The sequence below is a fragment of the Lynx canadensis genome, chromosome D4, assembly GCF_007474595.2.
Source record: "Lynx canadensis isolate LIC74 chromosome D4, mLynCan4.pri.v2, whole genome shotgun sequence".
Classification (NCBI taxonomy): Eukaryota; Metazoa; Chordata; class Mammalia; order Carnivora; family Felidae; genus Lynx; species Lynx canadensis.
Genome location: NC_044315.2, coordinates 56,691,234 through 56,758,484, shown reverse-complemented (window position 1 = coordinate 56,758,484; position 67,251 = coordinate 56,691,234). Strand labels below are relative to the sequence as shown.

The 67,251-nt window shown below is 47.5% G+C and overlaps 5 protein-coding genes, 1 long non-coding RNA gene and 1 pseudogene across 14 annotated transcripts; 5 read left to right on the top strand and 2 right to left on the bottom strand.

Moving 5' to 3' along the window:
• Positions 1 to 2,702: 2,702 nt before the first annotated feature.
• On the bottom strand, positions 2,703 to 3,740 carry LOC115500135 (annotated as a pseudogene).
• A 7,540-nt stretch (positions 3,741 to 11,280) lies between these two features.
• On the top strand, positions 11,281 to 22,941 carry FAM214B (family with sequence similarity 214 member B). 4 transcript variants are annotated; one of them, XM_030294484.1, is made up of 9 exons: positions 11,281 to 11,337; positions 18,716 to 18,859; positions 19,104 to 20,073; positions 20,261 to 20,319; positions 20,509 to 20,614; positions 20,740 to 20,898; positions 21,122 to 21,190; positions 21,274 to 21,449; positions 21,567 to 22,941. In XM_030294484.1, the coding sequence occupies exons 3-9, from the start codon at positions 19,180 to 19,182 to the stop codon at positions 21,718 to 21,720; spliced, it is 1,617 nt and encodes a 538-aa protein (XP_030150344.1). In that variant the 5' UTR covers positions 11,281 to 11,337; positions 18,716 to 18,859; positions 19,104 to 19,179; the 3' UTR covers positions 21,721 to 22,941. The 4 variants fall into 4 exon arrangements, with proteins under 4 accessions (XP_030150344.1, XP_030150345.1, XP_030150342.1 ...); XM_030294485.1 differs by lacking the exon at positions 11,281 to 11,337 and adding an exon at positions 11,703 to 11,797 and having other exon boundaries at positions 21,295 to 21,449; XM_030294482.1 differs by lacking the exon at positions 11,281 to 11,337 and adding an exon at positions 11,703 to 11,797.
• A 972-nt stretch (positions 22,942 to 23,913) lies between these two features.
• STOML2 (stomatin like 2) lies at positions 23,914 to 27,198 on the top strand. The gene is made up of 10 exons (XM_030294486.2): positions 23,914 to 24,017; positions 24,258 to 24,395; positions 24,848 to 24,947; positions 25,086 to 25,144; positions 25,236 to 25,337; positions 25,488 to 25,622; positions 25,776 to 25,920; positions 26,039 to 26,118; positions 26,368 to 26,496; positions 26,918 to 27,198. Exons 1-10 carry the CDS (start codon positions 23,973 to 23,975, stop codon positions 27,053 to 27,055), a joined length of 1,071 nt encoding a protein of 356 aa, XP_030150346.1. The 5' UTR covers positions 23,914 to 23,972; the 3' UTR covers positions 27,056 to 27,198.
• Positions 27,199 to 29,124: 1,926 nt separating this feature from the next.
• On the bottom strand, positions 29,125 to 53,130 carry LOC115498982. Its single transcript, XR_003964043.1, has 3 exons — positions 53,042 to 53,130; positions 30,920 to 30,931; positions 29,125 to 29,136 (listed from the first exon to the last, which is right to left on the bottom strand). It is a non-coding gene; the product is annotated as an uncharacterized LOC115498982 (long non-coding RNA).
• Positions 31,038 to 38,569, top strand: PIGO (phosphatidylinositol glycan anchor biosynthesis class O). Of its 4 annotated transcripts, none has more exons than XM_030292644.1 (11): positions 31,039 to 31,273; positions 31,810 to 32,349; positions 32,976 to 33,119; positions 33,306 to 33,429; positions 33,749 to 33,908; positions 34,115 to 34,294; positions 34,556 to 36,083; positions 36,708 to 36,914; positions 37,132 to 37,346; positions 37,960 to 38,030; positions 38,182 to 38,569. In XM_030292644.1, exons 2-11 carry the CDS (start codon positions 31,812 to 31,814, stop codon positions 38,309 to 38,311), a joined length of 3,297 nt encoding a protein of 1,098 aa, XP_030148504.1. In that variant the 5' UTR covers positions 31,039 to 31,273; positions 31,810 to 31,811; the 3' UTR covers positions 38,312 to 38,569. The 4 variants fall into 4 exon arrangements, with proteins under 4 accessions (XP_030148506.1, XP_030148504.1, XP_030148503.1 ...); XM_030292645.1 differs by having other exon boundaries at positions 31,043 to 31,061; XM_030292643.1 differs by having other exon boundaries at positions 31,039 to 32,349.
• On the top strand, positions 43,660 to 50,016 carry FANCG (FA complementation group G). Of its 2 annotated transcripts, none has more exons than XR_003964040.1 (14): positions 43,660 to 44,690; positions 44,896 to 44,986; positions 45,376 to 45,507; positions 45,740 to 45,942; positions 46,400 to 46,535; positions 46,699 to 46,829; positions 46,928 to 47,074; positions 47,199 to 47,350; positions 47,737 to 47,803; positions 48,065 to 48,354; positions 48,506 to 48,552; positions 48,746 to 48,901; positions 49,385 to 49,476; positions 49,630 to 49,721. XR_003964040.1 is itself a non-coding variant. In XM_030292649.1 (14 exons), the coding sequence occupies exons 1-14, from the start codon at positions 44,490 to 44,492 to the stop codon at positions 49,736 to 49,738; spliced, it is 1,986 nt and encodes a 661-aa protein (XP_030148509.1). In that variant the 5' UTR covers positions 43,812 to 44,489; the 3' UTR covers positions 49,739 to 50,016. The 2 variants fall into 2 exon arrangements, 1 of the variants encoding a protein (XP_030148509.1); XM_030292649.1 differs by having other exon boundaries at positions 43,812 to 44,690; positions 49,353 to 49,476; positions 49,630 to 50,016.
• Positions 51,285 to 66,570, top strand: LOC115498980 (valosin containing protein). 2 transcript variants are annotated; one of them, XM_032595674.1, is made up of 18 exons: positions 51,285 to 51,574; positions 54,851 to 54,953; positions 55,128 to 55,239; positions 55,428 to 55,600; positions 57,126 to 57,268; positions 58,077 to 58,207; positions 58,731 to 58,862; positions 59,930 to 60,032; positions 60,692 to 60,825; positions 60,903 to 61,038; positions 61,594 to 61,706; positions 62,114 to 62,278; positions 62,393 to 62,515; positions 62,785 to 62,997; positions 63,187 to 63,495; positions 63,717 to 63,872; positions 65,596 to 65,750; positions 65,904 to 66,570. In XM_032595674.1, exons 4-18 carry the CDS (start codon positions 55,434 to 55,436, stop codon positions 66,007 to 66,009), a joined length of 2,286 nt encoding a protein of 761 aa, XP_032451565.1. In that variant the 5' UTR covers positions 51,285 to 51,574; positions 54,851 to 54,953; positions 55,128 to 55,239; positions 55,428 to 55,433; the 3' UTR covers positions 66,010 to 66,570. The 2 variants fall into 2 exon arrangements, with proteins under 2 accessions (XP_032451565.1, XP_030148507.1); XM_030292647.2 differs by lacking the exon at positions 54,851 to 54,953 and having other exon boundaries at positions 51,305 to 51,574.
• Positions 66,571 to 67,251: the final 681 nt, after the last annotated feature.

Below are 67,251 nucleotides of genomic sequence, written 5' to 3'. Positions count from 1 at the left end.
GTGGGTGAGGGGCAGAGAGAGAAGGAGACACAGAATCAAAAGCAGGCTCCAGGCTCTGAGCTGTCAGCACAGGGTCCAACACGGGCTCGAACTCATGAACCATGAGCCTGACCTGAGCTGAAGTCAGACGCTCAAACCACTGAGCCATCCAGGCTCAGATGTAAAAGATCTATATGCTGAAAACTATGTGTGTGTATATATATATATATATATATATAGAGAGAGAGAGAGAGAGAGAGAGAGAGAGAGAGAGAGAGAGAGACTATATAGAGGGAGAAACTATACAAACTATAGAAAACTTATGAAGGAAATTGAAGAAGACACAAAGAAATGGAAAAACATTCCATGCTCATGGATTGGAAGAATAAATATTGTTAAAATGTCAATACTACCCAAAGCAATCTACATATGCAATGCAATCCCAATCAAAATTGACGGGCATTCTTATCAAAGCTAGAACAAACAATCCTGAAATTTGTATGGAACCACAAAAGACCCCGAATAGCCAAAGTAGTATTGAAGAAGAAAACCAAAGCGGGAGGCATCACAATCCCAGACTTTAGCCTCTACTACAAAGCTGTAATCATCAAGACAGTATGGTATTGGCACAAAAACAGACACATAGACCAATGGAATAAAATACAGAACCCAGAATTGGACCCACAAATGTATGGCCACCTAATCTTTGACAAAGCAGGAAATGGAAAAAAGTCTCTTTAGCAAATGGTACTGGGAGAACTGGACAGCAATATGCAGAAGAATGAACCTGGACCACTTTCTTACACCATACACAAAAATAAACTCAAAATGGATGAAAGACCTAAATGTGAGACAGGAAACCATCAAAATTCTAGAGGAGAAACCAGGCAACAACCTCTTTGACCTCAGCCGCGGCAATTTCTTGCTCGACACATCTCCAAAGGCAAGGGAATTAAAAGCAAAAATGAACTATTGGGACCTCATGAAGATAAAAAGCTTCTGCACTTCAAAGGAAACAATCAACAAAAGTAAAAGGCAACCGATGGAATGGGAAAAGATATTCGCAAATGACATATCAGATAAAGGGTTAGTATCCAAAATCTATAAAAAACTTACCAAACTCAACACCTGAAAAACAATCCAGTGAAGAAATGGGCAGAGGACATGAATAGACACTTTTCCAAAGGAACATCCAGATGGCCAACAGACACATGAAAACATTATTCATCACCAGGGAAATACAAATCAAAACCACACTGAGATACTACCTCACACTGGTCAGAGTGGCTAAAATTAACAACTCAAGAAACAACAGATGCTGGTGAGGATGTGGGGAAATGGGAACCCTCTTGCACTGTTGGTGGGAATGCAAACTGGTATAGCCACTCTGGAAAACAGTGTGGAGGTTCCTCAAAAAATTAAAAATAGAACTACCCTATGACCCAGCAATAGCACTACTGGGAATATATCCAAAGGATATAGGGGTGGTGATTCATAGGGGCACATGTACCCCACTGTTTATAGCAGCGCTTTCAACAATAGCCAAATTATGTAAGGGGCCTAAATGTCCATCAACTGATGAATGGATAAAGAAGACGTGGTTTATATATACAATGGAATACTACTTGGCAATGAGAAAGAATGAAATCATGCCATTTGCAGCAACATGGATGGAACTGGAAGGTATTATGCTAAGTGACATAAGTCAGTCAAAGAAAGACAGATGTCATATGTTTTCACTCATATGTGGAACTTGAGAAACTTAACAGAAGACCATGGGGGAAGAGAACGGGAAAAAAATAGTTACAGAGAGGGAGGGAGGCAAACCATAAGAGACTCTTAAATACAGAAAACAAACTGGGGGTGGAAATGGGTGATGGGCATTGAGGAGGGTGAGGAGGGCACTTGTTGGGATGAGCACTGGGTGTTGTATGTAAGCAATGAATCATGGGAATCTACCCTCAAAACCAAGAGCACACTGTACACACTGTATGTTAACCAATTTGACAATAAATTATATTAAAAAAATAAATGAACACGCACTAGTAAAAAAAATAAAATAAAATAATTGAATGGAAAGTCTAAAAAAATGTTTATGTATTTTTGAGAGAGAGAGAGAGAGAGACAGAGCATGAGTGGGGAAGGGGTATAGAGAGAGGGAGACACAGACCCAAAGCAGGCTCCAGGCTCTGAGCTGTCAGCACAGAGCCCGACACAAGACTTGAACTCGTGAAGCACAAGATCATAACCTGAGCTGAAGTCAGACGCTCAACTCACTGAGCCACCCAGGAACCCCTAAAGTAATTTGTTTTGGAGCAAATAATGCTCCAAAGACCTGTCAATATATTGTCCTTACAAAAAAGGGTACTCCCTTTTAGTTAAAGGTGGCTGCTGTATGCTTGGCTAAAGCTTCAATTTTCAATTTTACATTAATAGAGGCAGCTCTGAACTTCACTTCTAAGCATCACAAACATTTAGAATACAAAAAGTCCAAAGATGGATATTATAAGAAATGCACAAAAGAAATTTCCTTTAAAAATAACAAAAACGGGGTGCCCGAGTGGCTTAGTAGGTTGGGCATCCGACTTCGCTCAAGTCACGATCTCGCAGTTTGTGAGTTTGAGCCCCACATCTGAGTCTGTGCTGACAATGCAGAGCCTGGAGCCTGCTTCAGATTCTGTGTCTCCTCCTCTCTCTGTCCCTCCCATGCTCATGCTCTGTCTCTCAATAATAAATAAACATTAAAAAACATTTTTTTAAATAAGAAAAATTTTTAAATTTATTTTCCCCCAAATGTCCAAATAATTATGGTCTAGGTAACCATCAGAGTAAAAGCTTTATATGCTCCTTCCTTTGATAAGAATAAGTTCATATAGAACTGTATATCCAAGTGTATGTGCAAGAGACACTCACATGCATCACACACACACCAAGCACATACACCCACAGGGACAGACACACCACTGAGTTTTTATTTTTCTAGGCACTTCATATCCACATGAAGTCTGTCACCTTCCCATCACATTTAATGAATTCCTTCTTTGGAGGCAGGAAGCCTAGTTGAAGACATTCCCTGCCAGGAAGTATCAGGCCACCAGGAAGGAAGACCCACCACTTGCAAGTGGCTTCCCCACTCCCATCTTCTTTGTATGCTTCCATACCATGGCTATGAAGGGTCTAGTCCTGGAGGTGAAGTCAGGCTGCTGAAAGTTGTAGTTCTTGATTTCACCATACCATCTATCAGCCATCTCTTTTCCTGTCTGATCACAGGAGGCATATACCTCTGAACTGGCCACAATGGGACTCTGAGCTGCACTTGAGCATCCTTGGGCTGACCAGGGCCTCTGAATAATGCTGAGCCTCCCAATCAAGCTTCTTGCAGAGCTTCAGTTGAGGGGGACACCATGCTGCTGCTGGTACTTGTTGTGGGCCTTTAGGACCTCATTATTAAACAGCTTGGAAGCTGACTTGCCCATGGCCCACTGCTGCTGTACTGAGCTCTCTCACCTGGCCCTGGGTCGCTGGAGATCAATTCCTGTCTTTATGAATCTGAACAGATGGGCAAATCCAGGTACCTAGAGGGAGTCAGCCCAACTGACAAAAAGAGAACAGTTCTGATTCTAAGAGCCAAAACACACAAAGGTCTAGGAAAAGGAGTAGAAGTTTGGGAGGTGATGGGTCAGTGAGGGATGTGGTACAGAGAAGGAACTCAAAACTAACAGAAACCAGGGGCACCTGGGTGGCTCAGTTGTTAAGCATCCAACTCTTGATTTCAGCTTAGGTCATGATCTCACGGTTTGTGGGTTTGAGCCCCACATCAGGCTTTGCGCTGACAGAGTGGTGCCTGCTTGGGATTCTCTCTCTCCCTCTGTTTGCCTCTCCCCCACTCTCATGCACTTTCTCTCTCTCTCTCTCTCAAAATAAACAGACTTAAAAAAAAAAAAAGAAAAGAACAAACATAACCCTGTCCAGTGGTCAAGACACCATGAAAAGCTCTATGGCACAGAGCAAGGCCTGCCCCCACCCCCAACACATACACACACATGATTTAGGGCCCCCTTCCTCCTTAATCTACTGTTGGTTAGGCTCATTTTCCTCCTCATACTAGTTCATATAGATATGAAATAAAGCCCTAAGTCTCTGCGTACAGCCCTTTTTTCCTTCACAAACTCTAACCTTGCCCACAGATACTTGCTATCTATGTATGTCAACAGATTCCAAAGCTGTATCTTTAGTTCAGATTGTTGTCATCAACTTCAGACCCATATGTTCAATAATTTGCTAGGTTTCTCTACCTGAGTATTACACTGGTACCTCAAATTCAGCACGTAAAAAGTTAAAACTATTGAGATGCCTTAAAATATATATTCTAATTGTGGACCCAGAAATTTCTCTGGGCAAAGTAAAATCTTCCTCAATGTTTTGTTTTAAAAGATCATTGTGGGGGCGCCTGGGTGGCGCAGTCGGTTAAGCGTCCGACTTCAGCCAGGTCACGATCTCGCGGTCCGTGAGTTCGAGCCCCGCGTCAGGCTCTGAGCTGATGGCTCAGAGCCTGGAGCCTGTTTCCGATTCTGTGTCTCCCTCTCTCTCTGCCCCTCCCCCGTTCATGCTCTGTCTCTCTCTGTCCCAAAAATAAATAAACGTTGAAAAAAAAAATTTAAAAAAATAAAAAAATAATAAAAAAAATAAAAAAAAAAAAAGATCATTGTGCTTAGAGTCACCAAATTGTTATTTTTCCCTTGGGCCTAACGTGAAAAAATTCCCATAAAGTCCCACAACCTCTTTATTAAATAAAGGAATGTTAACATTAATCTGTAACAGCAAAAATCTAGAAGCAACCTAAATGTCTTATCTCTAGCTTTAACACAATCCTAAAGAAAATCCTAGAAGGTAGGTTTGTGTGTGAGAGAGAGTGTATAAAAATTGATAAACTGATCTTAAAATGTATACAGAGGGGGGTCTGGCTGGCTCCGTCAGTAGAACATATGACTCTTGATCTCAGGGTCATGAGTTTGACCCCACATTTTTTACTTAAAAAAATGTTCAGGGTCGGGGCACCTGGGTGGCGCAGTCGGTTGAGCGTCCGACTTCAGCCAGGTCACGATCTCTCGGTCCGGGAGTTCGAGCCCCGCGTCGGGCTCTGGGCTGATGGCTCAGAGCCTGGAGCGTGTTTCCGATTCTGTGTCTCCCTCTCTCTCTGCCCTTCCCCGTTCATGCTCTGTCTCTCTCTGTCCCAAAAATAAATAAACGTTGAAAAAAAAAAATTTTTTTTAAAAAAATAAAAATAAAAAAAAAAAAATGTTCAGGGTCGACTGGGTGGCTCAGTCAGTTAAGCATCCAACTTTTAGTTTTGGCTCAGGTTATGATCTCACAGTTCATGAGATTGTGCCCCATATCCAGCTCAGCACTGACAGCACAGAACCTACTTGGGATTCTCTCTTCCTCTGCCCCTCCCTCATTCATGCTTGCACATGGTCTCTTTCTTTCAAAAAAATTTTTTTAATCATTAAAAAATAAAATTTTATATGGAAATGTAATGGCCAAAAATAGTTAATATAATCTTATAATCTTAAAGTTGGAAGACATGGACTACCAGATATCAAAACTTATTACAAAATTATAGCAATGAGGAACACTTGTGATGAACATTTATCTTATAAAAAAGGAGACACTGCAGAGCAGCAGAGCAGTAAGATAAAGGATTGTTTTGTTAACAATTTCCATAACTTGGAAATGCTGCAAAGAAAAGGCGGCAAGGCTAGCCAAAGATGAACTATCAAGGCAATATACTTGTGCTTAACTCATTATCTATTATTGATTAAAGGATAAAACTCTGTGAAGTCACATGTTAACTTATAGATTTTGGTCTGGTAATGATGCAAAGGATTTAGTAGAAAAGGTTATGAGGGCGCCTGGCTGGTTCAGTTGGAAGAGCATGTGACTCTTGATCTCAGGGTCATGAGTTCAAGCCCCATGTTGAACGTAGAGATGACTAAAATAAATACATAAATAAATAAACTTAGAAAAAAAAAGAAAAGGTTATGGTGTTATTATCCTGTACACACAATCAACTTAACAATGTTATTCTTTCTTACTTTTTTTTTTAAGTAGGCTCTGTATCCAGTGTGGGGCTTGAACTCACCAACCTAAGATCAAGAGTCACATGCTCCACCAACTGAGCCAGACAGGCACCCCATTTAACAATGTCACTATAACATTCTCTTCCTAATGTGGGTGGACCTCATCCAATCAGCTGAAGGCCTGAATAGAACAATAGGACTGAGTAAGAGAAAATTTCTCGGGATACCTGGCTGGCTCAGTCCATACAGCATGAGACTTTCTTTTTTTGGTGGGGAGGGGAACAAATGCCCTTTATTGCTCTAACCAGCATAACTTGGCAGTAGGCTTGAGCAGAGCTCTCCTATCTGTCCTGGCTCCCATTTTCTTTCTCCTGGGAGTTTGTGATTCACCCCCAGGGTAGAAGAGTGTCCTGGGCAGGGGTCTCAGGCAGAACTAGGATAAAAAATACAGAGTTGGGATCTGAAAGGGGACCAGGGTGAAGCAGAAAACATTGTGTTACCAGATCATCCAAATAAAAAGTCCATCAGGGCAGAAGTGAGGATGTATCCCCACACGGGTCCCTCTGCCCTTGCCAGAAAAGGTAGGGGGAAGGAGGCTTCTGCTAGAGGCTTCCTGCTGTGCCCTTCATGCCATCAGCATCTTCCAGATGTTGTCCTCAGCTTCTTTCACACTCCACTCCATGTAGGATTTTTTCTGTTTCAATTCTTTAATTTGTTTCTTCTGCTATTCTCTGTTTCTCTAACAGTTGATTGTTAATTACCTCCTTGGAATGAAGAATAAACATTCTTCCTACACTTTCAAACATGTTAGTCTCATCTACCAAAGTCATAATCTCTGCACCTGTAAGATGTCAGCATGCAACTCTTGATCTCAGGGTTGTGAGTTTGAGCCCTGTAGCAGTTGTAGAGATTACTTAAAAATAAAAGCTTCAAGAAAGTGAGAGAAAATTTCTCCCTGATCAGTTCTTTGAACTGTGACATTGGTCCTTTTTCCTGATTTTAGACTCAAACTGAAACAATAGCTCTTCCTGTGTGTTGAGCCTGCTGGCTTTCAGACTGGAATTTCATTGTCAGCTTTTTGGTTCTCACGCCTTTGAACTGGGACTGGACCTACACCATCACTTCTTCTGGGTCTCCAGTTTGCTGGCTAAAGATCTTGGGACTTATTAGCCTCCATAATCCTGTGAGCCAGTTCCTTATAGTAAAATCTCTCTATCTCTATCCCTGTGTGTGTGTGTGTGTGTGTGTGTGTGTGTGTGTGGGTATCTCACCCCTCACCAGAGCTCTAATATAATACCTAATTTCCTTAAATGCTCATTAAACATGCTTTACCATACTGCTTATTCCGTCATTAATAAGTTAAATAAATCTTTGGCATGTTTTGCATTCTATATTCTTTTTTTTTTTAATTTTTTTTCAACGTTTATTTATTTTGGGGACAGAGAGAGACAGAGCATGAACAGGGGAGGGGCAGAGAGAGAGGGAGACACAGAATTGGAAACAGGCTCCAGGCTCCGAGCCATCAGCTCAGAGCCTGACGCGGGGCTCGAACTCCCGGACCGCGAGATCGTGACCTGGCTGAAGTCGGACGCTTAACCGACTGCGCCACCCAGGCGCCCCTCATTCTATATTCTTATAAGAATCTTGCTTTTAACTTTTTGGAATTTGTACTCTAACAATGTTTTCAACAAAAAGTGTGGGATAACCATATAGGAAAAAAATGAATATTGACTCTTACCTCACACCATACACAAAATCTATTGCAGATGACTTATAAAAAATAAAATAATAGAGTTTCTAGACAATGACATAAGAGAATATATTCATTACCTTGGGATAGGCAAATACTTCTTAAACAGGCATAAAACACATTATACACAAACAATAAAATAAATTAGACTATATTAAAGTGAAGAACTTTAGTTCATTGAAAAACACCACTAAGAAAACAAAAAAGTAAGCTACAGATAATTCTTTCTAACAAAAGAATCCTATCCAAAATATATAAAGAGCTCATACAAATAGAAAAAATACAGAGAACCATATAAAAAAACAGGCCAAGGACCTGACCAGGCAAGTCAGAAAAGATAACCAATAGACATATGAAAAGGTGTCCTACTTTACTGGATATCAGGGAAATGCTAACTATGGCCACAGTGAGATACCACTACATATATACTAGAATAACTGAAACTAGAAAGACTGACAATGCCAAGAGTTGTCAAGGAAGTGAAGAAACTAGACTTCTCATATATTGTTGGAGGAATGTGAACCATTATAATCTCTTTAGGAAAAATATTGGCAATATCTACTGAAGCTAAACACATACCTGCCCTATTACTCAGCAGTTACACTCCTAGGTATATATCCAATAGAAATACATGTATATTAGTCAATAAATTTATTTTTTTAACGAAGAGGAAAAATTAATACCAATTTGGAATAGTGGCAAACTCTGAGGAGAGAAGATGAAGAGCAAGGGGGAGAATGGAATGAGATTAGGAAGGAGTAGATAAAAGCCCAACCTATCTGAAATATTAATTTCCTTAAGAGAATTTGAAGCAAATGTGGTGGAATATTGGAATTTGATAGAGCTGTGTGAGAAGAATGTGGATGTTTGACATAGTATTCTTTATAACTTTCTGTATGCCTAAAATATTTCATAAAGACAGTTTTATTTTGTATTTTTCTTTGATTTTAATTTTTTAAAGTTTATTTATTTAGCTTGAGAGAAAGAGAACGTGTGAATGGGGGAGGGGTCGAGGGAAGAAAGGGACAGAGAGAATCCCAAGCAGGGCTCAATCCCATGAACCCTGAGATCATGACCTGAGCTGAAGTCAGAAGCTTAACCAACTGCCCCTTAATTTTTTTTTTTTTTTTTAATGTAAGCTCTATAGCCAACATGGGACTCCAACTCATAACCCTGAGATCAAGAGTCACATGCTCTGCCAACTGAGCCAGCCAGGCACTCCTCATAAAGAAATTTTTTTTAATCTTATAGAATTCTCCCAGAATGTTTAGGAGTCATTGATTTAAAATAAAAACTTGTGGGGCACCTGGGTGGTTCAGTGGGTTGAGCCTCTGACTTCAGCTCAAGTCATGATCTCCCAGTTTGACTTTGAGCCCCACACCAGCCGGGTTGATTACTGTCAGCACAGAGCCTGCTTCGGATCTTCTGTCCCCCCTCCCTGCCCCTCCCCCATTTGCCCTCTCCCAAAAAGTAAATAAAATATATTTTTTTTAATAAAATAAAATAGGGGCTCCTGGGTGTTAAGTGTCTGACTTTGGTTCAGGTCATGATCTCGCAGTTCAGGAGTTTGAGCCCCATGTCGGGCTCTGTGCTGACAGATCAGAGCCTGGAGCCTGCTTCAGATTGTGTGTGTCTCTCTCTCTGCCCCTCCCTTACTCGCACTCTATCTTTCTCTCAAAATAAATAAATATCTCTCTCTCAAAATAAATACATAAACATTAAAAAATAATAAAAAATAAAATAAAATAATGAAATAAAATAAAAACTTGTAATATGAATATACAGTATAATGCCAATATTGTGTATGTAAACATACCACATACACACGCATAGATTGATATGATGTAATGAAACTATCTCAGGAGTCTTCCTCCCGAAAACCTAGAATCATAAAAACATCAGACAAATCCCAACTGAAAGACATTCTATAAAATACCTGAGGGTAAAACTATCAAGGTCATCAAAAACAAGGAAGTCTGAGAAAATGTCACAGCCAAGAGAAGCTTGAGGAGACAAGAGAACTAATGCAATGTGCCATGCTGGATGAGATCCTAAAACAGAAAAAAAGCATAAGGTAAAAACTAAGGAAATCTGAATAAGGTATGGACTTTAGTTAATGATAATGTATCAATATCAGTTATTAATTGTAACAGAGGAACCATGCTAATTTAAATGTTAATAAATTTAACATTTATTATACGGAAACTGTATATGGAGAGGGGTATATGGAAATTGTATTATCTTCGTAAGTTTTCTGTAAATCTAAAATTGCTCTAAAATAAAATTTATTTTTTTAAGTCAAGTAATTTAGCCAAATTCATACACCTAGTAAATACCCAATACCCAAAATTCAGAGGCCAACACAAATGACTACAAACCCTATGCTTTTTCCACCACCCAAATCCACTTCCAACTTACTACCAACTTCCACTACCCAAACCCTTCCAACTTACTCTTTCTAGGTATTTGTATAACGACCTTAACAAGTTCCTTGAGAATAGAGAAAAAAGCTTTTTTTCTTCTTCTTCTTTGCGTACCACTGGTGTTCAGTAAGTCAGCTTAAATTCACTACTCATGGGAAAAAAGTCACAAAAACCTAAAGACTCTGTGATTTTCAGAGAATCTTATCAGGTTCAACCCACCATCTATACAGCCAGCTCCTCAGAGAGGCCGGATAGGCCCTGGGCGGAGGGCCCTTCAGTTCTGCAAGGGTCCTGTGCTGCCATCTACAGGTAGCTGGAAAGAGTTGACACACACCCTCTCCCCTCCCCCCCCAACCCCCGCCCCACTGCTGTATCTCAGCAATTAGTAAATCAGAGAGAAGTCTCAAGCGCTAATTAAATTACAGAACATATTTAACTATCAGATAGTTCACTTGACACTTGTATAAAGTAGAGACCCTACTTCTCTCCGGCGACTGAAGGTTCTTCTAACTCCGTATTAACATTTAGTCTCCTAAAATTCACAGAATTCCTTGCTGACTCACCTCCACAGATACAGATCTGGCTGGCTATTACTCCACACCTCCTAGAACTCAGATTCTCCCGCACAGAGTAGGCTGCAGACACTTGCTCAATCCCACAGACTTGAGTTCCCACCAACCAGATTCTCTCATCTTCACCGACCCCTGGGACTCCTTGCACTATCTTGCAAACCCCCAGACCTCCCCCATTAGGGCAAATGTGCGCGCGAACCCAGACGTCACCACAAAAAGGCTCAAGTTCCGCGGGCAGCTCACACCAGCGCGAAAGCTTGGGGAGAGCCCCAGTCTCAGGCTCAGTGCCCTCAGGCTAGCGCTTTGATGCCAGCTCCGACTCCCCAACCCCCCCCCCCCCCGCCCGATCCGGTCAGTCTAGGCCGGCACCCAGGCCAAGGCCCCGCCCCTCTAGACCTGTCATCACAGAAGCCGCACGTGGCCGGGGTGGGACCTCAGGCGACCTGCAGCCATCACTTTGTCTCCTCCGCCATCCATTGGGGCCGTCGCCGCCAATCAGAGCCAGCGGATCCGGCAGGAGCGCCGACGCCCGGGTGAGGCGAGAGGGAGAAGGGGCGGGGGTAGGAGAGTCCCTGAGACCGACTGGGGCTCGCGGTGGAAAAGGGCCTGGCCTGGGTTCTGCCAGGCTGGAATCCGAGAGAGGGCGGATCCTAGCGAAAGGCGGAGAGACCACAAGGGGGTGGGGACCAAGGAAGGGGCTAGGGACAGGCGGATGTTCTGGGAAGACGCAGAAAAGGCTAGAAGGGGCGGAGCTAGAGAGGGGCGGGGCCTGTGTTACAGGGGAGGAGCCAGAAGAATTAAAGAAACTAGGAAAGGGGCTGGGCCCCGAGAAGGTGGGAGGTGGGACAAGGGAGGGGGTGGGCCTGGGCGTTGCGGGGGCGGGGCTCGGGCAGAAGGGGTGAGGTTTGTAGGCCGAGGCTGCAGCTAGGGCCTCTCTCTAACTGCCTCAACCCCACTACCTCCTCAGGTGCAACGGGACTCACGGAACTACAGGTGTGGGGTGGGGTGCGCGTGGAAGAAGGGACAAGAATGGGGGTGCGCTTGGGCAAACATGAGGTGGGGGCCACGTTAAGGAAGGAGAGAATATGAGGACTGCTGCGGGGGAGGAAGACAGAGTTGGGGGAGGACTTGGGGGCTCACCGTGTGGGTAAGCAGGTGCATTCTCCAGGGTCCCTTGTAAGGGAGTGCTTTGTGGAGGTTGGAGGTACAGTGTGAGAGGGCAAGTCTGTCTGATGTGGAGGGTTGGAGCCTGGCTATGCTTGAGGGGGAGGGGATGTGAAGTGCTTTGGGGAAAGCAGGTGCTGTATGATGAAGAGCTGGTGGTCCAGAGTGTGGGAGAGACAGAGGGACTGTGCAGAGAATGGGCACTATGTGAGGGAAAGAGGCTGTAGGCCCCAAATGAGGGGGGAAGAACCCCTAGTGCTTTGAGAAAGTCTCCTGGCTTTGTAGAGACTCCAGGAAGAGGTTTGTGTACTGTGTTCTAGGAATGGCATGATGGGATTAGTGGGATGAAGAAACCAGTCCATAGTGCTCCTGGCTCCTTGGCTCCTAATTACACCTTCAGGCCTGAGCACTCTTAGGGAGGATCCAGGCCCCACTTGCTGCTAGGTCTTCTGTGACTGTCTCCTCAGTCTGCTTTGGATCTGGCTGGCTGAGACTGGAGTTTCTTCCCCTAGCTGGTGTTCCTGTTAACCCCCACTCTAGTTCCTGTTCCTCCCAGAAGGCTGCCTTCGTCCCTGTCTTCCCCCTCCCCCATTTTGCCCTGCCCTCTGCTCTGGGTGTGCTCATTTCCCACTTCCTTCCTCGCCCTGGGGCCTGGCCTGGGACTTGCCCGTCTAGGAGCTTTGTGCTCAATGGCCACAGGACCTAGTAACCAGCTGCAAGGCCCAGACCTCATCCCACTACTGCCAAGATCTCTCCCAACAGCCCCCACAAGTGACTGGCAGCTACATTTTTACCACTGGCCACAAAGTTATTTTCCCCACCCTTTTCCTTCTCCTGGGTGGGGAACCCTAGAACCCTCAAAAATCGGCTTCTGTGGGAAAGGTGGAAATTATTGAGTCTTTGATGTTTGTTTTGAGAGGTGAACTACTATTGCAGGCTGAACTCCAGAAGGGATATGAGGTTCCAGCCTCAGCTGGAAGAGGAAGAGAGAATAGCTCCCCCCACTCCCGGCTGGGAGGCTGATGGTCAGAACTGATACTAGGGCCTAATCCTCTTGGGAGTTCCTCAGGTTCCCTGAGGGGACTTGATATAGTGCCAAAGTTCTATTTGTCCCTGGGCTAGTTGAGAGACTGAAAAAAGGCTTGCCTTCCACACAGTGGCTGGATGAGTATGACAGTGTTACTGAAAGGGGCCCCAAGCCAACCCTCCTCCTAGCTGAGAGACTGGCTGGGGAGGGAGGGGGTGCTGAGGCCAGACAAAGCCGTAGGGTAGGGTGGGGTAAGGGAGGGCAGGCTGAAGCCTTTTGAGGAGGAGCTGATTGCTATGGCAACACAGCTTCCCAGACTGTCTCTCAGAGAGGCGGGCCTAGGGCAAACACTCCAGCTTCCTAAGGACTGAGGCATTTGTATGAGTGGGTGGGGCGTAAAGAGAAAGGGCATCAGTTTGCTGTGCTGAGGCTGGAGTGTATAGCTTCTCTGCTTCAATACAAGCAGGAGAGCATTCAGAAACTTGTGTCCATCTGAAAATGGATTTGAGTGAACAATAGCCATTAGAATCATAGCAGTATAAGGCCAGAGTTGCAGAAGCCCTCAACTATAGTTTATACAAACCTCTAATCTTACAGGGTTGAAAATTTACAGCCAAAGACACTGTGACTTTCTCTGGTCTCACAGTGAAAGAGCAGGTATTAGGACCTATGTCTTCTGTTTGCTGTTCCCTCAGCCCAGGGCTCATCATTTCTTTCAGCCAACGTTTATTGAACAGCTATTATGTGCCAGGCACTGAGGTTGATTCTGGGAATACCAGCATGAACAAAACAACATTGCTGCTCTCCTATAGCTTCCATTCTAACGAGGAGAAAGAAATGCATGTGTGTGTGTGTGGGGGGGGGGCACCTGGTGATAACTGCTATGAAAAAAATAAAGGACAGCAGCTAGATAAGGCCTCTTGATTGTACCATGCTGCTTTCCTAGGGCACACGGAGGCCTAGAACATCTTTGATCCTTCCCACTGAGCTACTGCCCCCCTGCCCTTTGCAGGTAACTGAGGCCTTGGTCTATGTTAGTGGCAGTAAGACAGAACTTACTGCCTGTTCTCTGGGGTCATCAAGGGACTATCACTTTCCTGTAGTGTTCTGTGTCTATTTGTCTTCCTAGTAAGTTTTTACTAAAGGAAGTAAGCTCTTGCTTTTTGCAATTTTGTTCAGAATTTTGAAAATTTCCTGAATCCTATTCCTTAGCATTAGGGAACCAACAAATAAATCAGTCCATGGCAAATGGAAATGGATTCTTTTTCAGGGTTTTTCTCTCTGGTCTGAGGTGAGAAGAAGGGAGCCTAGAGGAAGGGTTCCTTACTTGTCCTTCCTTTTTTTTTTTAATTTTTCTTTATGTTTATTTATTTTTGAGAGAGAGAGAGAGCATGAATGGCAGAAGGGCAGAGAAAGAGGGAGACACAGAATCCAAAGCAGGTTCCAGGCTCTGAGCTGTTAGCACAGAGCCCACTCAACAGATTGAGCCACCCAAGCGCCCCTCTTACTTGTCCTTCCTGAATCTAGTGCACAAGGAGGAAGTAGGGAAAGGGGAGCCTTTTTTTTTTTTTTACTATCCAGTGACAACCTCAGGGCCCTTGGGGCCTACAGCACAGGCAAGGTAGAAACAAGGACCTTGGGCCTTCTGTAGCCTCTGAACTATGGAAGAATGGACTCCCCTTCTAGAGGCATAATTGGCAACCTGCCCTAGCCTATGCCAATTCTCCAGGCTTTGGTTTGAGTCTTCCCTCTTTTGACTCTGGTATTTCCTTGCTTCTGTGGAAGACTGACAGAAAAAGCTTCCTAAGTTTGGAAACTAACTTGTCAACAAGTTCAGAGGAAAAGGTACCTATTTTCTTAGCTTACCCCTAAAGCAGCCCCTGTAAAGAGCATCTTTTAATGCTTACTCCTTATAGAGGTTTCCATCCTGGTCATTTAAAGAATAGGTCATTTAAAGAATTAGGAATGCTGGTTCTGCTGCCACTTAGTTTGGCTGTTTCTGGGCCCAGCCTAGAGGCCAGTGACTCAGGGGGAGGGTGGGGAGTTTCGAGGGAGCTGTGAGTCATGGAAGGGAGCTCCATCACAAGAGTTGGGCACATCCCCCCACTCATGGCAGAAGCCTTTCTATCCCACTTCCCCTGGGTGCTCCGTCTCCTATGAATAGAAAGAATACTGTAGAAGGAATGAAGCAGCCTGATCTCAGAATGGTAGTTCAGAGACACAAAAAAGGATGTTTAGGTCCCTGAATTAAAATGTATCCCTATCTCAGGAATTCTTGAGGCCCCTCTAACGAAGGCAAAAGAAAATTAATAAAAAGTAAGAGAAGGAAGAATACCATTTCTCAATGGAAGGAGATAAGATCCCACTTCAGAACTTTTTCATCTGCTCTGGCATAAAGGAAGCTTTCTAGACTTCAGCAGTACTCTGGTGTTTGAAGCTCAGGTTTGCAAGAAAGGGAGAGATGAATGAGAGTGGGGATATTTGGGGTCTGGTGAGGGAAGAGCAGGCTGATTTTGGAGATTGTGGAACTTTGTCTTTGAAAGCCCTAGGGCGTCCTATTAAACACCTTCGGAAAAGGAAGGGCGGAGGTGAGCAGTGGGAGGCCTACACCTTTGAAAGGGTTAAATTGGCAGGGCTGGGAGATCCTTTGGATTCCTGCAATTGAAGGGTTAAAGAGATGGGCGGGGCGACACGGGTAGGCCTGCCCCCTTGTGGACCAATGGGCGTGTGTCTCTTGGAGGGGGCGTGCCTCACACTTGAGGTCGTGGAGAGGCTGGACTCCTATGGGCCAATGAATACGGTCGCTGCCCGCGGAGGGCGTGGTCTTAGGGGGGCGTGGCGGCCACGGCCGCCGCGGCGGGGGTGTTGGGGCGCTGGGCGGGGCGGGCGGCCCCATCAGCTGGTAGGAAATGGCCTGTGAGTCAGAGGGGCAGCGGAGTCGACAGCACTGAGCCGGGGCGGCCACGGGGAGGGACAGTCGCGGGGAGGGGTGCGGCAGCGGCTGGGGGGCTGCGGGCGCCAGGTCCCGCTAGTGTTGCACACGAAGCTGAACAGAGAACAGCCTAGCAAAGCAGGGCTCTGCGTGAGCCACCCTTTGTCTGGGTTGGGGGCCCGTGGCGGGGAGGACCCGGGATTCGAGGGGAGGGACCGGGACGGGACGGAAGGGCCCGGAGCAGCGGCCGCCGCGGCGGAGCCAATTTAAGAGCGGGGTGAGTGTGTGCTAGGGGGAAAGAGCAAATCTCCGAAGCTCCAGTATGGAATGGGGCCTGTCCCAGGCTCTGGGGAGGAGAGGGGTGAGAATGGACCTGGGAGACTAAGTAGGGGTTGGGGGCATCATCCAGAACAAGGAGTCCAGCGGAAGGGGTGAGTCTGCTGGACTCAGTTTGGAGGAGGTGCTGACATCTGGTCTCTCCATTAAGGGTAGAGGGCTTTAGGTCAGCAGTCAAGGGGTGGGTTAGAGACCAGAGGTTGACCTTCCTACCCATAGTGGTGGTCCATGGGAGTAGCTCCGCTAGTTTGTGTGGACATGTATAGGAACAAAATGTGGAGTAGCTGGCAGTTCTCTCTGAACAGGATGAGGGTAGAAAGCACATGGAGAGGAATTCTCCTTCCTGCCACCCTGCTAGATCAATGTAGAAATAGATACCTTTAATACTGAAGGAAAGGGGAGAATGAGTCTGGGAGTTGTACCTGTACCAATACCCACCTACCCCACCTCCCAGGCCTAGCAGGTGTCTGAGGTACAGAACCCATGGTATTCTGGGATTTGGTGTTTTTGCTGGCCTTGCTCCTTGAGAATGTTGGGAACTGTAGTCCTTGCCAGCCATAGCCTGGCACAGCTGTTTGATGCCAGCTGCTGCCCACCCCCTGCACAGAGAGTGAGGTTTGGCCTACCCTGCCCCCCTCTTCCACAGTCCTGCCCCATGAGTCAGCTCGAAGCCATGGTCTAGAGCCAGACAGGCTGGGTGGCAGGGAAGTGCGTCTTAGAGCTTCTCATTGACAAGTCAGGAACTTAGAGGGCTCTGGGGTAATGAGCAGATGCCAGGCATGCTGGGGTCAAGTAGGGCATCATGTCATCACCTGCCTTCCCCAGGGCAATGGCTCCAGAGGCCAACTTGGATGACCAGGGGTGGGGTGCTAAGGAAAAGGACCTTCCTCAACCTTGAGTAGAGGAAAGGAAGGTAGAGATGAATACAGGTTGTACCTACCCTCTGACAGTGCTGTCATTGGAGTTCTGCCCTTTCCAGACACCCCACCCACCACAGGGAACCAGAATTTTCTAGGGATCCCATTTCTCACGAGAACTTGGTGAAATAAGGTAATGTGGGGTGCAATGATAAGAACTTGGTGTAGGAGAGCTTTCCAGTCCCCAGTGTGTAAATCTCTCCCTTTCTCCCTGTCCCCCATTTCCACCTCTGTTATTGCTGATTCTCCCTATACAAGTAATCTCTCTACTTCTCTAATTCTGGGAGTTTTTCTCTTCACTGCTAGGACTGATGCCAAGGTCTCTGGGGCTTGCATTCTACTTTTTTGAGTCCTGCCATGTGCTTACTCCCTGTACTTAGAGTTTGGCAGAGGAGCGAACAGAACTATCCTTAAGAACCCCCTGGTCTGTCTAGGAGATTTCTTACCTATAAGAACAAGCAAAATTGTCACTGGGTTGTAGTAGATAGTGACACTGCCTTAGGTGAAGTCTCAGGAGAGAGATGTGGTCTAGGGTGGACAGAGTAGGCTTTCTGGAGGGAATGGCATTTGGCCTAGCCAAGGAGGAAGGATAGGGCTTAGGTAGGTATACAGGGGACATTCTTTGAAGGGGAAAAGATACTGTGGATGGCAGGCAGCATAGGCTACTGCCCAAAGGAGAAGCTTGATCCTGGGACAGTATTTCCTCCCATAAAGGAATATGGCCTTCAATTTGACATTCCTCTCACCCAGTATGGGCTCCTGAGGGTGGACTAGTCAATAAAGAAAGTCTTTAGTCCTGGCAGGAAAACAGTGGTTTGGGTTTTTGGGTGCTGAACATGTGGCTAAGTGGAGAGGTAGTCCTACTTGCTTCCAGCTATCTGACTGCCACTGCCTTATCTCTAGCTTGCAGGGCCTAGGGGGAGGGGAGGTCCTGGAAAGTGCCTTCTGGCATTGCCTTCTCCACTCCCCCTCCACTTGATTAGATTTGTTGCCTCCTGTTAAAGGGACAGACTGCTGGGGGTAATGTGTTTAAGGCCAAAGGGCTGCCTTTGAGCTGACCTGAGGTTTGTATCTGTGAGGAATGCTCCTGGGGTAGGACTTTCTGCAAGACCTCTCCCCTTAGGGCTCCGGAGTAGCATTTGTCCTTTGGAGAGAGACTTTAAGGAAGGAGTTATACAACCTTGACTAGGAGGGCTGAATTCTTACTCTGACCATCTCTCGGTTGGCATTGGAGTTCTCTTGAATCTTGGGGTATTGCATTCCCCCTCACACTCAGGGAAGAAGCCCCTCAGCTGATGGCCCTGATAAATGGTGATCCTGCCACAACTTCTCACCTCCTATTACACTGAACCTAGATCTGCCTCTCTCTGACTCCGTAGGTAACCTAGCTCTCCCCTCTGGGCTCTGGATCCCAAGACTACACCTTCTGTTTCTGAAGAGCTTTTCATATGGGAGCTCTGATAGCCCACAACTGGACAGGAGTCTTACCACTGGCACCAGAGATCCTGGCTTAATGTCTGTTCTCCTTTCCTTAGGGTCCAGCTGAGCCCAAGAGCTGCACGGAATGGTGGCAGTCACCTTGCCAGTGCAGCGGGAATGGACCAGACTGCAAGCTAGGAGAGCAAGGCATCAGTCAGGAAGAGGGAACACACAGCTAGGCTTAAGGCCTCTTCATCGGGGTGAGTGCTGGGGAAAGGGAGGGGAAGCAGGTCCAGTGAGAACCCTGAGCTAAACATGCCATCCTCTCAGAAGTTCTGGGATTGTCCTCTATACTCCATTAATCCATCTGGGGATTTGGACACCTTCACCCCAAGGAAACCCACAAGGTCACCTCTTCAGGCCAGAGGAGGATCTGCAACTCAGGTGGAAGGGAGAAGACCCAATGATTCTTCTGATCACCTTTTCTTCTCTTCTCTTGTACAGATGTCCCCAGGCCCCCCAGCCCAGGCCCAGCATAAAGGCTGTGTGGGGGGGCCCCCCTGACCCAAGGGGGGGCTTCATGCGCCACGTGCAGGCGGAGCCGTCTTCATCCTCAGAACCAGAGGCTGGCCCTTCGCAGCCTGCAGTCAGGCAGGGGGCCCTCCAGGGTGGCCTGCTCATGGGCTACAGCCCAGCAGGGGGGGCAACATCCCCCGGGGTCTACCAGGTATCCATCTTTTCCCCTCCAGCTGGTGCCTCTGAGCCTCACAGGGCCCTGAAACGGCCGGCCCCACCCACTGAGGTTACCAGGGAGCTGAAGAGAGGCCCTGGGCTGGGGGCCAGAGAGGGACTACCCCCTGAAGAACCATCTACTGTGGGGCTACTAGGCCCAGAGGGACTGGGGCTGGGACTGGGTCTGGCCAGCCAGCATTTCTGTCACCATGGCCTCTGTGTTGTGGAACAGGGAGGTAGCTCCACCTCACCTTGGACTTCAGGGGCCCAGAGTCCCCCTTGTCCCCCATCAAATGCTTCCTGCAATAGTTTGCACACCAGAGACTGGGCTTCCCCAGATCCAGGGGCACAGGGGTCCCTGGGGGAGTCCCCAGGGCCAGCCCCTCTGGGCCAGCTGCACACATTTGACACTGATTTGCACAGTCTTGCACAAATAGGGGGTAAGAGCCCAGTGGCTGGGGTGGGCAACGGGGGTAGCCCTTGGCCTAGGGAGTCCCCTAGCACTGCCAATGGGCACAGTCCCGAGCACACACCCCCTGGCCCTGGACCTCCAGGCCCCTGCCCCACCAAGCGAAGGTTGCTTCCTGCTGGAGAAGCCCTGGATGTCAGCTCTGAGGATGAGGGGCCAGCCCCTCGGAGGCGCCGGGGAACCCTGGGCCACCCTCCTGCTGCCAACAGTTCTGATGCCAAAGCCACACCCTTCTGGAGCCATCTGCTGCCTGGGCCCAAGGAGCCTGTGCTGGTAATCCAGGAGAAGGGGATGGTCTATTCTTAAGTAGATATGTGTGTGGGAAAAGGTGAAGGCCTGAGGAGTTGGGGGGGGGGGGAGAGGGGGTCCAGATGTTCCTTTGAGAGCTTGTAATGAGGTCCTGCTTCCAAACATGCCTGACCTCCACCCAATCTTTTTCTGTAATCTTTCCTTTCCATAGGACCCAACAGACTGCAGTCCCATGGGGCGGAGGCTGAAAGGTGCCCGTCGCCTGAAGCTGTAAGTGATCAGCTTCTTCCTCTGCTCTATCCCTGCAAGTGGGGCAAAAGTCTATAATCCTTTTTCTGACTGCAGGGTAGGGGAACCCAGGGCAGGAGCCCTTGATGGTGGCAAAGGGTGAGCCCAAGGACATGAGTAAGCATACCAGAATACTTCAAGCCAATGTACTGTGTGTCCCTCCCCTACCAGGAGCTCCCTTCGAAGCCTCCGGAAGGGGCCAGGCCTGCTGAGCCCCCCCAGTGCCTCCCCTGTTCCTACCCCTGCTGTCAGCCGTACCCTGCTTGGCAACTTTGAGGTAGTTCCCCTTGGATTCTGTGATTGGGGGCCTTGGGGAAAGTGAGATGGTAGAGTGTGGCCTGGATGGGTAAGGAAAATAGCTGGCATCTGTCTCATAATATGCTTTCCCCATCTCAACCCCAGGAATCATTGCTGCGAGGACGCTTTGCACCATCTGGCCACATTGAGGGCTTCACGGCAGAGATTGGAGCTAGTGGATCCTACTGCCCCCAGCATGTCACCCTGCCTGTCACTGTCACCTTCTTTGATGTTTCTGAGCAAAATGCCCCGGCTCCCTTCCTGGTATGACCTGACCTCAACCCAAAGTTAGCTTGTGAGGAGGGTGAGGGATGGATAGCAGGAAGGATTCTTTAGGTGTTCTCACCTAGGAGAGAGTTCAGAGCCTGGTGGGGAGAACTCTAGTGTGGGGCAAGGGCTAGGCCCAGAGTAAGAGATTATGGAGATGGATGAGTATTCAAAGCTCTCCTAGACCCCATCTTAGCTGATGGCTCCATGACCTTCCTAGGGTGTCGTGGACCTGAATCCCCTGGGGAGGAAGGGTTACAGCGTGCCCAAGATGGGCACCATCCAAGTGGTAAGTTTTCCCTGAGGGGCAGTGGGAGTGGGGAGAGGAAAACAGCCCCTAGGCCCTACCAACTTTGCCTGTCCTGCCCCCAGACCTTATTTAACCCCAACCAGACTGTGGTGAAGATGTTCCTTGTGACCTTTGACTTCTCGGACATGCCTGCTGCCCACATGACCTTCCTGCGCCATCGCCTCTTTTTGGTGCCTGTGGGTGAGGAGGGAAATGCTAGCCCCACCTGCCGCCTCCTCTGCTACTTGCTGCACCTCAGGTGAGGACAGGGCCCTGGGGCAGCTGGGGAGGCCCAGGGAAAGGATTTTCCCCACCCCAGGTTATCTGGCTTATCTACTATCTGGATTCTTTCTTTGATCACCCTGTTGTCCCCCAGGTTCCGGAGCTCCCGCTCAGGCCGCTTAAGCCTGCATGGAGACATCCGCCTGCTTTTTTCCCGCCGGAGCCTGGAACTGGACACAGGGCTCCCCTACGAACTGCAGGCAGTGACTGAGTCCCCTCACAATCCACGTTATTCACCTTTGCCCTGATTGCCAGTGCCCTGAACCCATGTGGGCCAAGTACCTACCCATCCTGCTCCATCCTGGACAGAGCAAATACGTGGAAAGGTGGCAAAAGACCCTTTAGGCTTGAATTAAAGCCCTCACCATGCTCATGCCCAAATCGATTATTTGGGTGTTTAAAGCCTCTGATCCTTACCACACTCTGCTCTACTCTGGGTACTCCATGTGCCTCCCACTCCCTTGGATTTCCCAGGCCAACTTAGGTAGTGGGGAGACAAGGAGCTACCCTGAGGTTGTCTGAAGTTCCCAGGCAAGTCATGCCAGCGTTGCCTCCCTGTCCTGGGCAGGGGCCACTTATTATTTTATTTATTTTTAATTTATAATTTATTCAAATTGGATTGCCTTGGTAACCTCCCAAACCTGATAATTGGCATTGCCCCTCATCCTTTCCCACTCTCAGATATTGCTCCAAGCTCAGGAGTTGAAGAAGCTGATGTGGGAGTTGGGGGAGAACTGTTCTTTCTCAGCTGAGGGCAGAGAGGTTATCCCAGAAGGACTGAGTCCCTAGCCAAAGACTCAGCTTCCCCTGTCCTTCCCTATACCTTCCCTATACCTTTCACTTCCCCTACCCTCTGACCCCTCTCTGAAAGCCAACTTGTGTGTGTGTGTGTGTGTGTGTGTGTGTGTCCACGTGTCCGCGCACACACACACACACACACACACAAGCTTTTATTTATGTGGTGTGTGTGAGAAAGAGAGCTTGCATGCATGCACACACACAGAGGTTAACCATGCCTGATCTAAGACTCCAGACTCCAGTTGACCCTCTCCTCCTGCCTGTGTCTCCTTGCTTTGGGGTCCTGACTGAGGAAGGTGTACTGGGGGCAGAGTCAGGGCCAAGGACTGGGGTGCCTCCTCTCACCTGGCCAGACTCTGACCCACCTACCTCAGCTGGGATGAGGGGCACACCTCAAACTCAGTCATGTGATTTCCCAACTACCCCATTCCCCACACCAGACTCTGACCCAGCCTTAGTCCTGACTCCTGGGGCTGGCTGAGGGGAACAAGCAATTGCTTGAAACTTGAACAAAAAAAAAAAAAAAAAAGAAAGAAAGAAAGAAAAGAAAAGAAAAAGAAAGAAAAAAAGAAAGAAGAAAGAAAAATGAAAAAATTGTACCTGGTACTTTTTTTCAGGAAACAACAACAATAAAGAAAGAATAAATTCTTGTTTGGAAACTTGAGCTAAAACCTACTTTTTCTGTTGGGGAGAATATGGGAATGGGGATGGAGGGTCTAACTGGAGCTCAGACTCTGCCCTTTCTCCCAGAGGGGCCTGAGGTCTGAGGCCATGAGGTCTTAGGCAAGGCCCTAATGATTCTTAGGATCTGGTCTTGCTCTTTTCAGATAATGGGGTGGGGTGGGGTGGTGAGAAAGGTTCAGCCATAAAAGCTGAGCTCTCTGAATGTGGATCTACATTCCCAAACTAGTTCTATTGTTACCGATTTTAGCACCTCTGAACTTAAGTGCCCTGAAATGTAAAATGGGGGTGATTCTGCAAGTCTCTTAAAAGATGTGCCAGACATCAGGGATGTGTGCAGAGTGACATGATCCAGAGAAGCCTGAATGTAGGGGCTATGTGCTGGACTCTGTAAGGGGATCAGGCCTGATAGACTGACTAGGAAGAGGTAGAAAAAGCTACGGTGCCTGGGGAGAAGAGGGGAGGGGGAAATCTCAGTCCAATCACCAGGCAATGTTAGGCCCAATCACTATGGCAACGGGAATGGGGTCAGTCCCCAGTGGGAGGGCTGGGTACAACACAGCAGGACTACCTGACAATGTCACTATGGCAACCATGGCAAAGAGCGCCAATCCCTTGGTCGCTATGGTGACGAAGCCGTTTATACGCTCAGAAGGGTAAACTGAGTCTCGGGTGGAGGTAAGGAACTCGGTGGGAGGTGTTTCTGGGACACTTGCACGCGGAAAATAGACTCCATGGTCACCATGTCCGGGATCTTGAGCTTGATCAAAGAGAACCAGAACAAGTTTCAGCCTTGTGCCTTCTCTAGCTGGTCTACAAATCCCAGGGAACAACTTGATACACGCTTCTGTTCAAGTAAAGCTGATTGGCTGAAGTTGGGGTGGGGGGGCGGGAGAACGGAGACGGCCGGAAGTACGTCTGGGGGAGTGGAAATACGGGAGGAAAGGCTCAGGTCCGGTTTTCTAGAGTGACCTCTCTGCTCACCGTCTCGTTGGTTCCGGAGGTCCTGTGGTCGTGGGAAATGCTGGCGCGCGCTGCGCGGGGCACTGGGGCCCTTTTGCTGAGGGTGAGTGCGAGGGAACCTTCTCCAAGGGTCCTGCCAGAGATCACCTGGATCCTTACCTGGGAAGGAGCAGGATTCTAAGTTTGGGGAGAGAACTAGGGTCAGAGGTCACAGTACCCACGTGAGTTCCTCTCCGAGGACCCTTTAGGGTCACGGTTTAAGGAGATGCTCTCTGGACAGGCGCCGAGAAGGGCGATGTGGCCCGCCGGCTGGGGTCTCTGCTAATCCTCGTCTTCTCGATAGGGCTCCGTGCAGGCTTCTGGCCGTGCTCCGCGTCGCGCCTCCTCTGGATTGCCCCGAAACACCGTGGTACTGTTTGTGCCGCAGCAAGAGGCCTGGGTGGTAGAGCGAATGGGCCGATTCCACCGGATCCTGGAGCCTGTGAGAACCTCTTCTGCCCACTCAGGGCCACCCTGATGCCGAATTCCCTCACCATATGGGCGGATGGGGTGGGATCTCATTGGAGCCTGCGCCCACTTTTGGCTTTCAGCTCCCCTGGCCAGACCTGGCAGGGCCCAGGCTGCTGAACCCATGTTACCACCTTTGGGTGTTGCTCTAGCATTACACAAGCCCCATTCTTGGGTATCTCCCCTATCTATCCCCTCAGCTCCTGTTGTCTGCTACTCTGCTGGCTCCCATTCTCTTGACTGTCCCCTTTGTTCAGATGTCCCGCCTTGTATTCCCATCTTTTTGACTTCCCTACCATTGACACGCCCAGCTTTCTGCTTTACTTGGAATGTTCCATATGTTCATTCCATACCCACTCCAGGCCTAGCTTGGATCTCAACCCTACAACCCCCATCCTTCTGAGGACCCATGACTCCTCTTCCCAGGGCTTGAACATCCTCATCCCTGTGTTAGACCGGATCCGATACGTGCAGAGTCTCAAGGAAATTGTCATCAACGTGCCTGAGCAGTCGGCTGTGACTCTCGGTGAGGGGTGCAGGGTGACACGGGTGCCCTGAGACCATTAGGATGTAGTTGCAGAAGATGCAGAGCTCATGAGAAAGAGCTGATCGGAAATTGGAGGCCTGATTTTCCTCCTTTTCTCTCCTGCTCCTCTACCTATAGACAATGTAACTCTGCAAATCGATGGAGTCCTTTATCTACGTATCATGGACCCATACAAGGTATCTTCTCCTTGGTTTATTCAGCTCCTAAGTTGCTTTTCCCGCTAAAATCCTGCATTCGAGCTTCTTACACTTTCCATGCCCTTTTCAGGCAAGCTATGGTGTGGAGGACCCTGAGTATGCTGTCACACAACTAGCTCAGACGACCATGAGATCAGAGCTTGGCAAACTCTCTCTGGACAAAGTCTTCCGGGTAAGGGGTCTGAGCCAGAGTTACTGTTTGAAGATGCTTCCCTCACACTCTCAGTCCTTTGTGGGAGTCAAGATCAGTCAGTGGCACTTCTCAGCTTAGATCCCTGATGAGTGTGTTGAAGCCATGGAATTTATACCTCTCTTTCTCCAGGAGCGGGAGTCCCTGAATGCTAGCATTGTGGATGCCATCAATCAGGCTGCTGATTGCTGGGGCATTCGCTGCCTCCGTTATGAGATCAAGGATATCCACGTGCCACCCCGGGTGAAAGAGTCCATGCAGATGCAGGTGGGGGCCAGGGAGGGGCGGGGAAGAGGACTTCAGGATGCTCCAGTCTCATGGGGACTTGGACTCCCTTCCCTGTCATGATGGGTACAGTTGCAGGTCTGTGTAAGAATTTACTCTGGGTTTTTGTTGATGGGGGTCATTGGGGGTTTCTAGGTGGAGGCAGAGAGGCGGAAACGGGCCACAGTTCTAGAGTCTGAGGGGACCCGAGAGTCAGCCATCAACGTGGCAGAGGGGAAGAAGCAGGCACAGATCCTGGCCTCCGAGGCAGAAAAGGCTGAACAAATAAATCAGGCAGCAGGTCTGCAGAGGGTAGAGGCTGAGGGAGGAGAGGGCTTGGGTTTTTGAGGGTTGGTACTGGGACAGGAGCTTTGAGGTACCCTGACTTCATGAGTAAAGCTCCATCTCTTTTCTTCCAGGAGAGGCCAGTGCAGTTCTGGCCAAGGCCAAGGCTAAGGCTGAAGCTATTCGGATCCTGGCTGCAGCTCTGACACAACATGTGAGAGGCCCCTGGGTGGGGTGGGAGACAAGAATTGACACTGGAAGAGGTTTTCTCATCTACTCTTGGGAGAAGTTCCTGCCTTTGTGGGTTCCGCTGAGCCAGATTACATGATCTCTTGTATTGTGATCTGTATTGTGATCTGATTCTCTTTCCAGGAACCTGACTACTCTTTACTCCCCTCCCCTCCACCTACCCACCCATCTCCTTCTCCAAGACTGTGATCTTTGATTTTTTCTGTGGCCACAGAATGGAGATGCAGCAGCCTCACTGACTGTGGCTGAGCAGTATGTCAGTGCGTTCTCCAAACTGGCCAAGGACTCCAACACTATCCTGCTGCCGTCCAACCCTGGCGATGTCACCAGTATGGTGGCTCAGGTTAGAGTACCCTGAGGACCTAGCACAGGACACCAATGCCAGAAACTGAGACCCCTGTCACCACCGTCACAACTTAGACACCATAGAGGCCTTCAGAGTAGCCTGAGCCCTAGACCTTCTGTTAGTCTCTGTAGAGAATAAGTTTCTAAGAATGAGACACCTCCCTCACCCCTGGAGATAGGGGAGCTCTTGAGACATCTTTTTTTGGGGGCAGATATATCTGTACCAATATTCTGAGGGTAACCCTGCTCTGATAGTTTTTACGATTCCTAGAATCGACTCTACAGCTTGAGTCTTGCAAGAGAGATAGAAAGGAAAAATAAGTTTATTAGCCCCAGCCTCACTTTCTTTTTAGCTATTGGTGGGTTGGGCTATGCCTTCTGCCATGTGTCCTCATGGCTCTCTCTGTCCCTTTTTTTAGGCCATGGGTGTGTATGGGGCCCTCACCAAAGCCCCAGTGCCCGGGGCCCAGGATTCAGTCTCCAGTGGGAGCAGCAGAGATGTCCAGGGCACAGATGCAAGTCTTGATGAGGAATTTGATCGAGTCAAGCTGAGTTAATGGAGCTGGGCTTGGCCAGGGAGGCTGGGGACAGGGAAACAGCATTCCCATACTCTGGCTCTAGCTTCCCTGCCAAGATTTTGTTATTATTTTTTTATTTGAACTTTAATCATGTAATAAACTTGCCACTGGCAAACCAGAAACTGTCCTCTTTGATTGGGGAATGAAGTTGGGAAAGTCACCAGTGTTTTCCTTGGATGTCCACTTCCATCCTCCAGTTCTCTCAGGTCTGGGGAGCTGATTCCTCCATGACTAAGAGTAAACTTTATGTAAGTCATCCTTTCTGTCTTCAGGAGAAGCTTTGGGATAGGGTGGAGGATTAAGCCATGTGTCTATTGAACTATCAGGGAGTGTAGTCCCCCTTCTTGCTAACCATGGGGATATAAATTTGAGCGGGTATTTGTGGGGATTATTTATTTATTTATTTAAATTTATTATTATTATTATTATTATTATTATTAAATGTTTTATTTATTTTTGAGAGAAATACACACCAAGTGTGAGCGGAGGAGAGGCAGAGAGAGACGGAGACACAGAATCCGAAGCAGGTTCCAGGCTCTTAGCTGTCAGCATAGAGCCTGACATGGGGCTCGAACTCATGAACCATGAGATTATGACCTGAGCTGAAGTCGGACTCTTAACCGACTGAGCCACCTGGGTGCCCCTGTGGGGAATTTTTTTTTTTTTAAAGTAAGCTCTACACCTAATGTGGGACTTGAACTCAGAACCGCAAGATCAGAAGTAGCCTGCTTTACCGACTGACCCAGTCGGGCACCCCTGGGGGGATTTTTTATGGGAAAGAAAGCTATTCTGGCGGATAGTACTGCTCAGTGTTTAAAGGTTTCTCAGGGACTGTGAACACTCATTCATTCAAAAACATGATGTCTACCATGTGTCAAGCTCAGTGCTAGACAAGCAGTTTAGACCTAGTGGTTCCTGCTTTCACAGAATATCAGGTTGGCAGGGAAGACACAGAGATACAAAGTGCTGAGTGCTAAGATGGAAGAAAATTCTGGTTGAGGGATCCTGCAGGGAGGAGCATGCCAGCTTGTGGGCAGCAAGGTTGCCAACCCTGCCACTGAGCTCAGGCTAGAAAAATTAACACATTTACCAGTCTAGGGTTTGGTACTAGAATCTGCAAAGGCTCATGGTTCCAGAGAAGTTGGAACATTCAGAGATGTTTGCTGAGACTGAAGGGTGGGTGGGATGTTAGGGGTGTGACTGTATGGCAAGAGCCAGTCATAGGGAGATAGAGTACTGAAGAGTTTGGACTTTAGCTTTAGGATAGGGAGGGGTCCATGAAGGGTTTTTTCTGCCCTCCCATGAAGACTTAGGAAGATTTAGGTAGTCATATTAGTGTTTTAGATAAAGCTGTCCTGTTGCAATGTGGACAGGGTATTTGAAGGAGAGGTGAGAGGCTGAAGGACAGTAAGAAGGCAGCCTCAATCCTGGAGGGTGATGAGGCCTGAACTGAAGTAAGGAGCCATTGGGATGGAGGTGGAGCGATGACATTTTTCAACATATGTCTGAATTAGAATTTGTGTATCATTTGATGACTGTTGAACCTCAAATACATGCCAGGCACTAAGGATATAGTAATGAATTTGTGTATCATTTGATGACTGTTGAACCTCAAATACATGCCAGGCACTAAGGATATAGTAATGAGAAACAATTCCCTGTTCTCAATGAGCTTAAATTTTTTCCTTTAAGATTTTAAAATTTATTTTTAAAGATTTTATTTTTAAGTAATTTCTACACCTAACATGGGGCTTGAACTTGCAATTGTGAGATCAAGAATCACATGCTGTACCGACTGAGCCAGCCAGGTGCCCCTCAATGAGTTTAAGTCCTATTTGGAAGAGACAAACCATTAATAAGATGTTTAGTATTTCACATGCTGGTGAGTTGTGCTATGAAAGAAATTAAAGAAAGGAAGGAATGTGAGGAATTTGGTGAAGTGGCTGTAATCTGTAACATTAGAGGGTTCCAGGAAGCCTCTGGATGTTATATTTGAGCTTAGATACGGAGGGGAGGGGAAGGCCCATTTGGCCACCTGGGAATAGAGCTGACTGGAGATCCTAAATGTAGTGGCTTTGAGGCAGAGCTTGCCTGCCTTATAACTGGAAGAGCAAAGGAGGTACAATGGATGGAACAGAGTTAAGGAAGCAAAGAGGTGGCAGCATGATGCATCAGAGAGGGAGCTGGTGTATAGATTTCTATTGCCGCTATGTAGGACTACTACAAGAACTTGGGCTTTACTATGAAATGTGAAACCAGTGCAGAGGGTTTTTGTTTTGTTTACAGTAGTACATCTACTGAGATGTAATTCACATACACTACAATTAACCCATTTAAAGTGTAAATTCAATCATTTGTAGTATATTTAGAGTTGTGCAACCATCACAATTTTAGAACATTTTCATCATGTCTCCTCCATTTCTTTCCGACCACCAAAACCCTATACCCATTAGCAGTCATTCCTCTCTCCTCCCTAGCCCTAGGAACCCACGAACTTCCTGTCCCTTTAGCTTTACATATTCATGTAAATGGAGTAATATAAAATGCTATTTTGTGATTGTCTTCTTTCACTCAACATAATATTTTTAAGGTTCATCCATGTAATAGCATGTAGCAGTACTTCATTCCTTTTTATGGCTGAACAATATTCAATTGTGCACATATACCATATTTTGTTTATCTTTTCATCAGTGAAGGCCATTTGGGTTGTTTTGTCGCTATGAGCTGTCATATGCAAGTTTTTGTGTGAACACATGTGTTTCTTTTCTCTTTGGTATACATCTACAAGTGGAATTGCTGGGGCATATGGTAACTCTATGTTTAACCTTTTGAAGAATTGCCAGACTGTTTTCCAAAGCACCATTTTACAATCCCAAGGGCAGTGTTCAAATTTCTCCACACCCAATTCTTGTTATTTGTCTTTTCTATTATAGCCATCCTAGTGGGGTTTGAAGTGGTATCTCTAGTATTTCCCTGATGGCTAGTGATGTTGGGCATCTTTTTCTGTGCTAAGTGGTCATTGTGTATTTTCTTTGGAGAAATGTCTATTCAGATCCTTTGCCCATTTTTTTTAAGTAGGATACATGTGGAGCCCAACACAGAGTTTGAACTCAGAACCCTGAGATTGAGAACTAAGCTGAGATCAAGAGTTGGACACTTAACCAACTGAGCCACCCAGGCACCCCTATCCTTTTCCCATTTTAAAATTTTATTTTTATTTACTTATTTACTTTACTTTTTAAAATGTTTATTCATTTATTTGTGGGGGGGGGGGAGAGAATAGGGGAGGGGCAGAGAGAGAATCCCAAGCAGGCTCTGTGCTGCCAGCACAGAGCCCAATGCAGGACTAGATCCCATGAACCAGTAGACCAGGACCCCAGCCAAAACCAAGAGTCAGATGCTCAACTGACTGAGCCACCCAGGCACCCCTTATTTTTTATTTTTATTTTTTTAAAGTAGGCTCTATGCCCAACGTGGGGCTTGAACTCATGACCCCAAGATGAAGAGTTGCATGTTCTGCCAACTGAGCCAGCCAGATGCCCCTACCTTTGCTCATTTTTAAATTGGATTATCTTTTGAATTATTGAGTTGGAAGGTCCAGTGAAAGACATGAAGAGGAGGAATAATAAAACCTATCAGTTGGTGTCAGCTAAGAAAGTAGAAAATAAATATTATTTATCCCTATTTTACAGATGAGGTAATGCCCAATAATGCCAGTGAGTGGCAGAGCTAGGATTCAAGCTAAATTTGATTCCAAAAGGCCAGCTCTTAACCTTAACCAAGAATGACCAGTGGTTCACTGAGTTGTAGCTTTGTTCCTTGCCCCTAATTCCCCTAAACTACAGACCTGCGCTCCTTGAGGAACCTCCTTGGAGGCGCCAGCAGATGGCGATGGGGCCCCTGTGGGCCACTCTGTCGGCCCGCGTCTGTCTATGGTACCACCAGTGCGCAGGCGTTGCCTCTGCGCTTCCGGGCGCCTTTCAAGGTGAGCCAGGGTCTCCGAGAACCTACTCTCTACTCCTCAATCCCTTTTCCCGAATCAAACCACCCCCCGCAGCTCGCAGCCGGCTAAGTACCGGAGCCAGGGTGCCCAGGAGATGGCCAGGTAGCCACCAGAGGAGGCAGAGCTGTCCGGACGTGTGGGTCCCGGCGAGGCCCACCGGCCGTAGACCCCGCGACTCTGCTTTGCTGCGCGGGGTAGGTCGTGACTCTGGTTGGTCTCCTGGCGATCCTGGCCTTCCAGAAGCGGAGCGTGACTCCTCCCCTTGGTCCTCTTGGTCTCCACCAGGCGGCGCCGTCATTCCGGCCCAGGTTCCCTTACGCTGCGAGCCCTGGGCACCCCAGGGGTGTTGAGATTGGCAAGGAGAGAGGCGGAGAAATGAGCTGTCAGAGAGCGGTGTACCACTTGAAATAAGTTTCCCTCGTGGACTGTGCTTTTCATCATTAGAATCTCCTGGAGTACATGTGCAAATCCCTATGCTCCACCCCGAAAGATCCCGATTCAGTAGATCTGGGGTGGGGCCTGGAAATCAGCATTTTAAACGGCTGCTCCAGTTTGATGCCCATAATCTGCGGACCTCACCTTCAGAAACACCGGTGTAACTGGTGGAGAGGAACATTGCATTGGGTTGGCTATGGGGCTGTTTATCTTCTGGAAGGCTTCCAAGAGGAAGTGATTCTAGCTTGGCTTTGTATTGAGGGACCAGAAAATCCATTGGTTCTTTACCCCACAGTGATGAACTCCCTGCCCGCTACCAGCAGGATGCAGAAGATCTCAGTGCTGCTCTTCCTGGCCTGGGTCGGCTTCCTCTTCTACGCTGGCATTGCCCTCTTCACCAGTGGTTTCCTGCTCACCCGTTTGGAGCTCACCAACCATAGCAGCTGCCAAGAGCCCCCAGGCCCTGGGTCCCTGCCATGGGGAAGCCAAGGGAAACCCGGGGCCTGCTGGATGGCTTCTCGATTCTCTCGGGTTGTGTTGGTGCTAATAGATGCTCTGCGATTTGACTTTGCCCAGCCCCAGCGCTCACATGGGCCTGGGGAACCTCCTGTCTCTCTGCCCTTCCTGGGTAAACTGGACTATTTGCAGAGGATCCTGGAGATTCAGCCCCACCATGCCAGGCTCTACCAGTCTAAGGCTGATCCCCCCACCACCACCATGCAGCGCCTCAAGGCCCTCACCACTGGCTCACTGCCTACCTTTATTGATGCTGGCAGTAACTTTGCCAGCTATGCCATAGTGGAAGACAATCTCATTAAGCAGCTTGCCAGTGCAGGTTAGTTTGGGCCTCTTTGGAGTCCAAGAGTACCTTAGCAGATTTCGTCTTTAGAAGTCAGAGAGCCAGAACTTTGGGTGTCCAGCTGCTTGCTAGACTATGCTGTGGGAGGACAGGGGAAGAGAAAGAGACCAGAGCCCTGCATGCAGCAAGTAGGGTCTGGGCTTTGTCCTTCTGGAGTTTCTAGTCTGCATGGAATGTTGCTTTTATTTAGGGGGAGCTCTCAGTAAGGGGCAGTGGAGAGATGAGGAGAAGATGTGAATCTGGTTATTCTCACAAGTGAGAAAGCAGAGAGTCAGTCCATGCCCTGTCCACTCACTGACTTGGAAAATGTAACATATACCCAGGAAAGACAGATCAGCAAAGATAGCCAAGAATTGGGAATTAGCAGAGCCTTTTGTAGAAACAAGAAGTGAAAAGTCTTGTTATTGGGGAAAGTATGGTTAACAGGGAAAGCTTCTTGGCAGAAAATCTTAGGCCTTGAAAGATAAAGAGTTGTTGGATGAAATTGCTGTCCCTTCGAGTGCATGGTTGAGATTTCTGACGAGTCTTTAAAGGTCCCCCTCTTCTTTTTACCCCTGCCTTGACTCCTGCTCAGGCTGTGACCCACTCTCATGTCCCTGCAGGAAGGCGTGTGGTCTTCATGGGAGATGATACCTGGAAAGATCTTTTTCCTGGAGTTTTCTCTCAAGCTTTCTTCTTCCCATCTTTCAATGTGAGAGACCTGCACACAGTGGACAATGGCATCCTGGAACACCTCTACCCAACCAGTGAGCATTGGGCCAGAGGCAGGTCTGACTAAGATTAGGAGCTGGGGAGGGTTGCTTCAGGTCACAAATTCTGACCCTCCCATGGGTGCAGTGGCCTGGGCTCACGTCCCTTGATAGATTGTCAAAAGCTGGCTGGGGTTGAGGAGTGGCCTTAGTCCCCTGTGCTCAGTGTTTTTCCTTTCACAGTGGACAGTAGTGAATGGGATATGCTGATTGCTCACTTCCTGGGTGTGGATCACTGTGGCCACAAGCATGGCCCTCACCACCCTGAAATGGCCAAGAAACTTAGCCAAATGGACCAGGTGATCCAGTGAGTGTGGGTTATTGGCTGGGGGAGTGGGTTTGTGTCTGAGAATCTCAGGATATATTGGCCCAAGAGAAAAAGTCTTTATCTTGGAGCCTCTTTCCTTGCTGAATTCTGTCTTTTCTAGGCCTTTCTTTTGAAGCTAGGAGCCTCATTCATCTTGAGTGACTCAGCATGTGGCTTTGGGCAGTAGGGTTGTGAATGAAGAGGTATCTCTTTGCCAAATGTCTAAGCCCTCCTGTTGGAAGTTATGGCTGGGGGTAAATGGGTCTCCAAGGAAAATCTTCATCCATTCCTACCCCCTGACATATTTCTTGGCCTTCAGGGGACTTGTGGAGCGTCTGGAGAATGACACACTGCTGGTGGTAATTGGGGACCATGGAATGACCATGACTGGGGACCACGGAGGGGATAGTGAGCTGGAGATCTCAGCTGCACTTTTTCTGTACAGTCCCACAGCCCTCTTTCCCAGTGCCCTACCACAGGTGAGGTCTGGGGTGTGCTTTGTCGGGTCTCCTGGTATTCAACCTCATCAAGATCACAGCATTCTTGTGGATCCCTCCACTTTAGATCCCCAAATTCTTTACCCTGGGCATTCCCCATTCATTTCCTACCTAGGTCCCTGTCTTCCATTCCAAATCCCGATCTCAGCTTTGTGGTGAACCCATTGGCCCCTCTCCTTTTCCTTTAGGAGCCGGAGATAGTTCCTCAAATCAACCTTGTACCTACGCTGGCCCTGCTGCTGGGCCTGCCCATTCCATTTGGGAACATCGGGGAGGTAATGGTTGAGCTGTTCTCAGTGGTTGAAGACCCCCAGCCTCACTCCTCTGCTCTGGCCCAAGCCTCAGCTCTTCATCTCAATGCCCAGCAGGTAGGTGATGGGTTGGGTTTCCAGGTGATAGAGCTAAGGTGGGCATGGGAGAAGCATAATGATCACTTCATTGTCCTTTGTTCATTTTTAATCCCACTGTCCATAGCCATGTCCTCCTTCCATTATCCCTCACTTCCCCCCTGTCTTGGACAGAGTTTGGGTCCCTGTTTTCCAGATACTTGCTTTGATAACACTAACCCTTGCCTCTGTCCCGGTTTATGTCTTTGATGTGTTCCCTTGGCCTCTGACCATTTTTGCCAGGTATCCCGATTTCTTCACACCTACTCAGCTGCTGCTCAGGACCTTCAAATTAAGGAGCTTCATCGACTGCAGAACCTCTTCTCCAAGGCCTCTGCTGACTACCAGCGGCTTCTGCAAAGCCCCCAGGGGGCTGAGGCAGCACTACAGACTGTGATTACTGAGCTGCAGCAGTTCCTGCGGGGAGTTCGGGCCATGTGCATTGAGTCTTGGGCTCGTTTCTCTTTGGTTCGCATGGCAGGGGGTGCTGCTCTCATGGCTGCTGCCTGTTTTCTTTGCTTGCTGGTATCCCAGTGGGTAACATACCCAGGCTTCTACTTCTGCCCCCTCCTCCTAACACCCATGGTCTATGGTCTGGCTGGTGCCATAGTGTGTGCTGGACTCCTGACAGCTACCGGACTGAAGCCGGATCCAGTGGTCCTAGGGGCCATGGCTGCAGTGGGCTCACTCCTGCCTTTTTTGTGGAAAGCGTGGGCTGGCTGGGGGTCCAAGAGGCCCCCAGCAGCCCTACTGCCCATCCCTGGGCCTGTTCTGTTATTCCTGCTCATTCGTTTTGCTGCTTTCTTCTCTGACAGTTTTGTTGTAGCTGAGGCCAGGGCCACCCCCTTCCTTTTGGGCTCATTCATCTTGCTCCTGGTTGCCCAACTTCACTGGGAGGGCAAGCTGCTGCCACCTAAGCTTCTCACAATACCCCGCTTTTGCCTTTCGGCCTCAACAGGCCCACCACGGCACAATGGCACACATGCCCTGGGACTTGGAGTTGGGTTGCTTTTATGTATAAGGCTAGCTGGACTTTTTCATCGGTGCCCTGAAGAGACACCTGCTTGCCATTCCTCTCCCTGGCTGAGTCCCTTGGCATCCATGGTGGGTGGTCGAGCCAAGAATTTGTGGTATGGAGCTTGTGTGGGGGCTTTGGTAGCCCTGTTAGTTGCTGTGCGCCTGTGGCTTCGCCGCTATAGTAATCTCAAGAGCCCTGAGCCCTCTGTGCTCTTTGTGCGCTGGGGGCTGCCCTTAATGGTACTAGGCACTGCCGCTTACTGGGCATTGGCATCAGGAGCAGATGAAGCACCCCCACGTCTCCGGGCCCTGGTTGCTGGAGCATCAGTTGTGCTGCCCAGGGCTGTGGCAGGATTGGCCGCTTCAGGGCTCATGCTGCTGCTCTGGAGGCCTGTGACAGTGCTAGTGAAGGCTACAACAGGTGCTCCAAGGACCAGGACTGTCCTCACTCCCTTCTCAGGCCCCCCAACTTCTCGCGCTGACCTGGATTATGTGGTTCCTCAAATCTACCGACATATGCAGGAGGAGTTCCGGGGCCGTCTAGAGAGGACCAAATCCCAGGGCCCCTTGACTGTGGCAGCTTATCAGTTGGGGAGTGTCTACTCAGCTGCTATGGTCACAGCTCTCACCCTTTTGGCCTTCCCACTTCTGCTTTTGCATGCAGAACGCATTAGCCTTGTGTTCCTGCTTCTGTTTCTGCAGAGCTTCCTTCTCCTGCATCTGCTTGCTGCTGGGATATCCATCACCACCCCTGGTAAATACATTTCTCAGCCCTGGTTCATCCAAGGACAGTAGTGATGTGACTTCGGCCCCTCTTGTTTTCAGGGAGGTGTTGCTCCTCAGATTCTTCACACGGTTGGGAGGGTTCTCCAGATGTCCTGTTATCTGCTGTAGCCAAGCTAATTGATCCCTCCCACTGGCTCTCAAGGCCAGCAAGGTTCATGGAGGAGAGAGACAGGAGTACTCCAAGACTCATTTCTTTTTTTTTTTTTTTTTCCAAGACTCATTTCTTATTGAAATGCTGCACCTTCATGAGTGCATTTCCTGATTTTCCAGTGATGGGAGTGGTGAATTATGAGCATGTGATGTCAACAGTGAGCTGTGCATATATGAGAGAGAGACAGATCATAGTTGAGATGTTCAGATTTAGAGTAACGGGGACTTAGTGCCACAGAGGGAATTAGAATAACAGAGTGTTGAATGTAAAGAGGTTGGATGATTGGCATGTGAAAGTGTGTGTGTGTGTGTGTGTGTGTGTGTGTGTGTGTGTGTGTGTGTGTGTATAGCACTGAAGTAGTAGGAGTATATGATCCTGAGGCAGTAGGCTATGGATTAGAGAATGGGATGTGACTGTGAAAAGGTATATCTCTTCCCCCAGGTCCTTTTACTGTGCCATGGCAGGCAGTTTCTGCCTGGGCCCTCATGGCCACACAGACATTCTACTCCACGGGCCACCAGCCTGTCTTTCCAGCCATTCATTGGCATGCAGCCTTCGTGGGATTCCCAGAGGGTCATGGTTCCTCCACCTGGCTGCCTGCTCTGCTGGTGGGAGCCAACACCTTTGCCTCCCATCTCCTCTTTGCAGGTAACTCCTCATTCCTCTCTTGCTTCCCTTGTTTACTCTGAATTTGTGGAAAGAAAAGAAAGTCCTGGATTTGAGTGGGGAGATGTGATTTTGTTGGATCTTTGGCACCCCTTGGCCAATGGTAATTGGAGCCTCAGTCAACTAGGGTGGTTGGGGGCCAGGGTGGCCTGGTCCCTGGGTCCTCCATTGATTCTAGTCCTGCCTTCCTCTGAGGCAGTAGGTTGCCCATTGCTTCTGCTCTGGCCCTTCCTATGTGAGAGTCAAGGACCTCGGAAGAGGTGGCAGCCCCTAGGGAGTGAAGCTGAATCCAGAGTCAGGCCTGAGGAGGAGGAGGAGCCACTGATGGAGATGCGGCTCCGGAATGCGCCTCATCACTTCAATGCAGCACTGCTGCAGCTGGGCCTCAAGTACCTCTTTGTCCTTGGTATTCAGGTAGGTACAGGGAGAGATCACAGGGTTAGTGACCTTTTCTCATGTGTGTACATCACATTCTTTTTTTCATACTTTACCAAAACCCTAGGAGACAGCCTTGACTGAAGTACAGTTAAGAAAAATGGTTGCCCAAGGCCAGTGGCCTCAAGTGGTTATATTGAGACTTAGACCTGAGTCTCCTTAATCCTAGTCATGGATTGTTTCCTCTCTACAAGCTAGATCTGGATCCTGCTGGTTGCATTTGGGGATTCCTCCATTAGTGGACAGACTGGAAAAACTGAGGTGATGGCCAGGATTCTTTCTCAGGCTATGGTCACGGATCTTCTTTCCCTTCAGAGGCAGAAGGTGTGACTCTGACATTTTCCTCCACCCTGGAAGGCAGAGCCTGAGTATAAGCACAGATGGATAGTGCTTGCTCAAGGTCACACAGTGAGTCATGGTGAGGCCAGGAAAAGAATTATGTCTCCCAACTCCTCATCTAGGGTTTTTTTTTTCACTGACATGCACTAGTTTCCTACTCCTCCCATTCTTCACAGGGGCCTATAGCACTTCTCCCTTTGACCTGCTTCTTCTCCCCTTCTCAAATAACTTGACCTTTCGTATCCTTTCTTAGATTCTGGCCTGTGCCTTGGCAGCCTCCATCCTCCGCAGGCATCTCATGGTCTGGAAGGTGTTTGCTCCCAAGTGAGTGGATTTGCTTGAGAAGTATTGGCATTGGGGTGGGTAAGCTTGGATGAAAGAATGAACATCAGGGCGGCAGGTTTTGTCTCATCAGGGAAAAGGCCTCCAGATCTACTTTCAGTGTCCCCTGAGAATTCTCCACATTTCTTTGCAGGTTCATTTTTGAGGCTGTGGGCTTCATTGTGAGCAGCGTGGGACTTTTCCTGGGCATAGCTTTGGTGATGCGAGTGGATGGTGCTGTGAGCTCCTGGTTCAGGCAGCTAGTTCTGGCCCAACAGAGGTAGCCTAGGCTGCAAGTGCTGGCTTTGTGGCCACAGGGAGAGCTGAAGAACAATCTCGCCTGGCCTATACAGGTGCTGGATCATCTGCAAGAGAGGCTTAGCCACACTTCTTACCACCATGCAGCCAGGAGCTACTGACATCTGGGACTTCGTTATTTTATAATTCAAAATCATAGTGGGGCATGGTCCCTAACTGCTGCTTTGAATGCATCTAAGGGACTGGAGGGTGGTCTCCAAAGTAGAATAAAATAATAATGTAAATATGTGTGTCTGAGAGGTGGGGGAGTCCCCACTGTCCTACAGGGACTAGGAAGAGGGTCACTCTCCCCTCCTATGAGGCACAGATGGCATCAGCCATCTTGTGCAGACCTGGCTACACCTGAAAACTTTTGGGAAGTGGTTGGAGTTGTCTGAATTCACTTCTACTTCTTCCCAAATCACTCCTGTTATCCCACCGGCTTTTTTTTTTTCCATGTAACATGTTTTATTAAATTCTTCTGCTAATAGCAGAGATGGCTGAAAAGACAAGCACAGGCAACATGGAGTACACAAACCCACTGTCTAAAGCCCCAAACAGTGTTGCATTCCCTCCTCTGTTGTGTTCTTTCGCGCTAGAACACCCTTTGCCCTTTGCTTCTGTGGAGGCCAGGAGGCCACCCTAGTTTTCCAACCTTTGCTGCCATTTATCAGACCTAATTGCCCATCTTACATAGCATTCCATCTTGTCCCATTGATTATTCCTGACTTGGAGCCAAAACTATATAAATTTAATGCATCTCTTATGTTCTTCGTCCACCTCACTACTATGTAAGATTGAAGTACTGGTGGCAAATTCTCATGGAAATGTCCATCAAAGGAGGGGGAGGGGAAGACCCTGAGGAGAAGGGTCAGGACTGGGATTTGATGTTTGATAATGCCCAGGACAAGTGATGGTGAAGTAAAGGCATTCACCACTGTGGCAGCTAAAGGAAGAGTTAGAGTTATTGTGGCTAATAGTCTCTAATGCTACAGAGATCAAACAAAGATAAGTTCATACTGTTTCAGGCAGTTAGAGGATAGGACATTGGTAACCCTGGCAGGAATAGATTTAATAATATAAGAGAAGTTAGGCCCCAGCTAAAACTGTAAGATGAATTAGAAAAAGATCCCTTCCCTTTCCTTAATCTGGGGGACACTATTCCCAAGCATCATTTAATAAGCAGACAATGCCTCTGTGAGAAGAAAAGACCCTTTCCCATCCCTAGCACCCATGGGAAGGATTTCAGAGCCTAGTCCCTCATCTTGTCTTAGGTTCCCCCCAATCCCGTTCCTTTTTTGCAGAGAGCCTCCTTCCCTGGAGCCTAAGGAAAATCTGTTCTTAGTACCATTGGCTATTTCCTCTTCTGATCTAACTACAAGATCCTTTTAGAGAAAGATCTGTTAAAAATTCTTGGGGCACCTGAGTGGCTTAGTTGAGCATCTGACTCTTGATTTCTGCTCAGGTCATGATCCCAGGGTTGTGGTATTGAGCCCCATGAGCACCCCTGCTTAATATTCTCTTCCCCCTCTGCCCTTCTCCCCTGCTTGTGCTCTCTCTCTCTCTCTCTCAAAAAAAAAAAAAAAAAAATCTCATTTCTGCTTCTTACTTGACATCAAAGACCCCATTACACACTAACTTATTGTTTGTTGTGTTGTTTTGTTTTGTTCTGAGAGAGAGTGTGTGTGAACTGGGGAGGGGCAGAGGGAGAGGGAGAGAGAATATTAAGCAGGATCCATGTTCAGCTCTGAGCTCTTTGCAGGGCTCTATCCCATCACCCTGGGATCATGACCTGAGCCAAAATTGAGAGTTGGATGCTCAACTAACTGAACCACCCAGGTGCCCAACTTTTTTGTTTTGTTTTGTTTTGTTTTAGAGAGCTTTATTGAGGTACAATTTACCATAAAATCCAGCCATTTAAAGTGCACAATTTTGGGTGCCTGGATGGCTCGGTCAGTTAAGCATCTGACTCAATTTCGGCTCAGGTCATGATCTCACAGTTGTGAGATCGAGCCCAGTGTTGGGCTCAGCGCCGGGCATGGAGTTTGCCTAAGATTCATTCTCTCTCTCTCTCCCTCTGCCTTTCCACCACGCACCCTCTCTCTCTCTCTCAAAAAAAAAAAAAAAATAGTGCACAATTCAATAATTGTATATTCACAGAATTCTGCAACCATCATCATAGTTAATTTTAGAATGTTTTCATCACCCCAAAAAGAAAATCCATACTCTTTCCTATTACCCTCCAAACCTCCCTACATCCATCCCTAACCTGAGGCAACCACTAATCTGCCTTCTGACTATATTCGCCTATTTTGGACATTTCATATAAATGGAATGTTATAATATGTGGCCTTTTCTGGCTTTTACTCAGTCTAATGTTTTCAAGGTTCATCCACGTCGCAGTACATATGAGTATTTCATTTCTTTCTTACGGCCAAATAATGTTCCATTGTATGGATATATCAATTTTGTTTATTCATTCATCCATTGATGGACATTTGGGTTCTTTGCACCTTTTGGTTATTATGAATAATGCTGCTATGACCATCCATATACAAGTTTTGTTTGGACATATGTTTTCATTTCTTTTTCACTTATACCTAGTGGTATATTGTGGAATTGCTAGGTCCTATTGTAAATCCGTGTTTAACGTTTTGAAGAACTGCCAGTTTGTTTTCCAAGGCCACTGCACCATTTAATATTCCCATTACTAGTGTGTATGAGGGTATCAATTTCTTCACATTCATGCCTTTACTTACTATTAACTATTTTTTATTTAACCATCCTATCAGGTGTGAAACGGAAAAATTGTGTTTTTGGTTTGCATGTCCTTGATCACTAGTGATATTGAGTATTTTTCTTTTTTTTTTTTAATTTTTTTTTCAATGTTTATTTATTTTTGGGACAGAGACAGAGCATGAACGGGGGAAGGGCAGAGAGAGAGGGAGACACAGAATCGGAAACAGGCTCCAGCCCAGAGCCTGACGCGGGGCTCGAACCCACGGACCGCGAGATCGTGACCTGGCTGAAGTCGGACGCTTAACCGACTGCGCCACCCAGGCGCCCCGAGCATTTTTCTTATGCTTATTGGAGAACTGTCCATTCAGGACCTTTCTCTGTTTATTAATTGGGTCTTATTTTTACTTTTGAGTTATAACGTTGTTTATATATTCTAGATAGAAATCCCTTGTAAGATATATGATCTGCAAATATTTATCCTTCTGTGGATTGTCTTTTTTTTTTAATTTTTTTTAACGTTTTATTTATTTTTGAGACAGAGAGAGACAGAGCATGAACAGGGGAGGGTCAGCGAGAGGGAGACACAGAATCTGAAACAGGCTCCAGGCTCTGAGCTATCAGCACAGAGCCCGACGCGGGGCTCGAACTCACGGACCGCGAGATCATGACCTGAGCCGAAGTCGGCCACCCAACCGACTGAGCCACCCAGGCGCCCCATGTCTTTTTTTTTTTTTTAAAGCAGGCACCACACCCAAGGTGGGGATTGAACTCATGACCCTGAGATCAAGAGTTATATGCTCTACCAAGTGAGGCAGCCACCCCAGGCATTTCATTTTCTTGATAGCGTTCTTTGAGGCACAAACTTTTTAAATTTCGATGAAGTCCAATTCATCCTATTTTTCTTTTGTTGCTTGTGCTTTTTGGCTTCAAATGTAGAAAATCTTATCTAGTGCCACGATTCAGTTATAGAAATTTTTACCACTCTCACAAAGTCCCTATACTTTGTTTACAATGAATTCCCAAATTCACCCTAGGCCACTGATATGTTTTAGTTTTTCTAAATTTGCCTTTTATGGACATTTCATACAAATGGAATCATCAAATATGTGGTCTTTTGGTCTGGTTTCTTTGACTTAGAATATTTTTGAGGTTCATCCATGTTGATGCATGTATCAGTTTTTGCCCCTTTTTATTGCTCAGTCATATTCCATTGTATGGCTATGATCAGCCAATGGACATTTCGATTGTTTTTAGTTTTATTTAGCTATTATGAATATTTTTGTAGCTGCTTTGAGTATTTGCTTACCAGTCTTGGTGTAGACATAAGTTGTTGTTGTTGTTTTTTTTTTGAGAGATAGAGGGCGCAAGTGAGCAAGGGGCAGAGAGAGAGAGAGAGAGAGAGAGAGAGAGGGAGGAAGGGAGGGAGGGAGGGAGGGAGGGAGAGAGAGAGAAAGAAATTGGGCTAACCCGAAGTGGGGCTCAAGCTTACCAGATGCAGGACTCGAACTCACAAACAGTGAGATCATGACCTGAGCCAAAGTCAGATGCTTAACTGACTGAGCCAGCCAGGAGCCCTTGTTTTTCTTTCTTGAGAGGATTCCTTGGAGTGGAATTGCTGTATGATTTACTTTTTTAGAAATTGCCAAACTGTTTTCTAAGGTATCTATAATGTTTTATATTCCCACTAAGTATGAAGGTTTTAGTTTCTCCACATCCTCACCAACATTTGGTATTATCTGTTTTGTTTTGTTTTGGTGGTGGTGTTTTGTTTTGTTTTGTTTTGTTTTGTTTTTTAAGTAGGTTCCACACCCAATGTGGGGCTGGAACTAAGACCTTGAGATCAAGAGTTGCATGCTGTACTGACTCTGCCAGCCAGGCACTTTTGGTATTCTCTGTTTTTGTTTTTTTTGTTTTGTTTTATTTTTTTTTTTGGTAATAGTTTATTTTATTTTTGAGAGAGATAGAGTGTGAGCAGGAGAAGGGCAGAGAGAGACACACAGAATCCGAAGCCAGCTCCAGGCTCTGAGCTGTCAGCACAGAGCCAGATGCAGGACTCGAACCCACGAACCGTGAGATCATGACCTGAGTGCCCCTGTGTTTTATTATTGTAACTATGAGTGTACGTGTATAATGGTGTCTCAGGATTTTAATTTGCATTTCCTTGATAGCTAATGATGTTGATCATCTTTTTACGTGCTGCTTAGCTATTCATGTATTTTTTTTTTGTAAAATGTCTATTCATATTTTTCTGTCTTAAAATGGTTTAAATTATTTTTATTTTTGAGCTTTGAGAGTTATGTATTGTGGATAGAGATCTGTTACGTGTATGCTCTGCAAATAATTTCTCCACTTTATGATTTTTCTTTGAATTTTCTCGATGGTGCCTTTTTGTAGCACAAGTTTTGTTTTTGTTTTTAAGTTTATTTCTTTTGAGAAAGAGGTGCGTGGGCTGGGAGGGGCAGAGAGAGAGGGAATCCAAAGCAGGCTCTGCACCAGTAGCTCAGAGCCCTACCCAGGGCTCCACTTCACCAACCTGAGATCATGACCTGAGCTGAAACTAAGGGTCTGATGTTTAACCACTGAGACACCCAGGCGCCCCAGAGCTGTTTGTTTTTGTTTTGCCCTCAGAGTTTTTAATGTTAATAAAGTTCAACTTATCCATATTGAGTTGATTTTATCTCTGGTAAGGGTCACAGTTTTGTTTTTATATATGGATATCCAAGTCTCCTGGGTCCATTTGTTGAAAGATTCAGAGGTACCTTTGAGCAGTGTGTCCTGCTCAAGCCTAGAGCTTCCATGGCCAGCAGTCAGACTGCACGAGGTTGAGCAGAATGTGGTAGCGTGTTAGTGCTCTGTGGTGAGCAAAGAAAGGAAGGGTTGTTAACCAAAAGCCTTGGTCTCCTTTCAGTTGCTTTTGGAAATAACTTTGCGCCATGGGTGGGATTTTTGTGGCTGCTTTCGGCCGTACTACGCTTCCCAGCATGCACTGCTCGGGCCTCCCTTGTGCGGGGCGGCGCCAAGCCAGACCGACCTAGGAGTTTGGCTGCGAGGGAAAGGCTGAGCCACGGGTTTTGGTACCGAGATCGATTTCTCAGGGTTTTGGCCTTCCTGAGAGACTAGCAAGCTGAACCTTAAGAAATACTACCTCTCCACTCAGACACACTCCCATCCTCTGACCCGCCTTAGCCTCCCTCTTGGTTTGGGCCCTGACTCGTTTCTTCTTCGAGTTTCCCGCGGGGACTAACCCTTGAAGACGACCAACCGCAGCCGAGATTTTGACGGCCTGGCCAACCAGAGACAAGGTGGAAGAGGCGGGGGTGGGAGCCGGCACAGCGTCCGGGAGAGAGTTTTTCCGTTTCCATTTTTCGCGTAGGGGGTGAGCCGCCCCTCCTGGGGCCCTAAGGGGAGCAAGGGAGTCACGGGGGGATGCAGAAGCGCACGGACCCTTCCCCGCTCGGGTGGGGACCTCGGCGAGGCCGGGCTTACCTTTCAGCAGCACCCTCCAGGGGTCTGGGCCCAGCCTCTGCAACCTTGTCGCACCAGACCCCTCTGGGCTCCTCAGGACTACACGCCAGCTGCCTAGACCTGTGGAGGGAAAAGAATGACCAGCTAGTTCGACAGGCCAAGGTAACGTGGTTGCTGGGACCCTTGCTTTGCAGCCCCAAATTATCAGAAGGAGGGTTTCCCGTGGATTTACCCCAGCTGACGGGAGGTATTGAGTTTGACCTTCCCCCAGGAGCCAGAAATGACTGGAGAAAGACATCCTTTGCCATTGTTGCAACGGGAGAAATAAGGATTGATCCTCAGTGATACCCCATTCCACATTTCGTAGGTGGCTCAGGACTCGCGTCAGTTTCTGAGAGGACAGCAGCTGGCCCAAGATGTGCTGGAAGGATTCAGGGGACTCCTGCATAGCCTGCAGGGTAAGCAGGATCCTCCTCAGGACGGTCAGTTATCCTTCTCCACAGCCAGAGACCAGTTCTGCATTTCTGGGATTGAGAAAATTACTCAGGGGGCAGGGAATCCTGTTTAAGGCACAGACAAGACTGAAATGGAATTCTCTTTGGTACAGGTGAATCTCTGAGCCCTGCCATGCCCCCTCCCTCACTTCCCCTCACTCCCCAGCATTTGAAGAAATGGTCTCCAGGATGGTCCAATCTGAAGAACTTTCTGCCCTTTCCAAACTCTGTACAAAGGGTGATTCTTTATTGAGGCCATTTTGGTTGGGGTGATGTGATCTTTGGGTTTGGATCTTATCTGGAAAATCTTTCCTGGGAAAGTAGTCAGTGAGATCAGCCTGTGTTTGCTTCAGGTCTCCCTGCAGCTGTTCCTGTTCTCCCCTTGGAATTGACTGTTACCTGCAATTTCATTACCATGAAGGCAAGCCTGGCCCAGGGTTTCACTGAAGACCAAGCACAGGATATCCAACAGAGCCTGGAGAGAGGTGAGGGCTAGAGATTGCTTTCCATATCCCTGCCAGCCTGTTTGGGTTTAAGTCCTTGCAAAGGGGATGAGAGGAGCAATAAAATCTGTTACCGCCAGGGAGAGAGATGCCCTTTTCTTATCCACCAGGTGCTCCTTAGCCCAGGAGCACCTTTGTGACCTTTGGGCTCCTGCAGAAAAAGGAAACCAGAGATGAAGTCCCAACCTCAGCTGTATGTGTGTATCTTCTACAGTGCTGGAGACCCAGGAGCAGCTTGGGCCCAGACTGGAATGTGGGCTCAGGGGGCTGTGGGACTCTGTTCTCCATTATTCCTCTGTTCTGCTGGAGCTACTCCCTGCCCTTCACCACCTGGCTGGCCTGCAGGCTGCCCTGTGGCTAAGTACTGACTGTCTTGGGGACCTGAACTTGCTGCTGCAGACCTTGAATGGTAACCAGGTAATGTGAGAAGTAACCTGTATCTAAGGGCCTCTTCCCTTCTTTCACCCCTCTCAGCTGCAGTAGCATCATTTTGTGCTGGGAAGTTCTGCTGGGTTGGTGGTCAGAAGACCCGGGTTCTCTCCGGGACTCTTGGTGACCTTGTTTTGCTTGGTCTCTCATTGGGGGGATTCTCTTGAGTGGTTTTTAAAATAGCTTAATGATCTTGGATAGGGTTAGGGCTTTTATGATCTTGCTGAAGTGTCCTCATGGGCTTATACTGAATGAGAAGGTGCACTAGACCAGATCATCTGTGCCCCAAGTTTTTCTTCCTCCCTTTATCCTTGCTGTCTCTCTCTTAGAGTTGAGGGAATAGGAATCAGGAGGACCCTTGATTTCAAGGTCCAGCCAGGATAGACTGAGATAGGAGAAGAGGTGGTTATAGGCTTGGAGCTTCTGATCATCCTCCTTTCCTCAGAGTGAGGCCTCTGAGGATCTGCTGCACCTTCTGAAAACTTGGAGCCCCCCAGCTGAGGAGTCAGATGCTCCATTGACCTTGCAGGATGCCCGGGGCTTAAGGGATGTCCTTCTTACAGCTTCTGCCTATCGCCAAGGTCAGCTAGCAATCTGACTCATCCCTTCCTCCCCACTCCCTGTCTTGAGGAGTCCTTTGGCTCATACCTTCCTTGTCATGTCCCATTTAGCTCTGTGCTCTTGTTCCCTGTCATGCCCCTTGCCCCGTAGGCTTCTTTAAGTTTACACCCTGATTGCCCTCAGGCCTCCAGGAATTGATCACAGGAAGCCTGCCCAAGGCATTGAGCAGCCTGCAAGAAGCAGCCTCAGGTCTGTGTCCACGGCCTGTGTTGGTCCAGGTGTACACAGTCCTGGGGACCTGTCTTCGTAAAATGGTACAGACAGTCTTAGGGTGGGTTGGGAAACCATGGGTGTTATGAATAGCTTTCTGCTTTGTGAGGTAGCTAAGGCTTGTGTTCTCTCACCCCTCTAGGGCAATCCACAAAGAGCTCTGCTGTACTTGGTTGCAGCCCTGAAAGGGGGATCACCCTGGGGTCCTCCGCTTCTGGAGGCTTCCAGGCTATATCAGCAACTGGGGAACACAGCAGCAGAGCTGGAGAGTCTGGAGCTGTTGGTTGACGTAAGGAACTGAAGATATGGGGATGGCTGAGGTGCTTGTATTAGGGAGAATAATCAAGTTGTAAATAGAAGGAAATATGGCTCCCAAAGATTATAGATATACTTTTTCTTTGTGTTCCTTTTAGGCCTTGAGTGTCACTCACAGTCCTGAAGCCCCCCAGCTTCTTATTGAAGTAGAGTTACTACTTCCCCAACCTAACCCAGCCTCACCCCTTCACTGTGGCACACAGAGCCAGGCCAAGTACCTGCTAGCAAGCCGATGCCTACAGATAGGAAGGTGAGGTTCCACTGCCTTGATCATCTGAGTTCTTCCCATTTCTGATACCTTCCCTGGGATGTGACTCTGCTTCTGTTCTTTCGTATGGACAGTACGGACAAGTCAGTGGTAGGACATAGGTTCCCACTCTTCAGTCTCCTGCCTTGCTGATGGACCTGAACTTAGGACCCTTCACCCAGACACTAACTCCTATATCTTGAAAACTCTGAAATCTCCTCCCAGATCCATTCTGTAAGGAGGGTAGATCCATAGTGAGCTAGGATTGGGGTTCCAAGACCCCACTTTTCCTACTCCCCAGGGCCCTTGAGCATCCCTTTGTTAGCTATGAGCCTTTGGAGGGCCCTGCTAATGGCCTAATATGAATTTCATGGGCTATGACTTCTTAGGGCAGAGGACGCTGCAGAGCATTACTTGGACCTGCTGGCTCTGTTGCTGGATGACTCTGAGCCAAAGGTGGGTATGTCTTCAAGGTTCTCTACAATAGGGTGGGAGGGTTGGAGTCTAACTTTGGAGTAGAGCAGGACTACTGTTTTCTCTTTTTTCTTCCGCTGTTCTGTCTGTCCAAGCTGCAAGGCCAAACTAGGAAGGTTCTTAGAATAAGTGGTCCAGGGTAGCAAGCAATGGGTGGTCTCCATGTGGTACCAGAGCCTGGTGAAGAGGTTGGGGATGGTGGCCAATGTCTCTTCAAGACACTGCATCCTCCTTCCACCCCAGTTCTCCCCACCCCCATCCCGTCCAGGGCCCTGCATGCCTGAGGTGTTCTTGGAGGCAGCAGCAGCACTGATCCAGGCAGGCCGAGCACAGGATGCCTTGACCGTATGTGAGGAGCTGCTCAGCCGCATGTCGTCTCTGCTTCCCAAGATGCCCCAGCTGTGGGAAGATGCCAGAAAAGGAACCAAGGAATCACCACACTGTCTATCCTGGGTCTCTGCCACCTACCTGCTTCAGGGTCGAGCCTGGGTGCAGCTGGGGGCCCAAAAAGAAGCAATTAGTGAATTTAGCCGGTGAGCCCAGGAAGCCAACCAGGATCCTAGGGGAAGTGTGGAGGGATAATTTGCTGATTGGGACCTGAGTTGGTAAGCTCCATACTTACCTACTCATCCCAGAGTTATTGAGGTCGACTCCTCTTCATCCCTGTTCTTTGTCCCACTTCAGGTGCCTTGAGCTGCTCTTCCAAGCCACACCTAAGGACAAAGAACAAGGTGATCTAGACTCTCGGTTTTCCTCTTCCCTCTTGGAAGTGGGGGTGGTGAATGTGTTGCCTCTCCATGCGTCCTAGCCTACTATGAGGCTTAAAAGAAAGGAACTGCAGATACAAGAAGAGAAAGAGGAGTTCTTGGGGTTTTGGTGACTGTGTAGCAGGGACACTCTTTTGACTTTGGGGATGGTCCCCAGGTCCTGCTTCCAGCTGTGAGCAGGGGTGTATGTCAGATGTGGCACTGCAACAGCTTCGGGTAGCCGCCCTGATTAGTCGTGGACTGCAATGGGTGGCCAGTGACCAAAATACTAAAGCCCTACAGGACTTCCTCCTCAGTGTGCAGATGTGCCCAGGTATGTATATTTGCATGACATCAGTTATGCCCAGATGCACAAGGACAGAGAGGCCCATGGGGGAGGTACTTCGGGATTAGTGGAAGAGTGATATTCCCAGATAGAAGGGGATGAATGAGGTTGTACTGTATATACCTAGGGATATACCAGGTTTGAGAACACATGCAAGTGTATATGGAGGCCTCTCAGGAGTTTCTCAGTCTTCCCAGTGTTCTCAGACACAAAGACCAGAACCGTGCTGGGCATATGTTAGGGGGAAGCAGGGTCAGCTGAGCCCTTTGTCCTGGGCAGCTGTACCCAGGGATAGGAATGGTTGGGAATGAACTACTCTTGGTTCCATGTGTGAATGTAGACAAGATACTTTCTTGCTCTAGACTTCAGTTTCTTTTATAAAATGATGCTTAAGGCTGTGTCAAATTCTAAGACTCCCTACTCTGGGGTGGGGCTGTAGGTAATCGAGATGCTTCCTTTCACCTGCTTCAGACTCTGAGGAGGATGGATCGGAGGGATGAGGCCATTGCTCTCTGGTGGAGCCTGGAGGCCCAAGCTAAGTTGCCACAGGAGAATGCTGCATGGTGAGGCTGAGGCCTGTGGACTTGGGGCCAAGGGCATTTGGCATTCTGGAGTACTTGAGTCTATGGAGGGTGGTGGTCAATGAAAGGGAGGGAATGGCTGTCCAATTTTCTGCCTATCCTTTACCCTTAGACATCACTCTTTTTGCTCTCCAGGTCTCTCCCCCTGTACCTAGAAACCTATTTGAGTTGGATTCGTTCCCCTGACCGTGAAACCCTTCTTGAGGAGTTTCAGACATCTCTGCTGGAACCTTGTGACCTGTAGCTGCCATGTTTTTAAAAGCCTGAACTGCGGCCCATTTCTCCATGGGGAGGGCTTTCTGCTTTACCAATTTTGGGGAATATGGGTGAAACTAATCATTCCTATATAAATCTGGCACTGAAGAGGTTGGTAGTAGTCTCGCCAAATTTGGCCTAGTTACTGCCATTCTGGTTCCAGAAGAAACCCTCCTTGCCACCAAAAAGGCAATGACTTTGCTTATGATGCCTTTTTTCCTGTTTCTCCTTTTCTTGTGTTGAGTAAAATCTCATATTTGTCTCTTGTTTGCCTGCTACATCTACTTGAGTGGGAAGGCTCAGAGCTATCTGATTCAATTGAGTGCTGGTTGTCTAAGATACCCTCTCCCAACATCGTCTACCTTATGAGGTTGAGTTCTTGGTGGAAGAAAGCGCTACAGGAATCCTTGCAGTGGCTTTGGTTCTTTCTGTTGCCTAAAAGCCACAGAGTCCCAAAGCCCAGGATCTGTGCAAGGTGACAGAATGAGTGGAGCTGGGTCTGGAAGGTGGTCTGGGTAGGCCTCTCGGGACAAGGGCAGGTATTTGAGTCTTAGAGGGGAGGGACAAGCATACCTCTGAGTCTGAGTGACTCCTCACTCCAATCCCAAATTCTAGAAATTTGGGATTTGACTAAGTCAACCATGTCTGTGTGGCTATGGGGTGGAGGATTAATTAAATCATCATGCTACCAAAGCTGATTATTTTATTATTTTTTTAAAGTAGGCTCCACACCCAAAGTGGGGCTCAAACTCACCACTTGGAGATCAAGAGTCCCGTGTTCTACCAATTGATCCAGCCAGGTGCACACACCCCTCCTTTTTTCCCCAAAGCTGCTTATCGAATTTAGTCAGGTCTAGCCTGCATTTGGAACCCAAGAACTTCAAGTCTCAAAATGCAATTTTCTTGCTGCTTTGGGTTCTATTGAATCTACTGTGTGTTCTGCGGTTGAGGAACTGTAAAGCCTATAGGACTAGGGTTACCAGAGGGTGCCAAGACAATACAGTGGAGTGGATTAAGAGCTGAGGTGCTATTCAGACGGTTCAGAGTAGGGGTGGCTGGAACCAGCATTTTGAAGGAGTAAGGCGGGGGGTTAGGGTGGATCCTTAGATTTAGGAAGAAGATGGGATTCTTCTTCCTGTGTAGATTATCACTGCAACAGGACTAGACTAATGCAAGGGTTCAATCCATTGTGCCAGGTTCTTCAGCAGGATAAAATCAGGAGCCAATGAACTGGAGCCAAGTAGGAGAGTCCGCCTCCCAGGGATTAAAGGCTCTTCTTTCTCCAGTCGATCTGGCTCCGTCCTTTTCGTTGATTGGTCGCGAGTTCCAATCCGTCGAGGAAGCGTACCGCAGCGGCCAATTGACGTGGCGTTACTAGGCGTGTTGCATCCCTGAGGCGGGAGCCAGGCCGCAGGCAAATTTCCTGATTGGCTCTGGTCCGTGGGTTGCTGGGGAGAGGCGCGTAGGGGCGGGCGGGAGTCCCCGGGGCAGGCGCTGATTGGCTGAGGTGAGAGCACCTCTCCTTCCGATGATTCGGCTCTTCTCGGCTCAGTCTCAGCGCAGCGTCTGCAGCCGTCGTTTGAGTCGTCGCTACCGCTGCCCCCTCGCGGAATCAGAGCCAGTGTATACCGTCCGCCCACCGCCCCGGTGCCACTAGGAGGAAGCGAAAAGGAGGCCGCCTGCGGGTTTGTCGCCGCTGCTCGATCCCCGCCCGGGAGAGCCGAGCCCCGGCCCAGTCGGTCGCCTGCCACCCTTCGTAGCCGTTACCCTCGGGCCGCCACAGCCGCCGACCGGGAGAGGCGCGCGCCATGGCCTCTGGAGCTGAGTGAGTGTGTGCGCGCGCCCGCCCGCCCGCTGCGGGTGCGCGCACCTGGGGACTCGCCGCGCTGGGTAGGCCCAGCCAGGCCTGGCCGTGGGCGCGTCTAAGAGGTGGAGACTGGGAAGGAAGGAGAGAGGGAAGGAGAGGAAGGAGGCGAATGAGGGGCAGCGGTCCGGGCTGGGCCTGGCAGCGCAGCCGCGCGCCCCCTAGGCCGGGCTTGTGTTGGGCCTGGGTCGGGGCCTGGGCCAGATCGTGCTGTGTCATGCAGGCCCGGCCGGCCTGATTGGCTCCCTGGGAACCGCTGTCCGGTTCTTGTGAGGTCTGCGGACCCACATTGCCGGCGCGGAGCCCCGGGGCCTTGGGGAGCCCACCTGCGATCAGGTCTACCGTATGCTGAAGGCCTTTGGTCCCCGGAGAGACCAGGCAGGCCCCATGGGCCTGACGCCCTAACTGGGCCCGGTGGGCGTGGACTTTGGGCCACGTGAAGGCCTTAGAAGGCTGGAGACCGAGGCGGAGGCCGGAGCTGGGAAGGCTTGGAGAGCTCAGGGAAGCTCACCGCCGCCCTTTTGGAGCAGGGTCGGCCTGGCCCTTGGTTTCACATCCTCTCGACCTGAGTAGTGAAGGGATGTTCGGGAGAGGGCAGGCCCTGCGTTTTTTTTTTTTCTGGCTTTCATACTAGGCTTGTTACTATTCACATGAGAAAGCTTTAGTCAGTTTTTCTTGATGTTATGAAACGGGTGCCGGGGAAAGAACTTTTCTTTTCTCTACTGTTTTGGGCTTTTGCAAAAGTTAGAATCTCAGTTGGTAATTTGTGGGCCTTCCTCGATTTCAGCCTTTGTGGTGTGAAGGCTAGAGTTAAACTAGCTCTTTGAACACACACGGCTCCTTTCACCAAACGGCTGTGTTTAGAAACCTTGGGCTCTCCACCCCTCAGGAAAGCATCAGATAAAACCCGACCATCTCTGCCCGTTAAATTTAGAATCAAGAGCTTTAGATACTGAAGAAAAAAAAGAGCCATCCTGTGGAAACTCTTCTATGCAAATCACTTTCCTGACTTGAAGAAAATTTAGTTTTTTGAGGTGTGCTCCTTTTTTCCCAAGTTTCTAAATGGAGATGAAGTATTATTTTTTAAAAGGACTGCTACTTACTGGTACTGATTTTCTTAGGGTATTCAGTCATTTGTTTTCAAGACTAAAAATAAAAATTCAAAATTCTTGGAACCTGGCATCATAGATGGTTTCTAACCTCTAGGTCATCTTAATGACTCTTACCTGAACTCCCTCCAAGTCCCCTGTGGCCCACTGGAGTTCTGGAAAGGGCCTGACTCATGCAGGAGACAATGGGGGATGTCCTCAAAGAACCTCCAGGACTGCTGTTGGCTCAAGATCAGGCTGAAGATCTCTTTTAAAAGTTACATCCTTTGATCTCAGTAGATAGATGTGGAAGTAAATTTACCTTAAAGGAAGAGCATACTACCCATCTCCATCGCTAGAGTTAGAAATGGTAGGCAGATAGGCAGTTTTCCTAGAATGCAGCTTTGGGGTAACTGCTGATTAGAGGCATTTGGCACTTTATTTTTCTCTAGCCCCAGTCTTATAGATCAAACAGGAGGGTGGCCAGTCCTTGGAAGACATTTTGATGGGTAGGAGAGAGGGAAAATTGATGGGTTTTAATTGCCTTCAGCTGCCACATTGATCATGCTTGTTCTCTAGGGTGTTGATAAGCACTGGAAGAGTCTGCCTGCTCTGCAGCATTATGCCCAGAGTGCTACACTTTTATGTTGGGGAGGCAAGTTTAAGCTGAGGAAACTCCACTCTTGGGAACTAGTTTTGTTTTTAACGTTTATTTTTGAGACAGAGAGATACAGAATGTGAGCAGAAAAGGGGCAGAGAGAGAAGGAGACACAGAATCTGAAGCAGGCTCTGAGCTGTCAGCACAGAGCCCGACACGGGGCTGGAATTCACGAACAGTGAGATCATGACTTGGGCCAAAGTCTGCCACTTAATCAACTGAGCCACCCAGGCTCCCCTCTTGGAAACTAGTTTTAAGGCAATGATTAAATATGCAGCCTATGTGAGAGGATCAGCAGAAAGCCTACAGCTTTGTTTCATGAATGGGATTTGTATTTCTTTTGGGTGTGTCAGGACCCAAAGATGTAAAAGCCCCATAAGCCCTTAGCTGTTATTCTGGAGCATAGGCATCTTTTTTTTTTTTTTTCTTGCATTGTGAATGTATATCCAGTATAAACAGGAATACTGTTTTGTTGATTGATATATCTTTAGATCATAGGACAGTGCCGGGCCTCAAATGTATACTTGCTAATTTGTTGAGTGAAGGAATGATTCATGGAAGAGATTCCATTTTATTTCTTCACTTTCTCCATTGTCTGGCCTCCCTATATTGGTTAATGTTCAGATTTTCCTGAGCCTCAGTAAAAGGAGGTAGCTCTTCAAATGGAGAGCCCACTGAGTCTAGTTAGTGATGGCTGGAGGTGAGCTAGGTAAGAAGTTGGTGTCAGATGAATGATCTTCAAGGAAATGATAGAAACTATTTAGATGGTTTAAACTGAGTTTAGACTTGGGCAACCTTAGTTTGGGTGAGGGATTTGGATTTGCTCCTTGTCTCGGCATTTCTTGGTTTTGATTTTTTGAACCAACATTGTGGAATTGTGTGTCTTTGAAGAGCTTTGTAAAGCTCCTTTTGAGAGTGAGCCTCTTTTTGAAGGTTCCAGATCCATTAGTTTAGTTTCGTTTTGTTTTTCCCAAATATCATGGTCTTTATGCTTGACATTTCTGTGGTACACAGAACGCACTAGTGTTCAGCAGGTTTGGCCAGTAAAGATGGTAGTGCTAATGATTGTGCTTCATTGTCCCCAGGCTTGCTTGGTGGGACTTGGGGCCTTCCTGAGCCCTACAGGAAGTTGTCTTGCTCACTTCATTCTCCAAGAAGGTTAGCAAAGAAAGAGCTTATGCTTTGTTCTGCAGCGCTAATCATTGTGACCATTAAAACCATGTACCAGGCATTGTATTGAACATTTTGCATTCATTATCTCACTTAAGACAGTAATTCTCTAAGATAGGTACTACAGTATTTGCTCTTTACATGTGAGGACATCAACATCCAGAGAGGTTGAGTAACTTGCCCAAATTCACAATTAAGCAGTGGCAGGGTTGGGATTCAGACCCAGTGGGTCTGATAACAGAGCCCCTTATCTTAATTGCTATTCCATATTAAGATTATTGTCATTTCTCTAATTGTTATTCAACCTCTACTTCTGTTTAGTCTTCTCAAGCCATAGTTTCCTGAGTCTGAGGGAAGATCACTTGGGGCCTTGACATCTAGGATACCAGTGCTCAGAATACCAGGAGCTGCTGGAATGGGAATTGTATGTGCTAAATGTTATTCTTCATGACCTTGGCTCAGTATCCTTTATCTGACCTCTCTGGTGTAGGGACAGCTTCATTTATCCACTATTTCTTTCCTAAGTGTGAGTTTGAGAGACTGGTGCGGCCCTTGGGGCTGTTATTATGTATTGGGACTAACTTCATTTTCTTTCTAGTTCAAAAGGTGATGACTTATCAACAGCCATTCTTAAACAGAAGAACCGTCCCAATCGGTTAATTGTCGATGAAGCCATCAATGAGGACAACAGTGTGGTGTCGTTGTCCCAGGTAAGTTGGGTCCAAGGTCCAGTCTTTCTTTAATGCACTTCACTGGAGGGCTTTTCCCAGGTTTCTTTCCTCATTTTTTTTTTTGCAGTGACCACAGATAGAATGGGGCTTACTGGGAATTCCAGCCTCCAGGGCTGCTGCTTACCCCGTGGCCCAGTGACCCAAAGGCCTTAACCTTCTTTCCTCAGCCCAAGATGGATGAGCTGCAGTTGTTCCGAGGTGACACAGTGTTGCTGAAAGGAAAGAAGAGGCGGGAAGCTGTGTGCATTGTGCTTTCTGATGACACATGTTCCGATGAGAAGATTCGAATGAATAGAGTTGTTCGGAATAACCTTCGTGTACATCTAGGGGATGTCATCAGGTGTGTGTGGGGTTCTTGGCCCCTCAGGGATGGGAGGCCAGAGACAGCCTGAATTATAGGCAGGACCCTAACAAAGGCCTTGGCAGCTGCCATTAGCAGAAGCCTCCTAGCCACGGGAAGACAACATAATAGGGTTGTGTTTCGGTTTTGATTATGCCTCCTTGGGACTTCAGAATTTACCTCTGCATTACCTTGGCATTTCTATGACTTTCATGATGTATTTATTTATTTATTTATTTATTTATTTATTTTGCCAGAGGTATAATTTATCACATGTTGGATCTTGGTTTAGGATGCCATTTGAGGGTGTTTGTCTACCAAATGATCTCACTGTTGTGTTGGAATAATGGCTTGTGTTGGGGCTGGAGTGAGGTGGGAGTGTGGGCACAGAAGGTGGACTCCAAGTAGGTTTTTTGTTTTGTTTTGTTTTTAATGTTTATTTTTAGAGAAAGGATGAGAGAGCGCACGCACGTGGACACACAAGCAAGGGCATGTGTTTACACAAATAGGGGAGGGGCAGAAAGAGAGGGAGAGAGAATCCCAAGCAGGCAGTACAGAGCCCAACATGGGGCTTGATGTCACTAAGCATGAGATCATGGCCTAAGCCGAAATCAAGAGTTGGACCCTTAACTGACTTAGCCACCCAGGCACCCCTCCAAGTAGGTTTTTTTTTTTTATTATTATTATTTTTTAAAGGATCCAAGTTAATCTAGGAGAGAGGCATAGTTTGAGCCAGATCCTGAATAACTTCAATCTGAGTGATTCTGGACTTAACTTTAGGCAAGAGAATTCCCTATCTTGGAGTCATTACTGGCCACTGCTATCCAACCACCTGTCGCCTGGCCAGGAGCATCTCAGATTTCCATTTTTCATGGATTCTAGGTTTCATGTAGCCACCTTCATGGAGGTGCTTAGTCACTTTCTCAAGATGCTCTGACCACCTGGTTGAGATGATTGTTTTCAATTCTGTTTCTCTGATCCTGACACTTGTCTGACTGAGGCCTCCCTTTATAATATTGGGTTACTGATATTAGCCAGAATGGGTCATCTTTGGATATCTTTCTGAAGATATCTCACTGATATCTCCTTACTGCTTCCTCATTTTGGGAGCTTTAGATGTATGGATCTTTCTTTTGGCTCACTGATTGGGAGTGAGCAACCCCAGTAGCTTATGTTTTTTTGTTTTTTGTTTTTATTTAAGTAATCTCTATACCCAACATAGGGCTCAAACTCATGACCCCACGATGAAGAGTCACATGCTCTACCGACTGAGCCAGCCAGGCACCCCTCCCAGTAGCTTCTAATGGCTATAGCTGCTACTCCACCTGAATATGATTTGTCTTAGTTCTGCTTGGCTGCTCCTTTGTCCTCACTCCCACTCTATGTTCCTGCCTCTCTTCAGCTAAAGCCATACCTGCCTTTTCTCTTTCGCTCGCCATCAGCTCTCTGTGCCAGGCCCTTTCAGACGCCCAGTGCTTGGGGCTGCAGTGTGGTTGGTAACATGGAGTCTGCTTGTCATCCTCAGCATCCAGCCGTGCCCTGATGTGAAGTACGGCAAACGTATCCATGTGCTACCCATTGATGACACAGTGGAAGGCATCACTGGCAATCTCTTTGAGGTCTACCTTAAGCCATACTTCCTGGAAGCTTATCGACCCATCCGGAAAGGTGAGAGAGAATTCTAGGGACTGAGCTTAAGCATGGTTATTTGTAGGGATACCTGGGGGTAAACCTTGGAATGTCTTTATCTCATTCTCATATATGTGCTGACACACACATTCTGTACACATGTTCATGTGTACTCTCTCCTTCCCTCTTCCTCCCTCCCATTTTCCTGTTTCCCTACTCCCAGTTCCTGCTTCAGTGGAGTACGCTATCTTTTTTTTTTTAATGTTTGTTTATTTTTGAGAGAGAGAGAGCGTGAGTGGGGGAGGTGCAGAGAGAGAGACACAGAATCTGAAGCAGGCTGCAGGCTCTGAGCTGTCAGCACAGAGCCCGATGTGGGGCTTGAACCCATGAACCACAAGATCATGACCTGAGCTGAAGTTGATGCTTAACTGCCTGAGCCACCCAGGTGTCCCTTTTCTCTTTTGTCTCTAAAGGAGAACTTGGGTCCTTTTGACTGTGTCAAGTCCAAAGTGTATTTTAATATTTAGCACAGCCTGACCATTGGTGGTTGTTGAGAAAGCTTGGGTTATATATAGCCCAGAAGTCAAAATCTTTATTGGCTTCTGGACAAAGGCCAAAACATGATGTGCCAAAATCCCATAAGGTTTTGTTCAGTGCCCTCTTGAATGACAGAGGGACTCTTCACAGTTTAGTTTTCTCTTACCTGATGCTTAATAAGATGGAGGTGGGAAGGGAAAAATGGCAATGTCTAGTGAACGTGGCATTTTAGACCCCAGGTTCTGATGAGGAATTCTCACTTGGTTTGGTATTTGACATCTCTGACTGCACTTGTGTTAATTGCTCACAGGAGATATTTTCCTTGTCCGGGGTGGAATGCGTGCTGTAGAGTTCAAAGTAGTGGAGACAGATCCTAGCCCTTACTGCATTGTTGCTCCAGACACAGTGATCCACTGTGAAGGGGAGCCTATCAAACGAGAGGTGAGTTCTCTCCTTCATCCCAGTACCCAGTTTCATGATTATGAAGTGGGGCAGTCATATGGTGACTACTAAAACTGTACTGTTTGGGACCAAGCTTCTTTCCAGAGGTGGGAAATCTCCCAACTATTCATTTCCAGACCTACATGTTACTTAGAAATAAGTGATAACCAGTGGTTTTTAAAATCTAGATTGAACCTAGAGGATCTAAGTCATAATAATTTTTGTAGAAGTGACAATTGATGATGGCATCTAGACTTTCACCTGTTTCCCAGAGTTTCCAGCTTTAGGTCTTAGGGCAGTCCTTCCTAGTAATACTAAGGGCAGTCTGAAAGGGTAAAGCTATGCTAGAAATCTTTGCTTTGGGATTTTTAGAGTGATTCTTTGGGGCAGCATCCCCTCAGAGGGGAATCTTCTCATATAACAGATTTCTCTACAGCAGATTATAGAAGGATTTGGAGAAACTCAACTTTGCTGATATTTAATATTGCTGCCTTCTTTTTTCCTTTGTCTCCTCAACATTCAGGATGAGGAAGAGTCCTTGAATGAAGTAGGCTATGATGACATTGGTGGCTGCAGGAAACAGCTAGCTCAGATAAAGGAGATGGTGGAGCTACCCCTGAGACATCCTGCCCTTTTTAAGGCAATTGGTGTTAAGGTGAGCATCCTGGGCCCAGTGGGACATAATCTAGGCTGTGATCAATGAAGGCTCGGTGTCTAATCACAGAACCTTTTTTCACACGTATTTTTCACTATTCCCTTGGATTAGAGGGGGAGTAATATATTCTTTGTGTGAAGAGAACTGTAAATTTATTAAGCTACTAATGGTCTAGAACAGACCAGGTCAATTGAGTTTTTCGTTGCGTATCTTTTTTTTCTTTGTCCTCACAGCCCTTTAAAGATGTAAAAACCATTTTTATGTCATGGACCCTATAAAAACAAATCTTCATAGTCTGCCAACTAACATAGTTTGCCACTGTCTATAACAGTGCTATCCAATAGAAGTAGAAATTTAAGGAAATTTGCATTGTGAAGGGTACTGAGTCCAAAACATTTGAGAACTGCAGATCTCAATGTAACTTCCTAACCATTTCCATATCCTGGAGCACACTGAAGATGGAATTATCCCTTTCTCTATTATGTACCATGCCAATAATTTTATTTTCTGTGTGGGCATTTCCCATGTGCAACCTGTGGATGAGGCCACAGAAAAGACAGCTTCAAAGAGGAAAACTTGTGGTTGGTGGTAAGGAAAAGCATTCCAATATGATAATAAATCCTGGAGGGTTGTGATTACTAGAGTGAGTGAGCCTCTGGTAATAACTCTTTCTTAGATGGCTAAGCTAGTCCTGGCCCTTGCCTGTCCAAAGTCAAGCCCTTTTGGCTTAAAGACCTCTTACTGTTTCCTAGTCCCAGGATCTTCAGACTTAGCCACACTAATTTCTTAGGAAGGTTTCTCTGCTCCTGCTCTTAGTCTCTTATGTAACTTGGAATCATAAGTGTCAGCTTTCTAAGCATATTTTCTCTGCTAATGAGAGGAGGGAGTATGGTCTGAAGTAAACTGTTTTTCAAGCAGCTAATGCTGAGGGCTCCTTACTGATATTGGGGTTGAGCTCTGATTCTCACTGTCTCTAGATAGAGCCATAGTCACACCATTTTAGAGTGGTTGGGGTTGGGAGAAGGTGGGAGTCTGAACCTAACCATACTCTCTGTACTGGTCCCCAGCCTCCTCGGGGAATCCTGCTCTATGGACCTCCTGGGACTGGGAAGACCCTAATTGCCAGAGCTGTGGCAAATGAGACTGGAGCCTTCTTCTTCTTGATCAATGGTAGGAGACTTGGTTCACCTTGTGTTTGGCTGGACCTTATTCTGAGCTGAGCATGATCAGTCTTATGAGCTGGAGAACTCATGGACACGTTTATTTATACATGTGCACTCGTGTATATTTCATCATCTTTCTTCTGCTGGGGTACATTACAGATAGAGAAGCAATAAGGGGAAGGTATTGCACTCTGGTGCCCCCTGCTGTATCCTTCCCCCACCCTTGAGAAAGATTGTGGAAAGGCTGAAAATATTTAGGGGGAGCAAGTTAAAATTTTTGTCTGCTAATTTATTTGAAAAGGTTTAGGGGAATATTGGCTGAGATCAACTGGCTCTTTGAGAATGATAGAGATCCAACTGGTGTGCTGCTTCTCCTGCTCTGGCCAGAAGTCTGAGAACATGTGCTGTCATCTTGACACTTAGAGCTTGAATGTGATAGTCCTGAGCTTGGCTGATTCCTTGCTGAGCTGAGTCCTTGGCTTCTCTCTAGCCTAATCTGCTGGCTATCCTGGGGTAGGGTCTGGTAGAGTCTATGAGAAAGTAGGCAGAGGTTACCACATTTTTGTACAGCATTTGTTTCTGGGCTGGGCAGATAAGAGATCTGATTTCTTTTGGGATTGAGGAAGGCTGTAGATTTGTCATTGGTTCTATTCCGTATCCTTTCAGGTCCCGAGATCATGAGCAAGTTGGCTGGTGAGTCTGAGAGCAACCTTCGTAAAGCCTTTGAGGAGGCTGAGAAGAATGCTCCCGCCATCATCTTCATTGATGAGCTAGATGCCATTGCTCCCAAAAGAGAGAAAGTAGGAACCTACCCAAGGGGATAATGGGGGTTGAAAGGTCCTCGCTTCACTTCTGACCAGACATCCTGTCCTGACAGACCCATGGGGAGGTGGAGCGGCGTATTGTATCACAGTTGTTGACTCTCATGGATGGCCTAAAGCAGAGAGCACATGTGATCGTCATGGCAGCAACCAACAGACCCAATAGCATTGACCCAGCCCTTCGACGATTTGGTAAGGCCCCCAATTTTTTTCAACCCTGTTCTTCCTCATAGATTATAGCTCTGCTGAACTTAATCTTTTTGATTCCATGTCTGTCCTTCATCTTAAGTCACCTAATCCAGAGGATTCCTTTTTTTTTTTTTTTTTTTCTGATAGAACGTGAATGGGGGAGGGGCAGGAAGAGGGGGACAGAGGATCCAAAGTGGGCTCTGCATTGACAGCAGCAAGCCCGATGTGGGGCTCAAACTGACGAACGGTGAGATCATGACCTGAGCCAAAGTTGGATGCTGAACTGACTGAGCCACGCAGGTGCCCCAAATGCTGAGGATTTCTTGAAGCTCCTTGCAAGTGATAGGTCGCAGGGTCCTTTCCCTTATCCCATGTCCTGTCTAGGGTGACCAACCATCCTGGTTTGCCTGAGACTGAGGGGTTTCCCAGGACATGTAACTTTCAGTGCTAACACCAGGACAGTCCTAGGCAAACAGGAATGGTGGTCACCTTAGACCTGTTCCTTTCTCTCTCTGGAACAGAAATGAGCCCTGTCTGTGTTCATACACTGTCCTGCAGGTCGCTTTGACAGGGAGGTAGATATTGGAATCCCTGATGCTACAGGACGCTTGGAAATTCTTCAGATCCATACCAAGAACATGAAATTGGCAGACGATGTGGACCTGGAACAGGTGGAGTGATAATGAGGGGTGGCCCAGGATTAGGATGTCTGTTTCTAGACAGTTGAAGGGAACTGGGTAAGGACACAAGCTCAAGATGTAAAGAGACTAATTTTGATTCCTGGGTGGGGGAAAGGAAGTGATTTGAGATTGAATTCAGGAAACTGGAGTTGGTGTGTTCTCTGTTGACACCACATTAGAGTAAACTGGAACTTTGGGGTCGGCTTTATTTCTAGGCCCCACGTCCAGGCTTGACTACTTAAAACCCAGCCAGTGAAAGAACTGCTGGTATGTGTTCAGGGAAATGGGAAGACCCACAGATAGGAGTCAGGGTAAGGGGCCAAGATTTTGTTGTCTCTGAGCCTCCTAAGGCATCTAGGTCTTAGACACAGAGTAGTAAGTAGCTCTTCTCTCTGCAGGTAGCCAATGAGACCCACGGGCATGTGGGCGCTGACTTAGCAGCCTTGTGCTCTGAGGCTGCTCTTCAGGCTATCCGCAAGAAAATGGACCTCATTGACCTAGAGGATGAGACCATTGATGCTGAAGTCATGAACTCTCTGGCAGTTACTATGGATGACTTCCGGGTAAGGATTGCACCCCCATCTCAGGTACACACACATGCACATTTTGATCTCACCTGGCAAGTCTCATCCCCAGCTGTTTTTTTTTGTTTTTTTTTTTTTTCTTTTTCTTCTTAGTGGGCCCTGAGCCAGAGCAACCCATCAGCACTGCGGGAAACTGTGGTGGAGGTACCACAGGTAACCTGGGAGGATATTGGGGGCCTGGAGGATGTCAAACGTGAACTTCAGGAGCTGGTCCAGGTAGGGTAACTTGGTCCAGGGTAAGTTACTGCCTCAGAACAACGTAATTGAGCTTAGATGGTCTTGGGGTGTTGGCGGTTATTACAGGAATTGTGAGAGCATAATTCATGAATCTGTTATTCTCAGTTTGGAGACACTAAGGAGCCTGCTCCTAGAGAATCTGATCTTATACCATGTTGTGGTTGGGGTGGTTGGGAGGGATGCTACTGTTCATTAAGTTTGTTTTAAACTGGGTGGGTATCCTGAACCCTCTTTCCTTTTCTTCCTAGTATCCTGTGGAGCACCCAGACAAATTCCTCAAATTTGGCATGACACCCTCCAAGGGAGTACTCTTCTATGGACCTCCTGGCTGTGGGAAAACCTTGCTGGCCAAAGCCATTGCTAATGAGTGCCAGGCCAATTTTATCTCCATCAAGGGTCCTGAGCTGCTCACCATGTGGTTTGGGGAGTCTGAAGCCAATGTCAGGGAAATCTTTGACAAGGTGAGTTACAAGCAGCTGATTTTTCTGTTCACTTGCTTGGCAGTAAGGAAGCTATTTCTTTGGGAGAACTGAAATCATCTTGTTCTGGCAGTTCAGCTGGGGCAGTAAAGGTCACTTTAATTTCCTTTCCTTCTTAGGTCTGAGAGACCCAGTTGTGCTAATGCTTGAGTTCATCTGTCTCTCCCATAGGCCCGCCAAGCTGCCCCCTGCGTACTATTCTTTGATGAGCTGGATTCAATTGCCAAGGCCCGTGGTGGTAACATTGGAGATGGTGGTGGAGCTGCAGACCGAGTCATCAACCAGATCCTGACAGAAATGGATGGCATGTCTACAAAAAAGAATGTGTTTATTATTGGGGCTACCAATAGGCCTGACATCATTGATCCTGCTATTCTGCGACCTGGCCGTCTTGATCAGCTCATCTATATTCCACTTCCTGATGAGAAGTCCCGTGTTGCCATCCTCAAGGCCAACCTGCGCAAGTCCCCAGTTGCCAAGGCAGGTGTAGCGCTACTGGTGATGTGCACTTTTATGAGTGCTCAGTCTAGTATGGAGTTTGGTTCCTGCAAAAGATTCCATTGGGGATTTCTAGGGTTAGCATTGTAAAGGGAGAATGGAAGATTTGACAAAAGATGGGACAAACTAAAATTAGGAGTGCTTGGAGTATGTTACAGGGGAGGAGAGGCTAAATGCTAAGATAGTTCTATTGCTTCTTTTAGGATGTAGATTTGGAGTTTCTGGCTAAGATGACTAATGGCTTCTCTGGAGCTGACCTGACAGAGATTTGCCAACGTGCTTGCAAGCTGGCCATCCGTGAATCCATCGAGAGTGAGATTAGGCGAGAACGGGAGAGGCAGACCAACCCATCTGCCATGGTGAGTCTGCAACTTTTCCCCATATGTGCCTGTTGTGGGGACCCAGGGACAATCTCTACCATGCTCTATAGAGTTAAAAGTGTAAGGTCTTAGGGGCGCCTGGGTGGCTTGGTTGGTTAAACGTCCGACTTCGGCTCAGGTCATGATCTCATGGTCCGTGAGTTCGAGCCCCGCGTCGGGCTCTGTGCTGACAGCTTAGAGCCTGGAGCCTGTTTCAGATTCTGTGTCTCCCTCTCTCTCTGCCCCTCCCCTGTTCATTCTCTGTCTCTCTCTGTCTCAAAAATAAATAAATGTTAAAAAAAATTTAAAAAAAAAAAAAAGAGTGTAAGGTTTTGGAAAGATAATCTGACAGATGCCCTGTTAGCAGGGCATCAAAAAGAATGAATACTGAGGGTTAATCTCTTCAGTCTGGAATTATAAAGGCAGAAAAGATATAGGTAGTCTATATATACTCTGTTTGAGGTAAGCTCTATGAAGGAAATCAAAATATGATTGTGCAGATAAACAAATAGAGCAGGATTTAGAACCTGGGATCCATAGACCTGTCCTTCGTTGGTGGTCCATGGATCTCCTGAAATTAAATGCAGAATTTGGTGTGTGTCTCTGTGTGTGTAAGCTTCGTAAAGATAAGGAATCTATATTATCTTGCATATTTCCCACTCTGTCTTGGCACCATGATAGAGACTTAATGAATGAATAAATACATGAATAAAAGGCTTCTTTACCTTTTGTAGGGGTTCTGAGACATCCCTTCTTCTTCCCATGAAAGCTTAGAATGTATTGATATGGTTAATGCTATGGAGCACTCTCATAAATCACAGCAATTGGAGTGGCTTCTCAGTGGAAGAGATAGGGTTTGAGCCAGCTTATGAAGGGAGAGTGTAAAGGCTAAGGAAATAAGTATCCCAAATAACTGGCTCAAGAAATAGGATTGCAGGAATTGGGGAAAACGGGTAGATTTAAGAGGGCATATGTTACTGGAAGTAAGGCCACTAGGTAAAGCATAATGTGGATGTGGTAAGCACTTTTTTACCTTTTTAAAATTTAGGGGTTTTGTTGTTGTTGTTAGAAATTACTTATTTATTTTTAAAAGTTTATTTATTTTGAGAGAGAGTGTCTGAATACGCAAGTGGGGGAGGGGCAGAGAGAAGGAGAGAGAGAATCCCAAGCAGGCTCCGTGCTGTCAGTGCAGAGCCCAACATGGGGCTCAAACTCGTGAACTGTGAGATCATGACCTGAGCCAAAATCAAGAGTCGGATGCTTAACCAACTGAGCCACCCAGGGACCCCTGTTAATTTTTAAAATTTAAGTGTATTGAGATGCAATTCACACATAGTAAAATTCACCCTTTTAATGTATAGTGTATCTGTGCATCTTGACAAATGTATTTTTAAGTTCTATAACTACTACCACTGTTCGGATAAATTTCTGTCACCCCAGAAATTTCCTCCTGTCACGTTTTAGTCACTTTTTTCCACCCTAAGCCCCTGGCAACCACTCAGATGATTTTGTTCATATAGTTTTGCCTTTTCCAGAATGCACTGACAGGTTTTTAAACAGGGCACTGATGCAGTTTTAGGAAGATTGGCCTTGCAACTTATTCAGGGTGGATTAGAGACACAGGGAGACCAAAAAACTGCTACAGTAATGGGGGGCAGGAAGGTCAGGGAAGGAATCCAGGCTGGACTTGAGCTCTGGTGGTCTGTGTTTACCAACCCTGCAGGAGGTAGAAGAAGATGATCCAGTGCCTGAGATTCGCCGAGATCACTTTGAGGAAGCCATGCGCTTTGCTCGCCGTTCTGTTAGTGACAATGACATCCGGAAGTATGAGATGTTTGCTCAGACCCTTCAGCAGAGTCGGGGCTTTGGCAGCTTCAGGTAATTATGTTGCAGCGGGCAGTACTTAAGTTGTCTTAGGAAACTGTACAACCAAGGTTGTGGGAGTCCTAAGGAGGCTGGAGGGTTAATTGTGAAAATCCCACACAGGCCCCGTCCTAACCCTCTTTTTTGGATCTGCTCTTGTGCATACAGATTCCCTTCAGGAAACCAGGGTGGAGCTGGCCCCAGTCAGGGCAGTGGAGGCGGCACAGGTGGCAGCGTGTACACAGAAGACAATGATGATGACCTGTATGGCTAAGTGGTGGTGGCCAGCATGCAGCGAGCTGGCCTGGCTGGACCTTGTTCCCTGAGGGTGGGGGCGCTCGCCCAGGAGGGACCAGGGGTGTGCCCATGGCCTGCTCCATTCCTCAGTCTGAACAGTTCAGCTACAGTCAGACTCTGGACAGGGGGTTTCTGTTGCAAAAAAATACAAAACAAAAGCGATAAAATAAAAGCGATTTTCATTTGGGAGGCGGAGAGTGAATTACCAACAGGGAATTGGGCCTTGGGCCTACGCCATTTCTGTTGTAGTTTGGGGCAGTGCAGGAGACCTGTGTGGGTGTGAACCAAGGCACCACCGCCACTCCCCACAGTAAAGCATCTGCACTTCACTCAGTGCTACTCAAGCCCTCCCTTCTTCCCTCTACCCAACCTGGGCAGGAGGATGAAGGGCCACAGTTGCTGGGTGTTTATATAGAGTAGGTTGATTTTATTTTACATGCTTTTGAGTTAATGTTGGAAAACTAATCACAAGCAGTTTCTAAACCAAAAATGACATGTTGTAAAAGGACAATAAACGTTGGGTCAAAATGGAGCCTGAGTCCTGGCCCCTGTGCCTGCTTCTTTTCCTGGGAAGGGCCTTGGGCTACCCCTTACTGTCAAGGCACTCTTCAAATGTGAAATCCTGAAAGTAAGATTGCACCCTCTTCCCCTCCTGATTAACAGTGGTATGAACTGCTGCCTTGCCCCATGCCTGCATTATCAGTGGATAGGATAGCAGTGGAGGGGTGTGCAGCCTGAAGAAGCTCTAGTTGTGGAGAGTATGGCATTCTCCACCTGTGTTTGATGTGGATGGTAAGGCTAGGCCTGCAGAGCTCTCTCCCTTTTCCTGACCAAGGACTGAATTGGGACGCCCTCCCAAAATCTTAAGGGTTGTAGAAAGAATTTCTGTCTGCAGTGGATGTTCTTTTGAACATCTAAAAATCCTAAACATTCATGCTGTGGTTGAGGGTCACGTACAATTATGTCCACTTTATGTAATTTGTATTATAAAAAAATAGTTTTTTTCTAATATAAAATTCTAGTATTGGATGTGTTTTTTTTCTAAACTTAACATCCTCCCCTGCTCACAGTTTTTCAGATGATTGCTTGCATAGTTTTGTCCCCCTCCCAGTATAGAATATCCTTTTTGTTCAACAGGTACCAACATAATCACTTAGTGCTTTGGGGATCAGTACTGTGATACTGTGATGCCTTACCCAGAGAGGAGTATGGTGCAGAG

Coding starts and splice junctions, on each gene's coding strand:
- FAM214B (XM_030294484.1), top strand. CDS start 19,180: ATGCGCCACGTGCAGGCGGAGCCGTCTTCATCCTCAGAACCAGAGGCT. Junction 20,899..21,121: donor ATGCCCCGGCTCCCTTCCTG/GTATGACCTGAC, acceptor TGACCTTCCTAG/GGTGTCGTGGACCTGAATCC. Junction 21,450..21,566: donor TGCTACTTGCTGCACCTCAG/GTGAGGACAGGG, acceptor GTTGTCCCCCAG/GTTCCGGAGCTCCCGCTCAG.
- STOML2 (XM_030294486.2), top strand. CDS start 23,973: ATGCTGGCGCGCGCTGCGCGGGGCACTGGGGCCCTTTTGCTGAGG. Junction 24,948..25,085: donor GCAGTCGGCTGTGACTCTCG/GTGAGGGGTGCA, acceptor CTCTACCTATAG/ACAATGTAACTCTGCAAATC. Junction 25,338..25,487: donor CTCTGGACAAAGTCTTCCGG/GTAAGGGGTCTG, acceptor CTCTTTCTCCAG/GAGCGGGAGTCCCTGAATGC.
- PIGO (XM_030292643.1), top strand. CDS start 31,539: ATGTGCAAATCCCTATGCTCCACCCCGAAAGATCCCGATTCAGTAGAT. Junction 32,350..32,975: donor TAAGCAGCTTGCCAGTGCAG/GTTAGTTTGGGC, acceptor ATGTCCCTGCAG/GAAGGCGTGTGGTCTTCATG. Junction 36,915..37,131: donor CTCCCATCTCCTCTTTGCAG/GTAACTCCTCAT, acceptor CCTCTGAGGCAG/TAGGTTGCCCATTGCTTCTG.
- FANCG (XM_030292649.1), top strand. CDS start 44,490: ATGCAGAAGCGCACGGACCCTTCCCCGCTCGGGTGGGGACCTCGGCGA. Junction 48,355..48,505: donor GCAATTAGTGAATTTAGCCG/GTGAGCCCAGGA, acceptor GTCCCACTTCAG/GTGCCTTGAGCTGCTCTTCC. Junction 48,553..48,745: donor ACCTAAGGACAAAGAACAAG/GTGATCTAGACT, acceptor GATGGTCCCCAG/GTCCTGCTTCCAGCTGTGAG.
- LOC115498980 (XM_030292647.2), top strand. Junction 62,998..63,186: donor TCAGGGAAATCTTTGACAAG/GTGAGTTACAAG, acceptor TCTCTCCCATAG/GCCCGCCAAGCTGCCCCCTG. Junction 63,873..65,595: donor AGACCAACCCATCTGCCATG/GTGAGTCTGCAA, acceptor CCAACCCTGCAG/GAGGTAGAAGAAGATGATCC.